This window comes from Sardina pilchardus, chromosome 14 (genome assembly GCF_963854185.1).
Source record: "Sardina pilchardus chromosome 14, fSarPil1.1, whole genome shotgun sequence".
NCBI classification, from domain to species: Eukaryota; Metazoa; Chordata; class Actinopteri; order Clupeiformes; family Clupeidae; genus Sardina; species Sardina pilchardus.
In genome coordinates, this window is record NC_085007.1 from 10,151,425 (window position 1) to 10,222,934 (window position 71,510).

General features: G+C 43.5%; 4 protein-coding genes across 9 annotated transcripts in view; 2 read left to right on the top strand and 2 right to left on the bottom strand.

The window, feature by feature from the left end:
• Positions 1–9,435: 9,435 nt before the first annotated feature.
• Positions 9,436–11,293, bottom strand: foxd1 (forkhead box D1). The gene has a single exon (XM_062554341.1). It carries the CDS (start codon positions 11,034–11,036, stop codon positions 9,978–9,980), a length of 1,059 nt encoding a protein of 352 aa, XP_062410325.1. The 5' UTR covers positions 11,037–11,293; the 3' UTR covers positions 9,436–9,977.
• A 5,492-nt stretch (positions 11,294–16,785) lies between these two features.
• Positions 16,786–21,770, top strand: btf3 (basic transcription factor 3). Of its 3 annotated transcripts, none has more exons than XM_062553994.1 (6): positions 16,786–16,873; positions 18,021–18,089; positions 18,226–18,339; positions 18,620–18,821; positions 19,619–19,675; positions 21,319–21,770. In XM_062553994.1, the coding sequence occupies exons 2-6, from the start codon at positions 18,021–18,023 to the stop codon at positions 21,363–21,365; spliced, it is 489 nt and encodes a 162-aa protein (XP_062409978.1). In that variant the 5' UTR covers positions 16,786–16,873; the 3' UTR covers positions 21,366–21,770. The 3 variants fall into 3 exon arrangements, with proteins under 3 accessions (XP_062409978.1, XP_062409977.1, XP_062409979.1); XM_062553993.1 differs by having other exon boundaries at positions 16,791–16,936; XM_062553995.1 differs by lacking the exon at positions 16,786–16,873 and adding an exon at positions 17,081–17,100.
• A 1,738-nt stretch (positions 21,771–23,508) lies between these two features.
• On the bottom strand, positions 23,509–31,945 carry ankra2 (ankyrin repeat, family A (RFXANK-like), 2). Of its 2 annotated transcripts, none has more exons than XM_062554759.1 (9): positions 31,820–31,945; positions 30,659–31,051; positions 30,162–30,320; positions 29,268–29,333; positions 28,672–28,769; positions 27,818–27,943; positions 26,866–26,932; positions 26,398–26,478; positions 23,509–24,566 (listed from the first exon to the last, which is right to left on the bottom strand). In XM_062554759.1, exons 2-9 carry the CDS (start codon positions 30,918–30,920, stop codon positions 24,511–24,513), a joined length of 915 nt encoding a protein of 304 aa, XP_062410743.1. In that variant the 5' UTR covers positions 30,921–31,051; positions 31,820–31,945; the 3' UTR covers positions 23,509–24,510. The 2 variants fall into 2 exon arrangements, with proteins under 2 accessions (XP_062410743.1, XP_062410742.1); XM_062554758.1 differs by having other exon boundaries at positions 30,659–31,054; positions 31,820–31,879.
• A 27,251-nt stretch (positions 31,946–59,196) lies between these two features.
• Positions 59,197–71,510, top strand: part of arhgef28a (Rho guanine nucleotide exchange factor (GEF) 28a) — a 106,412-nt gene continuing 94,098 nt past the window's right edge. For 2 of the 3 annotated variants that reach the window (XM_062554028.1, XM_062554030.1), the window contains exons 1-2: positions 61,212–61,336; positions 69,539–69,582. In XM_062554028.1, coding sequence (XP_062410012.1) covers positions 61,249–61,336; positions 69,539–69,582 — 132 coding nt within the window. In that variant the 5' untranslated portion in view covers positions 61,212–61,248. Of the gene's footprint in view, positions 59,411–61,211; positions 61,337–69,538; positions 69,583–71,510 lie in introns of those variants that run through there. The other variant, XM_062554029.1, reaches the window with a different exon arrangement.

The window sequence follows — 71,510 nt, forward strand, 5'->3', positions numbered from 1 at the left end:
GAGAACAAGAGAGAGAGAGAGAGAGAGAGAGAGGGAGAGGGAGAGGGAGAGGGAGAACAAGATAGAGAGAAAGAGGGAGAATGAGAGCGACAGAGAGAGAGAGAGGGAGAGAGAATGAGAGAGAGAGGGAGAGGTAGAACGAAAGAGAGAGAGAGGGAGAATGAGAGAGAGGGGTAGAGAGAGAGAAAGAGTATGAAAGAGGAGTTGAAAGACAGGAGGGAGGGAAGAGAGGAGAGAGACAGGAGGGAGGGAAGAGAGGAGAGAGAAGGAGGGTGGAAGAGAGAGAGATGGAAGGAGGGAGAGAGACAGAAAAGTATGAAAGAGGAGCTGAAAGACAGGAGAGAGTAAAGAAAGAAGGGGGAGAGAGGGAGAGGGAGAGAGGTGGAAAGACAGAATGAAAGAAGCTGAAAGACTGGAGGGAGTAAAGAAAGAAAAGAGAGAGAGAGAGAGACAGAGAGAGAGAGAGAGAGAGAGAAGGAGGAGAGCATGAGAGTCTTCTGTGAGTGTCAGTGGTCCTCTGTGAGCCGCCTCACTCTAATTGGAGTTGCATTCAACACTGACATTAGTTCCCAAACTCGCTAATGGAGCGGAACACTGAACTCAACACACACACACACACACACACACACACACACACACACACACACACACACACACACACGCATGAACACAGTGAAAAAGAGAAATGTACACACAAGGGGGCAGAAAAAAGAAAATCCCCCACAAGATGCATACACACAGACACACAGACACACAGACACACACACACACACACACACACACACACACACACACACACACACACACACACACACACACACACACACACGGCCGTGCCACATAGGATAAGTGCAGCCAGCTCCTCTCTCTGAGAATAGGCCACTGAGGGATTTGGCATGTCTGCAGGGGGGCATTCACAAGTTCCCTTTTCTTCCTCTCTTTCTCTATATCCTTGTCTTTATTTTCTTCTCTCTCTTTCTCTATTCTTGTCTTTCTTTTCTTCTCTCTCTTTCTCTGCTTTCCACACAAACATGTAAACTCTCCTCTTTTATCTGAAATAAATACTTCCTTTCTTTGACGGAGTCTTTGCACCTCTCTTCTCTCTCTCTCTCTCTCTCTCTCTCTCTCTCTCTCTCTCTCTCTCTCACACACACACACACACACACACACACACACACACACACACACACACACACAAACAAACACACACACATATCCTTCTCTCTTTCCCTTTCTCCTACATTTTATGTTAGTTATGTTTATGTTATTATATTATTATCTTCAATTTTATATAAATCATACATATACAAAAATATATACTTTTTGTCATGACAGTACTTGCTAAATTGTATTTTTTAAGGATTCTAATAAATACTTTTTAAAATGAAATTCTTAATTTCTCCTTCTCTCCTTTTTCTCTCTCCATTCTTTTCTCCTTTCTGTTTAAATTTCCCTCTTCCCCTTCATCCCCCTCTTTCTCCCCATCTCTCCCTCCTTCATTCCCTCTCTCTCTCTCTCTCTCTCTCTCTCTCTCTCTCTCTCTCTCTCTCCTCGCTTCTCCCCTTACTCCCCATTGAAATCCTAGAAAGCTGTGAATGGGCCGTGGAGGTAGACTCTGTTCTTCATTCTGCCCTAATGAGTCTCATTTAAGCACTGACTCACTCTCATGGAGAGAGAATTAAAGACATGTCCAAATGTCCTCTCTCTCTCTGTTTGTGTCTTTCCATGTGTGTGTGTCTTGTGTGTGTGCCTGCATGTGTGTGTGCGTGCGTGCGCATGTGTTTCTGTGTGTGTTTGTTTGTTTGTGTGTGTGTGTGTGCACTTAGGCAATACATCTCTTTCATTGTAAATTAATCTGGGTCAAAATTAAGGATTTTTGGTACTCTTACAACATCTTATAACAACTGTTTTAATAATGGATTTAATTTCAGAACTTTACCGTGCTGCACACCTGTTTGCTGCACACAGCTTTTTATGGTAACTATTTTGCTAACTCGCTAGGCTAGTTGTTGAGCTAGTCTAAAAGTCATAAAAGTGTTATCAAAATAGTCTGACAGTATGTCCACAGTATATAACATGATTGTTTATCCAAGCCCCACCTGTGGTGAGGGTTTCCCCTTCTTGACTATGGTGTGTTTCGGCTGTACAGTTTCATGTGCTGGGCCTTTACTATCTAACTATGGCCGGGTATCTGTGTCTAACAGCATGGCTCTTGGACTGCCGTCGCTGTTCCTCCTCTATGGAAAATGTGTGGATTTTTCAAATGCTAATCTTGTCAGTGATAATATATAGCATTGAACTGTCTAGCTAACATTACCCTAAGTATATATTAAAAGTAGTTGTAAAATACAGTATTTATTGTTAGCTCTCAGAGTTTAGCAAACTCGGGATTAGGACAGGGTAATTGGTTTATGCATTATTCTGAAATATAATACTAAAAAATTATCATTTTAATATTCTAGGATGTGTGTGTGTTTTACGTACATATAAACATACTTTTTGTCAAATTGCATCTTAATACTGAAGAGACTATATGCAGTAATTTGCCAGCCTTTGAAAGCAACTAGTATTTGTGTCCTCTTCAAATCTCCAGCTATCTGCCCCGTGGCTATGCACTTTAATGTTCTGTTGTCCAGGTACGACAGCTCTGCGAAAATGTAAATAAAACAACTACACAACGTCGGCAACTATATTTCAGATATCATACTAGCAAGCCTTTTCCCTGTGCCACCTGTGCTGCTGTTTGGGTTTATAAGAACTTTGGCTTTTGAATGGCTGGTTTTCAACCAGAACTCCTTATTGCCGTTTTAAGCTCTTGCATATGTGTTTATATTTATATGGGCTGTTATTTTGTTTAATGTGTATATTTACGCTCCACTTCTGTCAGTTGGTGTAGAGCTTTAAGTATAGTAGGCGTCTTACAACACAACAGTGTATTTAGTTTGTTTGACTGCTATGTGTGTTTGTGTGTGTGTGTGTGTGTGTGTGTGTGTGTGTGTGTGTGTGTGTGTGTGCGCACGAGCGTGATTATCATGGGTGGATGTTTGTGCATCTTGCTCGTTTAGCACCATGTCCGTTTTTCTTTTTCAGCTGTTAGTAGGAAATTGGCCTGTTTACGAGTATGTATGCGAGCGTCTTGATGTTTAAGTTTAAGTTATAAAAGGCTTAAAATTATTTAATCTAATGTATGTAGCATATGTGGCTTCAAGTGTGTTTATGTTTTAGTGTGTATATGTCAGTGTATTTTGTGTGTGTGTGTGTGTGTGTGTGTGTGTGTGTGTGTGTGTTCAGCGTGTTGTATTTTGAGGCTGATATACATGTAGATGACCCCTGGCCCTCTGGATGGATTCACTGCCATCTGCAGTTTAAGGGTCACACACATCACACACACACACACACACACACACACACACACACACACACACACACACACACACACACACACACATATACAAACACAGTGTCCAACAGACACCATGCCAGGCACATCTCCCAACTTTTTATGTGACTGTTTTTGTTATTGTGTGTGTGTGCCTGTGTGTGCGTGCGTGCATGTGTGTGCATGTATGTGTGTGTGTGTGTGTGTGTGTGTGTGTGTGTGTGCGTGCGCGTGCATTTGTGTGTGTGTATGTGTGTGTGTGTGTGCATGAGAGAGACAGAGGGTGTATGTTTTCCTAGTGTGTGAGTACATGTGCGTGTGTGTGTGTGTGTGTGTGTGTGTGTGTGCACATGGGCGCGTGCGCGCAAGAGGCACTCAAAGTTTCTATAGACTGCAGAGATGATGTAGACATTCAGAGATGGATATTCTGGCTTCGTCGGTCCAAATGGGTTTTTCTGTGTTTGGTTCCATTGTTTTGAAGTGGTCCTGAAGCTTGTTTAGCCGCTGATATAACCCATATGAGGCTGTTGAGCACAGTAAAGTAACTTTGTGCAGTCTGGAGTTATTGTTTGAGAGTTGTGGTGCAATTGTGGCCATTGTTTTGATTCAGGCCTTTCTGGTGGCGGCTGTTTTGTCTCTCCCTGTGTTGCAAGAAGAATAATAACCTTATATGTTGGAATAAATTTGTTTGGCGAGGGCAGCACGACCAGAACATTCAGTCTGCAATATATTAAGTCACGGTTTGACTGCAGAAAATCTATGCGTTCATAACTGTGTGTCACTGTAATAACAACGCATCTTTGTCACACTGTACAGTGTCTCAACATAGAAACTTTGATTAAAAAGAGAAATAAAATATTTTCAAAGCAACTCTGAACACTGAAAAAAAAAACACTGAAATACGTATTTTCAAGATGACAATTAAAGAAGCCCAATTTTCAACACTCAACTGGACCTTTTAAAAGAAGGTCTAGAATGGACCAGTGCAACTCTACAACAGTTGTGTGGGGTGTATATATGGCACTGATTTCTCAAAGTGTTAACTATCACCTGCCTTATTACAAGGGGTAGAACCCACTCATAAACAGTGTACATACAGAGTGGTCATATCGGTGGGGCTAAGAGTGGGGTTGGGGGGGGGGGGGGGGGGGGTCACAGAAACTTGAAAGCGAACATATTCTAAAGCACTTCTTACAGAAACCAAATAAAATATAGAAGAAAGACTCTGTTAAAAGTATCTGTTCCTATTTATATGACTTTGAAACGAGTTGTCTGTGATGCAACATCCTTAAGACGCCAGCCCTTTTATCATATCTCAGGCGCCCCATAGCCGGTGATGGGCATAGTCACGGCCATAGAGGCACGTCGAGAGCACACAAACGACATCAGACAACTTCTCAACAACCCATCGCCAGGTTATGCCCGTGTCCTAAACGGCACGAACAGTCTATGAAACGCAAGGTTCAGAGTCTATAAATGCATGGAGCGCTCATTTCAAAACAATCAGCTTTAAAGTGGATCCAGATCGACGATTCATTTTTACATACCCTGCAAGCCAATAACGGAAGAAAGTTTTTGTGCTGTTACCAAAGAAACATCAAATCCCGAGCTTTTAAACGAGCTCCAACAATACGGCTTCTCCAAGAATTGTTCTGTTTTTTAGTACTCAACATAATGACGCAATTATGTAATTACATAATTTCTTAACTCCAAATGCATCTCATCATCAAGTTTTAAATTATTAACATAGCCGAGAGTATACAAACCATGGTATTTAGGGACACGCATAACTACAGTGCATTTGAGTACTAGCCTATATGATATTTTCATTCATTTTTTTCTGTAAAAGATGTATCATTATGGTCTGCTGTTTGAAGTAAAGTATAGGTCGTGTAGTTGATTTTGTCATATAAATTAACATTTATCAATTATGGTAGAACTATGCATTTATGTGTTTTATTTCAGTACTAGCCTATGTTATCCGTAAAGTGTAGTTAGCCAAAGGTTGAATAAAAGTCTTCACTCTCGGAAGGAAGCCTATTACCTTGACACTCGAGTGTCAAGGTAATAAATAAAAGTCTTGATCACCTTAATAAACTAGGCTACTGTAAATGACCCATGTGATTTAGACGGAAAAGTCAGTCTGTGTGCACCTGTCAGAGCTGAAGTGACTTCAAATAATTTCCAAGGTGCGCGTGCGTATCCGGCGTTCATGTTTGTTTATTTACGTCTATCACGAGCACAGTTTGTCCCCTACTAAATTTTAATGTTGTATAACTTGCCATCTTACGACCTCTCCATAGGATGTGCTTTTTTCTGGTAAAGAGAGAGTCAGACATTGAGTGCATAAAATAATCATAGAATATGGGTAAGAATGCCTTTATTGACATGCTTCATATTATTGCTAGTTTATTTTCAATTGTTTTTGGGGAAAAATCATGGAACCGGTAGGCGTGCATATCAATGCCAACGGGAAAAGTTATATTTTTCTTTAGCTTTTCGTGCACGTACAAAAATACAATTATTTGATTCCTTCTACAAAACACAAGTGGAAATAATCATAATGTTGGTTTATGCCAACTTTGATGAAGGTTCGAACGCATTATATCAATATGGGCTAAGCTAACGCTGGAAACATATTCTAGCAGTCCATTGATATTACAAATAGGCTACCATAATATAACATAACAAATTGTGTGTGAGTGTGCGTGCGCTCGCTCGCGCGTGTGTGTGTGTGTGTGTGCGCGCGCGTGTGCGTGTGTGTGTGTGTGTGTGTGTGTGTGTGTGTGTGTGTGTGTGTGTGTGTATTTAGGCCTTTTTATTTAGATATTGTATATTCATGAATTAAATAGATATTGAGTAGTGGGATATTTTCAGTCATTCTTTAAGGCCAGAAATAACAAGTAGACTACCCCTTTCAAAAGTTTGGGCTTAAGCTGTACGCTTACCTTGACTGTGAGTGTGTTTGTGTGCGTGTGCATGCGTGTGTAGCCTACACACACTTGAGGTAGTCATATCAGGTGCGTTAGCGCGCGGAGAGGACACGGCCAGCCTCCGACTGCGCTCGAGCCTCTAAGCATGAATTGAATATTGATGAAGCTTGCAGTGAAATAACGTCATGCCATGAGCACAGCACGCGACGCTAACAATTTACTCCGGTTGCTGTGCTGTCACGAATGCACGTGCGTTTTTACTGGCAGTACTTCCTACGCCAAAGCACTAGACCTATCATACGGAAGTTATATGAAATAGCTCTTAACGTTAGCGTTAGGAAGCCCATATCCCGTCAATCGACGTTGGGGTGTATGGGTGTGTTTGATCAGCGTGCGATCAGGCACAAGGGGCCTGTTTGTCTCAGCATCGGATCAGCACGCGACATTTTTGAGTTTTGCTGTTTTCAATCGAACATGAATGAAATGTGACCTTGACTGGCAACCCCGCTCGCTCGTAACTCGGTGTGTGTGTGTGTGTGTGTGTGTGTGTGTGTGTGTGTGTAGGTTATGTCTGTGCGTGCTTGTGAGACAGACTCACCGCCCCTTCTCCCTGCGTCGTTACATCACCATAACGCGTCTGTCCGCTTGTGTGTGTGTGTGTGTGTGTGTGTGTGTGTGTGTGTGTCCTCTGATGGCCTACTGAACTGTCTCTGCTGCGCTTGGCTCTACTACACATTTCCTCTATATCAAGGGAAGCACACGATACATAACTGAGACAACACACACACACACACACACACACACACACACACACACACACACACACACACACACACACACACACACAGCCTTAAATATGTAACTGTATCATATAGCCGGTAAACATTTTGGCTAAATATTTCTCCGAATATTCTACGCGGGGTGGAGTGTCGAATAGGTCATAGCTGAAATTCGAATATGCTTCTCTTCATAACCTAAGCCTGCACTGTGTGTAAATTCAGTATGGGGTCATATACAGTAGCCTATATCTCAAATAATTGGAAGGATGTTGGGGTTAAAGAACTCGCACGTGAACTAGTAATGGGATTTCCTGGGCCACGACTCATTTTCAGAGACCTATGTTTTATGAATGAATAATAAAAATAGTGTGTGCGTAATTGCGCTCATTATGGTAGCATTTGGGCTAGGCTAAATCATGATGCCGCTTTTAATATCATGTGCCTGTTGTATACGGCCTCCATCTATCTATCTATCTAGTATTCATCTATCTATGTATATCTATTTACAGCAGCAGTAAGCCACCCATATTCCCTCCAAAAGCTATCTTCTGAACGTATGTTTGTTTACAACTCAATCACTTCTCCTTCTCTCTCATCGTGTTCTCCTCTCTTTTCTCACAGACGAAGAAGCGCAAAAAGATAAATGGGTCTTTCTCGTCCTTGGGAATCTGTTTTCACAAGAGCACGGCCAGCTGGCATACATCACCCCGATTATCACCGACCTGCTGGCGGGGAACACATGCCTCTGTCGGCCGCTCCCCATTACAGGGATGGATGTGGGAGAGGGCGACTAGGCCGCTGGGCTGGGGAGGGCATGCACCTCACCCCTTCATATTATTCAAATCACATTACATACCAAACCTGGAGTTGGAGGCCACATTTATTTTCTCAGCAATGTCAAGGCTAATTTACTGCAGTAATGGCCAATTCCAGCAGACCACCTGAAAGGCTCGTACGACCTTTCAGATAAGTATTTTGATAAGATGATAATTAAGATCGGGACCTATGCACAGCGCCCTAAATCAAACACCAGCCTATGTTGATCTCCTCGAAGTAATTTTACAAACGTTTTCGGTGCGCTGCAGGTTTGCTCCACCCATGTTTTTTTGTTTAATTTAGCGATTTTCAGTGATTATTTAATTCGACTCTAGGTGTGCATTACATTTATATTTGATATGTTTGACTATAGTTTATTGTGCCACGGTAGCATTTATACTGCCTCTGCCGCCCCCCCCCCCCCTGTTTTTTTGTAGAATGGTCACCAATAATGTAGAACACCGATGATTCTGAGTTGAAAATGAATAGATTGCCGGCAGGGTATGTATGCTAGTATTGACAAAAAGTTAAAATCTTTATAAACGATCCATCAGCCTATGTGCACGGACCTCTTTTCACATATGCTATTGTGTTATGGTCAAGGATGCTTGGATGGATGCGTGTCAATGTTGGGTTATCATTGCATACATCCTTCACGTGGTAGGGAGCTGTTTTTATTACGGTGCTGTCTGATGGTCGGAAAGTTAACTTGGCCTCACATAGCTCACAAAAAAAAACATGACGTCCCTCTTTGAAGCCCCTTTAGTCAACCGTGTCTTATAATCCAGAAAGTCCAGATGCAAGCAAGGCCTCGCCCGAAACACTCATGCAATTTCTTTCTTGTAATGTAGCCGAATTCATGCGTTTTTCATGTCACCCACTGCGTGATGGCATATTTCTCCTCTACCCAAATGGCTTCTTCAGAGAATGGCTACAAAACACCACAAGCCATGCAAGAGAAAACACGGTGCCCTCTTTTCTATTTTTAGCTTATATTAGCACAATTCAACACTGATTTATTCGCATATATATGTATATTACTGGTGTTCATTTAAGGTAAACATCTGTTGGGCAACAGACATCTGCATAACCTAAAATATGAGTTCAAATCTCTCTCTCTCTCTCTCTCTCTCTCTCTCTCTGAGGACAAGGCCTTCCTCTGACGTGACAACAGCAACCACTATAGGAACTGACACTCTGAACAGAAAATGTAGGCCCTATGTTCAGCAACACTTATCTGTGAGGATGTTTTGAAATCCAACAAGGCCTAAAATACACAGCGACCTCAAGTAACATTTAGTTATGATCTGTATCGATGATTGCTGTTGATAATGCTCATTGCGTTACCAAACAAATGAACTTGGAGTAGCCTAACCTAACTTTTATCACATGGTGTGGCTTCACAATTGTCCCCACTATTTAGATACCTATTAGGCTAAATACTCTGAACCATATTAATGAATGATAAATTGCTCGATGCAATACAATCTTAACAAGATATTTTCCAAGCAGTTGTCATTTTAGTTAAACAATATTTATTTTTTGTTGAAAAACAAACCGTGTAAAAATATCACACTCCGAGTATACAATACTTGCCAAAGAATGTACAATGCTTTATTACGGAAACACACTGCATAAAAATTGTTTGACTTTCAACTTCGTTTTTTTTCTCATAACAAAGAACAAATCAAAACAGGATAAATGTTTCAATTTGTCAAACTAGAAAAAAACATCGGTGTTTTGACACAAAATACATTGTTTTAAACAAGTGACATTTTAATAACCTGTTAATAATGTCGTTATCCTGAGGCGCCCTATCAGTGATGTACGTATCACTTTTAATAACGAAGTAAGTTCGTGGGGGATAGAAATTAGACGAACACTAAACTGTTAACATAAATATTTATATTTATATGTTTTTTCACAGCATGAATATAGGCACGAGTTGTGTTAACGTCCGTTCATTCAGCTGTTTGCAACCAAGAAAGAACAATACAAAAATAATCCTACCTTTAACACAGGGGCGTTTTTGATTTTGTCTCTTTAAAACTGTGAAGTTACACAACCCAATTAACAGCCGCTAGTGCCGCTGACAATCCGGTTGGAAAAGTTCTCGACCACTGAGTGTAATGCTGTCCCACCGTGCACTACTCCCGGTAGCGGCGGCGCCGGGTTTGGCGAATGCTGCGTCGCGAGCGAGGACGGTAACACCGGGATCACCGGGGAAGTCCGCGAGGCACAGTGCGAGTGCGCGGGGCTCACCGAGCTCCCGATGATGCTTTCTATGGAGAACGGGGATCGATGGACCGGAGAACCGGACTTGGCTGTAGTCTGTACGGGGGAGGAGAGGCTAGGACTGAGAGGGGGGTAGAAGCGGGACCTGGCCAGCTCCGTGCTCGTGGGCATCAGAGAGGGCGCGGGGATAAGGGTTCCGCCGTGAGAGTGGCGGGCCGATTGCTGCTGCTGCTGCTGTTGCTGCTGCTGGAACGCGAACAACGCGGAGTGCGTGTGGTACGACTGCAGCTGGAGCCCGTAACCGCAGCCGTAGGGTCCATAACCGTACGCGGCAGCAGCGGGGAGAAAGCCACCGTGGTCCCGGAGCAGGTCCGGCGCTTGCTGGCGCTTGAAACGCTTCCGACGGCGCAGAAAGCTCCCGTTATCGAACATGTCGGCCGACTCCGGGTCCAGAGTCCAATAGTTACCCTTCCCGGGGTTCCCTGGCTCCCGCGGGATCTTCACAAAACAGTCGTTCAGTGACAAGTTGTGACGGATGGAGTTTTGCCACGCAGGGAACTTTTCCCGGTAGTACGGAAAGCGGTTACTGATAAAGTCGCAGATCTCGCTGAGCGTCAGGCGCTTCTTGGGACTCTGGAGAATTGCCATGGTGATCAGGGCGATGTAGGAGTACGGGGGCTTCACCAGGGTGTTCTTAGCCGGCTTGTACGGATCCCGGGCCACCGACGAGTCTCCGCACGGCGGGGAGGAGGACAGCAGGTCGTCTTGCATCTGCGCCACCTCGTCCACGTAGGAGCGCGTGTGGCTGTCCGCATCCTCGCCCTCGCCCACCACGTCGATGTCGGTCTCTTCCGAGAGCACGGAGGCATCCGACATCTCGGAGCTCAAAGTCATGGCTCTCACGGCCGCGTGCTCCCGGGGCCGCTATACGGCGGAGATAGGACGTGCGTGCTGCTTACCCTGTGTGTGTGTGTGTGTTGTGTCCACTGGTGGAGAGGCTCATAGGATGCGATGAGTGCCGTGGAGAGCCGAGCTGTGCTTGGGCCCCCCCTGTGCCATGGGCTTGGTCGCCTGCCTGTCGTGTAGTTGTTCTGCACAGAAAGGCAAAGAAGTAGGCAGCATCCGTACGCTAATTTAAGATACTGTGGGGGAGACCTGGAAAATGCCAAACTAGGATTCCAAAGAGGGCGGTTCTATCCAGCGTCTATATACCAGCTTCACGATCACATGGTCTCGGGACGTCACCACAGCAAGTGAAGAGAGAAAAAAATAAGCCCAAAACGCCTTTGAGAAATACCTAAAGAGCCGTAGCGGATGAGAAAAAAGTTCGGCTGGCTTTAAGGTGGTCATCCCAGCGCAGTAATAGGAGGAACCGTTCGGTCCAATTAGCGTCTTAAAAAAGACTGCACAGTGTGTTAGAAGATTTAAAGAAGCCCTTCGAACAAAGCACATGCTTGCGGGTAGGACCATCCCCTGCTACGGTCATAATTTGTACCGATTTAAATGCGTTATCAGAGGAATTGTAGCATTTCGCAAAAGCTTTTGATATGGATATATTTCGTTGTGCAAGTGTCGCGGGGCAGCGGTTGTGTTCGGTCGTGTTTGTAACGTGAGATCGCTGCTTGGAGTCCACACACGCGGCTTTCATGTCTGCCTTCTCCACACACAGTAGTTTGCGTGACACAGGAGTGATCTAGATCATCCGCGAGCCATTCGTAATGGAAAATAGTCAGCTGTTAACTCGCATCAGTCACGCGGAACACGGAGCAGCATGCAAGCTTGTGAAATAAGGGCCTTTGCCTCCTGTACTGCTGTTTTTAACAGGATTTTTTATTTTTATTTTTTGCAATAATAGCATTTTGGATGTTATCAAAACGGTATTATTGTCATAACTAAGAATAAATGCTTAGGCTATATTGTAGCTTGCATAATACAAATATTAATGTAGGCCTAGACAAGATGGAAGGCTTATAAATATTCCCAGGAGAGCCCTTGTCAACAGTTTAGGCCGATGTAAATTCATCACGTAAAACATTTTAAATACAAGATTCAATTATATGCTTTTCACATTATTTTTCCACATAGGCCTAATTATTATTTTTCTTACAAACATTTTTGCTTGAGTTGTTTTGTGACTAGATTTAGTTTTGTGTTTGTAAATGCAATAGGCTACATTATGTGTCATGAATATCGAGAGCACAATGTATGTGGATATTGCAAAAGTTTAATATAACATTTTAAACTCCACTTAAAGGTACACTGATTTCAAGTCAAGTAGGATACACCCAACAGCCGATATATTTTTTCGATTCACATTTACACTCAGGTGTAGCCTACTTAGTGGTCACTGCTGTGGTGAATAATGATTTTGCTCTTGATTCTCCGAGAAGCAACAGACACTTCAGTTAAGGATAAGCAATTAGGATAGGCCTACGTAGCAGCCTGACAAAAAATATGTTTCTCACTCGGACCCAATATTATTCACCAATGTAGGAAAGTACTTTGGATAGGCTATACACCGGAGGCGCATCATATTTGATATGATACATTTATTGTCATCTGTTAAGCTGTAAACCATGATTTCCGAAGTTATTCTCTTTGCTAGTTGTTAACAAGTTTGCTGAGCATGTGGAATCTTCAGTGCAACAAATTAGGCTATTGCATGTGCCCGAAATTACGCACTTCTTGAAGGAAGAAGATTTAAAATGGTTCGACTTTATCAGATTTTCCTTTTTTATTTTATTTTAATATAATTGTTAATGTTTTGGTTAGATCTTTAAATTACCTAAAAATAGGCCGGAATACCATCCAGTGTTAAATGACACACTATAGGCCCGGCGGTCTATGGGTGATGAAAATGCACTTACGCAAAAAAACAAAGGATGTCCACGGTATGAATTTATTGTTAGGCGTCTGACCTAAGTAAATGAACATAAATGACAGCAATGACCAAAAAACATTCACATAGGGTTATAATTATATTTTTATTGCCCCATAGTGTTGTTAGTTCTGGTGGCTCTGTAAAGATGGACGGGGTATTTCTGTATGATGGAGAAAACATCTGGTGGTGTTTTGATGATTGCTTTATGGTAACTGGTGTGGTTGAACTTGTGTACTTAAGTTCTATTTATTTTACCTTTCCCAACAACTGGTATAATTATGGAGAAGAGCGCCATCTAGCGGTGCGTTATGGAACACTTTGGGCAGTAGCTAGGCTTGTGTGATGACAAATTGTGTAAAAATAGTTGGTTGAGATGGTCTTGTGTGGGCATATCCCTTCTTCTTCTCAAATCAGTTGGACTATCTATCATACTCACACATGGTCATAGTCTGCAAAATGATTGGCAGCTCAAAAGCCACGTTTGCGCAGGTAAAGAGTTCCTGACATTTTGATTAGGCCTACACGTGTATGACTATGGAAATAATAATGCTAAGCTAAATTGAATACTTGCATTTCGTGCATCAAAGCAGCAACACACACACACACACACACACACACACACACACACACACACACACACACACACACACACACACACACACACACACACCTAATAAAAGACGTCACACTGTTCAAACAACTTTACGATACTTGGCAAGCTTTTCAAAACGGTTCAGTCAGATTGACCTATGATTTATAGCGAAATAGCATTCCTTTGTTGACACATCAGCGAAAAGACCACGTTCCCAAGACTTCTCCTTGCGTAAATCGTTGTTTAGCTGTATGATTAAGCAGTTTAAGACAGCAATAAAACCAGCGATACAAATAAATATTGATTTTACGCGGCTCCTCAGGTGTAATATCACATTTACAGAGGCACTTTAATACGCTACACATAGGCCTCGTGGAGCAATGTGCCCGCGCTCCGGGAAAATGACAGGCATACTTTACTGAATCAAGCTTCAAACATGATGCCGAGCTTAAGCGGTTTTTTTTATAAACCTGTCAAATATCTCAGTAGATTTAGTCGTCATCAGAACTTTTGTTATATAGGCCTATTAGGCTACATACATACAATATATATAATTCGAAACATTTTTTTTTAGTAGACGTGCAATCTTTGTCGGTAGCCTATAGACAATGGGCAACCTCCACGGATTAGATATTAATTTAGAAATTTGAAGTAAAATTAATCGCACTTAAAATTGTAATCACATATTCAGTTACAGATCTAGATTAACTGGTTCTAGCATGCGCAACAATCCAGTCGTGCTCTTCCCTAAATGGGTCCATCGCATCACCGCGGTCATAATTTGCCTTTGGGGAGATGACTGAAGTGGGTTTGATCACAGATTTTTAATTTATTCTCAATTGTTCTCATTTGCCATAATGGTCTGCGTGAGAGTGCGTTTTTGAAGCGACACTTTGAGCAGGGTCAGGATCCGTATGTGTGGTTAACCCACATCTAAAGTGTTTCTAAACTCCCCGAGGTGCTAGGCCGGGTGGTTTCCGTGCCACGGGGTACCAAGAAAGCACTTAACTGCGAAACGCAATCCCCTCCGTGGCTCCTCGCGGTGACAAATCCCATGAATGTCACCAGAACGCCCGGCGGTCTCCAGGGGCCCTCGCCATGTGATTAATATGTATCACATGCGCAAAAACGATCCAAGACAAACGTGTTAAAAGTTATCTTTTCCCCATTGTTGTATGCGTGCGTGCGTGTGTGTATGCGTGTTAGTGAGAAAAGGGGAGAGAAAGAGAAATTATTTAATGCATCTGATAAAATACCCATTCACCTGTCTGACTTTACAATATGATCTTATGTTTAGGACACTATAATTTCATATAAACTGTTTCATGAGCTTTATTAGTGTGATGTGTGAAATGGTGCACAATAGTGAGAGGAGAAGCAGTGTGTGACAGAGTGAGAGAGTTTGTGTGTGTGTGTGTGTGTGTGTGTGTGTGTGTGTGTGTGTGTGTGTGTGTGTGTGTGCGCGTGTGCATGTGTGCTGTGCTGTTCGACTTTGTGAAAGAAAGAGAAGAGAGATGGGGACACGCAAAGTACAGATTGTTCAGAAGGTATCTTTACTCTGAGTCAACCCCAGCCACAAAAAGCAGTGTGCACACAATATTTCTCCCACTGTTCTAGGCTACAACTAATTCTTGTTTAAGTTTCTCCATGGAGATTTGTTTGCATGTTGTCTAAATACTGTAGTGTGCAAATCATGCAAACATACTGCATTTAACCATTGATACATTATACTCCAAGTGCAGCTAGGATACCATTTCTTAATATGCACCACACAATCTACTTCTGTTAGTTTTCTATGGGTCAGTATTAATAGTAAACTGCACATATAATATAAGGTGACCAGATGTATGAGACCAACACCAGGGACATAATCCCAAAAATGTGGAAAACACGGGGACATATTCAGTTTGACTATCAATCTGACTGAAAAACATACAAGTTTGATCTTCAAAAAACAGGGACATAGGTAGTTTTTCTGTATTTTCCCGCAAACAGGCAACCAAAAACGGTGACTGTCCCCTGAAACCAGAGACGTCTGGTCACTATAATATTAAGCATCATATAATAAAGTATTCTTTTATTTGGTTTGTGCAGAGAGGGCATTCGTCTGTCATGGTGGTGTTGAAACGGTCTAGTCATAATTGTCCTTGTCCTGAATGCATAGACAAAACGTCTAAAAATGTATGAGAGCGGAGACAATTATGTTTGAGGCAAGATCAGTTTGTGGCCAATAAGAAGAATATCTTGAATATCTTGAATTTCTCCTTGGGGATCAATAATGTATCTATCTATCTATCTATCTGCAATACAGACTACAATGTGCCCATGGTGAACTTTGAGATGCCAATAGATTACATTCCTCAGGAAACTGTGATATGGGGAGATGCCGATATTGAACCATTAGTTTTAAAATTATGATTTACATATTTGGGCTGAACCTGCAGTCAGCTGCATCTTTGCCAAATATTGCCATAATTGCCATGGGCTGCCAGACACTCAAAGTTGTTTTTCTTTTCTTTTTTTTTTTGGAGAGGTCAAATTTCATACTAATTGATAGGTAGGCCTATAGAAAAGAATGAACAAATAATATATTTGCCTAAATAATATTCATACATTACCTATAATACATAATATACATAGCCTAAATATAGGCCATAGGCCACATAGCCTAAATATAATACAGGTAGCTTATAGACTCAGGCTTAACAGCACGTTTTGCCTTTTGCCTTCCACTCTGTGGTAATATTGTTTAATTATTACAGCAATGTGTGTGTGTGTGTGTGTGTGTGTGTGTGTGTGTGTGTGTGTGTGTGTGTGTGTGTGAGAGAGAGAGTGAGTGAGTAACAGCATTAGAATAATAAAAGATTGTCAACAGTCTGATTATTTTATGGTAAGCCTAGAATGATTTAGCTTGATTGGAAGCCTATTATTGAAAGATAAAACCAAAATGTAATGTTATTACTGCAGCCATCACATTAATGAAGATTAACATACGCATAAAGGGTAATGAAGGCAAGTCCTGACTATGCGGTATGAACTGTCCCATTTCGACGGCCGTGATGTAGACTGCGCATGGATTCTGGCCCGATGTGATCTGTGATCTCTCTGCACTCGGCTCACATAGCTCCCCGGTTCCGCCAGCCAGGGGTTCTGCTTTGGGTACAGCCCACGCTACTGCATTTGTGCTCGGACGTCACTTCCGCCACCCTCTCTCGCTTCCATCTTGCTCTCCGCGTGTGTTTCGCTGCTAGCGTGCAGGTCAGTGAGGAGCCCTAAAATACTATCTTTCCTGCACAGGCACTTCCAGCTCCGAGACACGAGGTAATTTAGAGCCTTGTTCTCAAAACCTGGGGAAAAACGGACTCTTACCGAACCAGCAAATATAAGTAAATTGGTGCGGAGTTGAGACGAGGGGTGCTCTGGATTGACAGGCCCAAAGCTTTTGGAGCACACCGTATTGTCGGCGAACGCATACTAAAGAGTTTGTCAGTACTTTATTAATTTCAAAAGATTTATTCTATAACGCAGACTTCACTCGTATTTGATATAACGCGATATGGCTACATATTTCACTTTTCTGTCGAGTGGCCAGTATGCTAACGGTTACGCTTTGCTAGCCAGATCTGTCTAGCTAATGTGCTAAAGACATCAGATGATGTTGATCTAATTTGCCTTAATTAAGGCATGCTTTGGTAGGAGAACTCATTAATGAACAATAATGTACATTTAGACCGTGTTTGTTCCTGTAATCGACATTGTTGACAGCCGAGTTTACTTATTGCGCGATCACGTTATCGCCCTTCGACATGCTGGTGTGAAAGATAGTGGCTAGCTCAGTTAGCTGTGAAGAGCTGGTGTTAGCAAGGCCTAACGTGTGGCCAAGTAACGTATAACATTATAGGCCAGTTATGTACAATTTCGTCAACTTACAAACTTGTTCGCATCTCATAACTTTGATAAAGCCTCATGTGAAGAATATGTGTAATTCAATAGCTAATTAAGTAGGTTTTGACGTGTTTGGCTTTGGTCTGACTAAGCATAGCCAGCTAACATTCTTTACAAGTCTGTGTTGTATCTGCGGACAAGTTACCCCACGCTTCTTTTTGGCAACGAGTTTTAACCCTTTACACATGTCAGCTGATGGCTTTGTTTGGTGCCATCGTGATATATCAATGTACAGGATGGATTCTATTGATATCTACATTGATGAATATTTATCCTATAGAACCATTATGTTGGAAGTTGTGCTGTGCCGTTTGAAATCAGTAGTCGAGTTTTTCCGGCCTGTTGAATGAATTCACGGATATTATTATTTATTTGTTCTAATAAACCACGCACATATACTGCAGTATCATCATGTTAAATGTATATAAACAGGTCTTCATTGTTTTTTTTTTTCTCCCAGATGAAAGAAACGATAATGAATCAGGAGAAACTCGCCAAACTGCAGGCACAAGTCCGCATCGGCGGAAAGGTAAATGTCATTCATGATTTAAAGCTGAGTGTGAGCACGTGTAAAACGTCATCCATTGTTTCAAAAGAGTTGGAAATCATTTGGTAGGGCTCATATATAGCATGTCAAGATGGCCAACCTGTGTTTTGATTGATAGGGAACAGCCCGCAGAAAGAAGAAGGTTGTCCACAGAACAGCCACCGCCGATGACAAGAAACTCCAGTTCTCTCTCAAGAAATTGGGAGTTAACAACATCTCTGGCATTGAAGAGGTAAAGTTGTATGTTTAGAAATATACCAAAGCGAGGCACTCTTAAAGAGCAGTGTTCTGATATTGTCTTAACTGACAGCTGGCCATACAATCCTTAAATCCTAACAGCAGGTGCTGTGCCGATTATTTTCTTCCTCGTATGACTTTGTTTCTCTCATTAACTGCATTGGTACGTTTATAGCTGTTTATATGATCATTATGTTATGGAGTGGAACATTTGTATGACTCAAGTACATTGTGAGTGTTGACCTGTTGTTTTGCATACCTTATGTGTTGTACAGGTAAACATGTTCACAAGCCAGGGGACAGTAATCCACTTCAACAACCCCAAAGTGCAGGCCTCCCTGGCAGCAAACACCTTCACCATCACCGGCCACGCTGAGACCAAGCAGCTGACAGAGATGCTTCCCAGCATCCTCAACCAGCTTGGAGCCGACAGCTTAACCAGCCTGAGGAAACTCGCCGAGAACCTGCCCAAACAAGGTGTGTGAGACCGCGCGTCAAACACGCTCGGCCAGTTTCTGAGCAGAGTTAGGAAGAGTTGACCGTCTTTTCTGGCTAATGAGCTTCCCAGGTCTCCCATGTTAACGGAAAGCTGTATTTGAAATGGGTTCAGAATATCTACAGTACTGAAGAGACAAATCTTGTTCCCATCGTGGTGATCAGCGATCATTCACTATGATGCAAAACAAAATGTGTGCGATTGTGTGAGTAAACTTGAAAAAGAGTTCTTGCTCTCTGTGTATGTGAGATTGAATTTATTGTAGATAGACATGTCCATTTACATACTCTGGAGATCAAGTCTCAAGTGTTTCGTTAACTGTCAGATTTAGTAATGAAATAAGGTTAGAATAAGTCATCAGTAGTTTTCTTACTGTGAGTGTGAGGGTACACAGAAGGACAGGTGTGTGTGTGACTCCATGGAGTGTGGGGGGTGTGTGACTGCCTGCAGCTGTTTCCTTGGTAAAAAACTGGCTAAAAATGGCCGTGGCATTCGCAGTGGCAGGCCCCCACGGCGTGGACTGTTGCAGATTATCTCTCAATCCGGCAGAGCCTGTTTTATTTCCATTTCATGTCAAATTATAGCCAGGCCAGGCCACAGTCACTGGTGCCACAGCCTCCAGTTCCCTAAAGCCACAGAAATATGAGTTACTGGAAACTGCTGGTCTTCAGCCCAAAGCGTGCCTTGTAATTTGAACCTGTGTTGAATGAATTTAAGTATTGGTGTGTGAATCGGCATGAATTAACCTTTTTATTTTCCCCTCTCTCTCTCTCCACAGCTGGGGATGGTAAGGCACCAATCGCCGGAGGAGAGGAAGATGATGACGACGTTCCAGGTGAGTGATGACTTCAACGTGAGAGGAACATGCGTGGAAAAGGAAAAGGAGCATTTTGGGAATTTAGCTTTTTTGCCCTATATTCTATGTATTCGGTTGGTGGCGCTATATATATATATATATATACTCATTCAGGGGAAGCACTGCAACTTGGGCGGAGTGATTTGCACACGGCACCTGAAAAGCTCTGGTGTTACTTTTACAAATCCCAAACAGCCGTGTTTCGCCTGTATATAGTTAAACTTTTAACAAGTTAGAGGGGAGATGAGCTTATTTCCCAAAATGCTGGTGTGTTCCTTGAAGGATTTCAGACAACATATTTTAATGTAATTATATTTGATTTTGACAAGCAGTCAGTTTTTGTGTCAATTTAATATGAAAATTGTAGTTTTATTTGTTGGAATGAGGTTTAGCCTCCAAGTCTGTAAATGGATCCAGGACCATGTTTGTCGTTGTCGTCTTCACCAGTCACTTCCCCCCGCTTGGATATAAAAGATCAACTGAGGGAACATGTAGGACCGAGTTTGAAGTAAAACTCTCCCCTCCTTACATGTGTGCTGTTTCACCAGCTGCACACAGAGCATCGGTGTGTGCCTCTCCTGCCCCCTGGCTGTGTGGAGAGGGGTAGAGCAGGAGGAGATATATTGGCTGCTGAAGAACCTCATTTATGTTTATTGCTCGTGACAAACTGGCATCTCCGTGGTGACGGCCAAATGGTCCTTGTTGAGGTTGTTCCCGAGGCAGCTACTCGCTTATCAGCCCCCAACGTTTGAGACGTGCCCTCCGCTGTTCATGGGTCCCAAAGGCTGCGGTTGGGTTTCTTAGGGAAGGAAGAGGGATTCAGATGCATAAGGTTGTCATTATAATCCCCCCCAACACACACACACACACACACACACAGATCTATGAGCCATCTGAAGGATCCTGTGTTCTTGTAACCCAAGTTTCCCCCAAAATGTAACAATCGATTAGTCTTTGCTCCCTAAGCTTTTGAAGGAGCAGGGCAGTGCGATGACAAGGGGTTAACTGCCTGTGCCATCGCACCATTACAGCAGCCCCCACCATCCGCCCCCCCACCTCTGTTGCGAACTGAAAACAATTACCCCCAACCCTGCCCTGCCCTGCGTGAGTGGTTTCCATCCCTGCTCCCTGGAGCTGCTCTCTGGAAGTCACATTAATCAGATTTCATTTCACAAAAGGAAACCTCCTTTTGATCCTCGACAGGACCATTTTTACAGCTGTGTGCTTTTCCAGTCCCCTGGCTCTAACACACACACACACACACACACACACACACACAGACAAAGAGTGTGGCCACACACAGACCCAAATGCGTACTCGGTCAATGGTTGAGGGTGACAGACAGGCAGGCAGGGAGAGAGAGTGAGTGAGGAAACTGTTCAAATTGCTGCTCAGATCAGGTTTCACATAAACACTGTCAGGGCCTCCCCGCGTTCAATTCATTTTCTTCATCAGGGAATGATCTGCACACTCACTCTAGCCGTCCAGCAGTTGCCCAGCCTGGTGTGTGTGTTTATGTATGTGGGAAGCAGGACTGTCATGATGACCTTTTGAGAGGTGCCGTTAGCTGTGTGACCTCTCGCCTCATCTGTTTTTTTTTTGTTTTTTTTCCTGTCTTTCAGATCTCGTGGAGAATTTCGACGAGGCGTCGAAGGACGAGGCTAACTAGAGGAGAATAGTCAGACACGCCACACAGAACCTCTACTCTCGACAAGCCGAAATGGGACGATGTTATTGTTTTTTTTTTCCTTCCTTTTTTTTTTAATTCCCCCCCTCCCAAAAAACGCCTACCCACTCCACCCCATCCTTCCTGAAACTCTGCTTGGTATTCTCGTGCACTGCTGTCCTCGGTGGCCTGTCTGATGGGTGGAGGTGTGTGTGTGTGTGCGTGCACGTGCGTCCGCGCGCTCTAGTCCGGTGTCGGAGCTGGAGTGTGCGTTTGGCGAATGTGGAGAGTTGGGAGCTGATTGTGGCTGTTGTCTCCCGTGTTACTGAGGCCAACTCCTTTGCAGCCATTGCTGAAATAAAACATGCATACCTGGAATAAATGTTTGCTATCAAAACACCTCTTAAACTGACTGGCATGTGTATTTATAGAGGGGGATAGTTGGGGCTAGTTGGGGTCCTAACTTGTAGTGACGCTGATACTTAAGCACAGACGGTTTGTATGCAGCCTAAAGGAACAGCCCTTTTGGGAACGCTTCGGAATAAAACTTGTTTGCTGTTTACCCCAGAGTAAGGTAGGAGGATGCGTAACTATCCTCTGAATCTCAGCGTAATTTGCTGAAAGTGGGTTTCCCAGTTGGCTGATAGCTTTCCTATAGCTTGTAACTCCCTATAGGTTTAGCTGGTCTTACCCACTTCCAGTGAATTATGCTAAGCTAGGCTAACAGTAGAACGGGTTATTGCACTCACATAGAAGAGAAGGATCTGTGTGTCTTATTTAACTCTGGAGTGGACTGCTAATTTCCCAAAAAGGTTCTTTGAAGGCAAATGGTGCCTCGAGAGTCTGAATGATACTGTCATTTCCTATGAAGAGGATAGTTATGGGGCATATTTGTGACCTTGCACAATACTACTGTATGTATGCAAGGGCTACAATTTCACTTGTTTAAATGTCTGCTGTCTCTGTAGTTAGTTTAGTGGACAGGTAGACTGGTAGTTAGTGTTTCATTATATCAAGTGCACTCTAACTTGTTGAGGTAAAATGGTATGAGTGTCACGTTACTTCACATTTGGAGGCTACAGTAATTTAAAAGATGACACAGCTGAGTGGAACGGACCGATCTCTAGACCTCCCTGGGCTCGCTGTCCCTCTGTCTTTCTTTCAGAGTTATGGCGTGGGTCTGGCTGGTCAGGCTAATGGTTTGTATAAACTGCTACAACAAATTCTCTGACTTTGCCCCAAAAATGATCAAATTCTTGTACTCTTCATGTCTGCAATAGACTTAATTAAAATGACAAAAAAAAAAAAACCTTATTCTGTTAGTCGCTGTAGACAAAAGTGTTGGCAAAATGCCTTAACCGTTATCATACAGTTGACTATTTGTGGCATCCTGAGTGCTGCTGCCAGGGTGAAGGCCTGGTGATAGAGCACCAGTGTCCTTTCTGAATGTGGAGACAGCAGATTCACCCTGTATGACACACATACCATAGATAAACAGCAGTCTCTGTGTGTGTGTGTGTGTGTGTGTGTGAGACAAGCTACCACTCAGATGAACAGCAGCCTTTTGTGTGTGTGTGTGTGTGTGTGTTGTAGCCTGGAAAACCAGCGCCAACTGCTGGACGGCAAAATGTTTTGCCTGCATTTGGGTCTGGCCTCGGACCACTGTACATTTTGAAAACACTGCCCTGAATCTGGCAGGTGGCAACTAAACCAATCCCAACGCAGAGATGTGTTTTGAATCAACGCGGGCGAGGCAGAGGGCTCTGGGGCGGTGTTTTGAGGGAGCGTTGGCCTATAGGCACAGACACGGTTTGAAAGACAACGGGTTGTGCTCATCAACAATGTTCCGTTGTATGCATTCATCGAGGCCAGACTAAATTAGACATCCAATCCATTTAGGCTGGTTTATCAGGCTATGTGTGTTGTGCATTATGTTAGAAAGCCCTTGAAGCTTCCTGAGACGGTAAGCATCACCAATTAACCACACAAGATGACACATAACTGCAGGACACTTTTTTTTTTCTTAGGACATCCAAAGAGAATATTATGTCTGGGCTCTTTTTTTTTCTTTTTAAATGCAAAGTCACTCAGTCACTGTTCAACACATCTAGTAACTGTTAAAAAAACCCAACAACAAAAACACAAGTTCCCAGTTAGGGTATGTTTATTTGATGGACAAAATAGCACCGATAAGTTAAGCAAATATGTTGCAAACGTAATATGACTGTTTGTGAGAATTCTTTGCTATCATCCGAAAACACCAAGAAGATCCCTTTTCCACCTCAATTCAGTCAGTAGTTAACACCGTGGAGTACACAGTCAGTAGTTTAAACACCATGTAGCAGTTACTCAATCAGGCATTTTAGTTTTCGGTGTTCACTTCATTTGGTTAACTCTTACTGGAGTCAATTCACTCACAAAAGAAAAACACAGCACAAAAAAAAATACGTCACACAATTACAACCCAATTATGCCCATGGTTTTAAACAGGTGTTGCACGGTAATAGGGTTTCCTTCAGGCATAAAGGAGGAGAATCTCTACCCGTGATTTTAAACGGGTATTGCACGGTAAGAGAGGTTCCTTCGGGCATCGTGTCAACCCAGATGACCACGAGGTGAGAGCAGAACTGGGCCGAAATTCTTTGTCGAGTCCACTGTTGTTCAGTTGCTCACATCTCATCTGTCAGAGGGAGGCACCATCACAGGATATGAAACATGGGAGGGGCTCCTACTTCCTCTGAGTTAATGCGTTTGTGTTGAATCACTGAACCTCTTACTTGGGAGTACCTTTGTACAGTCTCAGTTAAAAACAAACAAATACACAAACAAACAAAAACATCCTGGTTAATGTTTCAGGATGGTTTTCCTTTTGCGCTACCTTTCACATGCACAGACACAAACTATAAATAGTAACACGTCCTTCATTGATGGATGAGAACCAGTGGTATCACAGCAAAATGGACGAGTCCTGTTTTGTTGTAAGTACATGTAAACATGCAGAACGGAAGATGCAACTCGTCCCTACAAAGTGTGAATGTGATTGTCCTTTTTTCATCCATCCATCCATCCGTCCGTCTATCCAGCGCTCCCACTATTTCTCCATTTTTGTCCTCTTGTTCTTCGCAGCTTCCCATTTAGTTACTCTTTTTTATTCTTTGATTCCTTGCAGCAGCTTCAGTAGGTGGGCCTCCATAACCTGTTGAACTGAGAAGCCAAAAGAAGATGAGAAGGTTCCTCACTTATTTCATTCAATACTTCATACAGTAATACAACATTTAGAAAACATTATTAAATTTGTACACATGCATATACAGTGAGGAGAAAATGTATTTGATACCATGCTAAAGTTGCCTAAAAAGAGGAATATAAAATCATCATTTCACAATTGATCTTAATGTCTTAATTCAAAAATTGAGTAAAAATAAAACCACTAAGCTCCCCAATTTTCTTTGTGATTGAAGAATGTTTCGTAAATAAATAAATGTTCCTCCTAAATGCTAGGGGGAAGGAAGTATTTGACCCCCAATGTAACCCTATGGGAATTTAACACATAGGGTTAACATAGGGGCAGGCAGATTTTTATTTTTAAAGGCCAGCTATTTCATGGATCTAGGATATTATGCATCCCGATAAATTTCCCTTGGCCTTTGGAATTAAAATAGCCCCACATCATCACATACCCTTGACCATAGCTAGAGATTGACATGGTGCTTTTTCCAGTAGGCCTATTAGGCTGTTTGATTTGCATTGAGCTCAATGAGCATCAAACAGGCTAATAGGCCTACTGGAAAAAGCACCATGCCAATCTCTAGCTATGGTGAAAGGTATGTGATGATGTGGGGCTATTTTAATTCCAAAGGCCAAGGGAAATTTATCGGGATGCATAATATCCTAGATCCATGAAATAGCTGGCCTTTAAAAATAAAAATCTGCCTGCCCCTATGTTAACCCTATGTGTTAAATTCCCATAGGGTTACATAGGGGGTCAAATACTTCCTTCCCCTAGCATTTTACGAAAACATTTATCTATGTACGATACATTCTTCAATCACAAAGAAAATTGGTGTCCTTGGCGGTTTGATTTTTACTCATTTTTTTAATTAAGGCATTAAGATCAATTGTCAAATGATGATTTTATATTCCTGTTTTAGCATGGTATCAAATACATGTGCTCCTCACTGTACATACTGTATACATCACAGAAAATCCTGATATTCCTACATGACTGAACTCATTGTTCTTTGACAGAATATAGTTCTTTGACAGAATATAACGATTCATGAGATCTTCCCTTCCATTCACGCTTGTAAAGCCTGTAGGAAGGTTAACCTGGGACCTAAAGACTGTCCGCTGTGTTCTGCTGCTATGCCGAACGCCCCAGTTCTCCCTGAGAAGCCCCCGAACGAGGTGACGTCCTTCTGCTGGTTTCGCTCAAAAGCAGCGCGGCGATTGAGTTTAGCATGCGGCTCCTGAACGGGACCAGGTTTCTAAACACATGACATCATGCTGCTACACACTCGCTTGATGTTTGTCAGGTATCATTAAGCAGACACACACACACACACACGCACACACACACTACCCGAGCCCCCCCACACACACTCCATACTAGCTACTATAGAGGAAATTCCTTAAGAGGTGGCTTATTTGACTAATTATGTGAAAACACACACACTGGGAGTCTGATTGCCACGCTGGGTGGGTGAGTGGGTGCAGGGGCGGTGGCGGGCACTGACAGGCGACACATCACAGAGGTCTTCAGTTGTAAATATCCGCCTCGAGTTTGTCAACGTCTCCTTCCCAGAACCCCATCTGAACTCGCTAAGCTTTTCCCCCCAATCACAACATTTGAACGTCCCCAGGAATCCGCACAGTGTAATTCGTACTAACAACTTCTTATTTGTACAAATGTGACGACTTTGGCTTGTTGTAGTGAAAATTATTTGTTGTGTCATTAGGCTGAGGTATATCATATGCTAGGCTAGTATATTATGATATCTTCTCTCTTGTTGCGTGTGGACGTGTGGATATTTACCATGTCGGTGGCCCATGGCCACGGCCATATCCATGGCGTTGAAGCCGGAATCGGACTCCATGGTGGGGTCGGCTCCGCTCTCTGTGGGAGGAACAGACGGGAAGGTTAACCAGACGCTCCGGAGTAAACAGTCAGTCAGTCACTACGGCTGAGAGATGCCTGATCAGACAGCAGACGCCTGTGGTGGAGGCAGGCAGACAGGACGTGTGTGTGTGTGTGTGTGTGTGTGTGTCTGTGTGTGTGTGTGTGTGTGTGTGTGTGTGTGTGTGTGTGTGTGTGTGTGTGTGTGTGTGTGTGTTGGCAGACGGGACTTAGGTGTGTTAGGCAGACGGGAACTGTGTGTATGTTAAGACGTCAAATGGCAGACAAACTATAACCACGGACAGGGAGCAACCTGAGCTCGACATTGGACGACCACCCTGGCCCCCATACACACACACACACACACACACACACACACACACTCACCTAGGAGGATTTCAACGCAGCGGACGTGATTGCCATGAACAGCGTAAAGCAAGGGGGCACCACCGTTCTGAAACACACATACGCACATACAGTTGATCATTTATCATTTAGTCTTTGGTCCTCGCTCTATCTGACTAAAGGATCTGCTCAGTGAAATCAAGCTCACTATTATGCAAACAGAACTTTCTGTGAGAATGTCTGAGGTTATCACAAATCTTTGAAACTGTTACATTTAATCTGTTTTCAGATCTGTTATCCGATTCAAATTCAAGCAACAAAGCACTTTTCCTCTGTCGCATGCACGCTATTTGTTTATCCAGCAAATAACGATGTCCACAGACAAGGTAGAGAATGTTTCATGATTTTATGAAAGTATTATGCATTGCAACATCAAAGCAAGTCAAATTCGTAGCTTATTATGTCTCATTCCATCAAACTACAGTTCCACTACCCGATTCTTTAAACTTACATAGTGCGGTTATAGCCGAAAGAGAGTCGCGAAGTGAATGCACTATTGCTGTTCACCCTGTTATGAGTTGATGAACCAGTGAAATGATTTTGGAAACATTATTCTAAGGTAGAAAAAACTCTTTGGTGTTGCTTTAAACCCTGATCTCCAGCACAGTGGCTGAGAGCTGTAAGCCCTGTGAGCAACACACCACTGCGTAGTTGAGCTGCCTATACAGCACTTGGTCAACCGTTGTTGTTGTTTTTTTTTTTGTATGTATATTTTTGGGGCTTTTATGCCTTTTAATTTTGACAGGACAGTAGAGAGAGACAGGAAGCAAATGGGTGAGAGAGTCGGGGTGGGATCAAGAAAGGACCACGGGGCGGGAATCGAACCCGGGTTGCCGGCGTGCAGTGCAGGTTCCCCAGCCAGTTGTGCCACGGCTGGGGCCCGTTGTTGTTTTCTTAAATGACATTGACATTGACATTGACATATGAGCTTTACCCAGTCGTATTCGTTGACGTCCACCCCGCACTCGATCAGCATCTTCACGATGTCCGTGTACCCTTTACTGCAGCCCAGGGACAGGGCGCTCTCTCTGCCCTTGGCCAGGACGTGGGGGTCAGCGCCCTGGGGAGGGAACATCGGGGGTCAGAGGTCAGAGTTCAATGCAGAGGTGCGTTCAAATTTGCAAAACATAGGCGAACGTTTGCAAGCGTTTTTTCCATTAGCCTTGAGTTTTCGGCCAATGTTTGCGAAACAATCGCAAACAGTCTGAGGAGGTAGTTCTCCACGAACATACAGTGGAACTGATTTGACGAAGGCAACAATGTAATTACCGCGTTAGAATGGAATGTTCACCACAAACGTTCACCACTGTTTGCCAAATATGAATGCACCTCAGGTGATCACAGTGTTCAGTATCCCCACATGGGATCTACTGTATACAGGTGATCACATCTCAGCCTTGTCCTGTCTTGAGTATTTTCACCTTAGGAACAAGCCTGCCCAACTCAGTACAACCACCCACCAGCCCTTGAGGGAAATGCCTTCAATTACTGCCAGAGGTTACGTTTGAAATGTCCTTTTCTCCCCTTTAGTCACCCCCCCCCCCGCCCTTTCTTCACTCTGACAGTGATGCTCTTGCTAGGACAATAATGTCTTCCATTCCTCACTCCATTTCCTCCTACAGGACTAGACCTCTGCTAGTCTGGCTGTCCATCAAACTGAGTACCAGTGACAACAAGAGTGTGAGTACACATTGCATATATCATATTTCCTGAGGTCTGAGGTTTCCTGTTGACCCCATTGCCACGGCGATATGATGTGCTGACTGCGTTGCCATGGTGATGTCTTACGTTCTGTAGCAGGAACTCGACGACGGCGATCTGGCCGTGAGCTGCGGCCCACATGAGAGGCGTGAAGCCCTCCTCGTCCTGCAGGTTAATCACGGTCTCTGATTGGACAAGATACGACAACACAGCTGTCAATCACCCGTATAATAACTGAATCATGCACAAAATGAGAAGGCACATCACTGCAGCATATTTTGAAATCAGTAGATAATGCTGTGTAACAGCAACCAAACAAAAACAGTCTGCTTATCAGATTTTGTGCTTGATGGTTTTTGTATGATAAAAGCACAGCACTGTGTGTTTGAGGTCAGGAACAGAATCAGATCTGTGCTTTACTAGCCAAGTATGTCAACACACACAAGGGTCTCTCTTGCAGCACAGAGAGTAACTAATATTGCAGTATAATCCTTTAGCTATACACGACACACACACACACACACACACACACACACACACACACACACACACACACACACACACACACAAACACACACAAACACACACACACACACACACACACACACACACACACACACACACAAACACACACACAGAGTATATGTGCAGATCTCCAACCCAGCCCAGAGACACTCACTCACCCTGCTCGATGCGGCTGGCCAAGTAGACCATCTCCCCCTGCGCAGCCAGCTGGTGGATGGACAGAGCTGAAAGAGAGACAGACACGGCCGGTCATACCAGTCCGACCACGCAGGTCTGGCCACGACCCAGTCTGACCACGCAGCCAAGACCCAGTCTGAGCAGGCCGCACAGCTCCAGCACAGCTTAATCTTCTTCAATAAAACTACATCTCAGTCCAAAAAGGTTCAAATGGAATGGACATATAAAGTGAGCTGAGGACTGAGGCAGTCGACAAACGTGTCTGCACTATCACTTTAGTTGATCCCCAATAATGAGTTACAGCCGTGTGTGTGTGTGTGTGTGTGTGTGTGTGTGTGTGTGTGTGCGCCTGAGTAAGTGGAAAATCATTTTTTCAACTCTGAGTCAAGCCTCAATGTCTGTTATCATCACTTCAGTTGATTCTTTATGACTTCAAACCAAAAGTATGTTTGAGTTTGAAGTCACTCTTTGGACCTGGGCCCTTATAGCTGGTTGGGTAACGACTTCCTCTGCCACTTCCTCTGTCTTCTGTGTGCGTTGTTGTTGGAGATGATACAACACATTCTGTCTAGCAACAACCATCTATGACAGGATATTACTTAACCACAGATGATCTATGCTGCTGCTGTACTGTCAGTATCTGGTGTGTCTGTGTGTGTGTGTGTATGTGTGTGTGTGTGTGTGTGTGTGTGTGTGTGTGTGTGTGTGTGTGTGTGTGTGTGTGTGTGTGTGTGTGTGTGTGTGTGTGTGTGTGTGTGTGAGAGAGAGAGAGAGAGAGAGAGAGAGAGAGAGAGAGAGAGAGAGAGAGAGAGAGAGAGAGAGAGGTGAGACACAAACGTGTCCTGATGCCCTGATGGACGATGATGGCTACTCACAGTGCACAAGCAGCGGCGTGGACGACACCTCGTTGCCACGGTGCTTGTTGGTCAGTGTGGTGGACTGCTTGATGGGGGAGAAGTGTTTGGTGGTGGAGGGCGTGTACACGTGCCGCACCTGGATCCCCGGAGTGGGAGACGTCTGGATGTTACACTCCGCTGGCCAAGGAAAGGCAAGAACAGTTCAGGAGAGATGAAGGGCAAGGATTTCTGTATGTGTGTGTGTGTGTGTGTGTGTGTGTGTGAAGGAAAGAAAGGCTCACATCAGGATAAGACATCATGTCTGAAGAATAGGGGAAAAAATGGCATTTCACTTTCAGTACTTTTACCCATGGCTTATTGTAGACGGTGAAGGTACTTCTAAGGCAAGACAGTTGAGCTAGTGTCTGCAGACTACTAGGCCTACTAGTAAGTGGTTTCATATGTTGGTCACTGTTCACATCATCATAAGATCCTAGCCGTGTGTGTCTGGAGGGTGGTGATGGTGGACAGATTACCTTTAAACAGGACAGACGCCACCTCAAGATCCGAGTTGACCTGGTCCTGGATGTTTTTGCTGTCCTCCTCGTTGAGCGACTTGACGAAACGCGAACACACGTTCATGTCGAAACGGTTTGGCAGGATGAACTTGATCCCCATGGCGACGTTCTGGGAGCCGGGGTCCTCCGGTGCGCCCACGCCGACACTGACCGGGTGCTCTGTCTTGATGCCAGTCATGTCTGGCATCACACACATGCCCTCCATGTCCTCTGTGGCCATCGGGCACCCCTCACACAAGCGGCCTTTCTAAATCTCCGTCGCTCACAGACGGATCAATCCTGGGGAACTTCGTTCTGCAAACTACAGTCAAAGGTGCCTAGCCCCCCATCAAAGAAACATCCAATGTTTACCTGCTGGAGCAAATGCAAGGTATTGTCACTGCCAATCTGCATATCACAGTGATTTAGTTGCACTAGCATTACACAAAGTTTATAACGAGGTAAAGTGTTGAAGTAATCAGACACATAGTCAATGACCACAGATTAACGTTAGTTCTAATGTTAGTTCCACCAGAGCCCGTCTACGTCCCTTATTAGACATTCTCTGGTTCCACGAACTGTTTAGTAACGTTAATAACATTAGGGCCATTGTATGCCCATGTTGTTTGTTGAAGTCAACAAATCGTTTATGGCACCACCATGTCCTGAAGTGCCAGAATCTACTTCAGCCTAACGTCAATACAGTGACTAAATTAAATCCTCACACAATATTGCTGGCTGCCTAGCATAAGACAGCAGCAAGCACGCTATTTGGAGATGATAAACCGGCTAGCATAGCTACTCCCTGCTAAAAACAGCAACATGCTAGTGTGTCTTGCATGTACATATGTAACATATTGCTCGTTAACGACAGTTTTTAGATCTTATTCAGAAAGAGTCCATGGGGAACCTGGTCTTGCAGCGTGTTATAACAGCGTTATATCACGATAATACCAGTGGGATATGCAGGGAATGTGATGCAGAACACCGCTATCAAGCTAGCTTGGCTGCTAACTAGCAAACTGCAGCTATCCAGATGGCTGTTTCTAGAGGGTATAAACGAACAACCTCTCAACAACGAACATCAACAAACCTCTGCTGTACCTTCTCTATCCTTCATTTTTAAAAGACTCCACTTACCCCAGTAGGTAGATCTGTGCTTCACAGCGACAGAGCACGCCTTGCTTGCTAGCTTCTAGCCGGCTACCGTGGGTTGTTTTGAAATCTATTGTTTTGCTTCGAGAGGAGCCGATGTGATGTTCCTCCTGACGTGTCTAGCTGTAATGGTCCAACATAGCAGCCAATAACACCGAGAGCGATCATAATTTGGCGATATATATATTTCTTTTACATTCATATGAATAAAGGAATTGGACAGGATTTTTAAAAATGTAAATATATATAATTAAGCAGGCTAGGCCTCTTAATTAAGAGGTTATGCCTAATTCTAGGTTAACTTTTATAATGAAGGGTAGGCCTACAGGCCTATGGCCCTTCAGGTATTTTTAATGATAAAAAATAACACTATTATTATTATTATTATTATTATTATTATTATTATTATAAAGCTTTTTTGCAGTTAATGTGTTGGTTGTCTTGTCTTACAGTAGGCTACTATTTTGTTCAAAATTGTTTAATGCATTACGGGGTCATTGTTTTCCATAGGCCAATGACTTGAATGAATTATAACAAACCTTCACAACTGCTTACTGCCCTATGTAATGCAATGACCTATCTGAGGGTCTACACCACTGACTTTCTTGATAAAACTAGAACCAAGAGATCTACTGTCCCGTCCTGCACTTAACCCCGGGGTAGTTCTGACCCTAATATACCCAGTGTTGGGAAGGTTACTTTAGAAATGTAATGTGTTACAGTTACAAGTTACTCTGTTTAAAATGTAATAGTAGTGTAACTATTTGAATTACTTTTTCTGAGTAACGTAACTAATTACTTTTGATTACTTTTTGATTACTTTCCCGATTTTTGAATGATATATATAGTCCCCAAATCCATGCTAAGATTTCGGCCTTGGTCTACAGGCTGCCGAGCAGTTCTGTACAAGCACACAAGGCAGCAAGGACATTCAATACATGAATTAGCATCACATTTTTTGTGAGGATAATATAATGATAATCATAACACGTTTACAGGCAGGCATGTAGGCCTACGCTGATGGCGCTGTAGACGTGATAGAGCCTATCAGAAGGTCCCGTATCAAACTATGGCTGTGGAGGGAAACAGTTCTTTTTACATACAATATTATTTGCAAAGTTTTGCTGACAATATCGAGATGTAATTCAAATTGTAATTTTGAAAAAATTCAAAAGTACCTGTAATTGAATTACACTTTTTTCTACAGTAACTGTAATATATTACTGTTACATTTATTTTGTAATTAAATTACGTAACTCAATTACATGTAATGCGTTACTCCCCAACACTGAATATACCACACTCCAAAGTTATCTGAACTCGGTAGGCTTATAGCCTGCCTGATGAGACATTTAGAAGACTTGTTAAATGTTATTTTATAAGATATGGTAATGATGATATAAGTCAGAAGCCTATTATATAACAGTATACATATAACAATGATTTCTAATATTTTTATATTGGTTGTAATTCCCCCATTAATAATGGCTTAGTCACCATTATGCAATTGGAGTAGTGTATAAAGCTCAGCGTGATGATGCCAATTTTGTAATGGCATATAGGATCTACTATCTGTCTGTTTTGAAATCCTTATTAATCTGTCATATTTCCTCAGAGCCATTAAAGTTGTGTTTGTTCATTGGTTCGGTGGAACTCTACTGAAGGTACCTCTGATCTCTGTGCATTTTTCCCTCTATGGTCACTTCAAGCAAGTCATTCCAGCGTTCTCCTTCTGCTTGAGTTATCTGCAATTATGAATTCATCTCAAGTGCAGTTTTCAGCCTCACCGGTCAAAGTTGCAACATGCTAATCTGATTTACCGGGATATGCCAAATATTTCTCCATAATCTGTCAAAGTCCTGCTGTAGGAGGCTGTAAGCCCCATTCACTTTTGTGCTCTCCCTGTGGCGCTCGTGAACTGTTTTAGCAGACCCCTGTCCAGATTAAGGAATCTGGGGCAGCCTTTAAACGCAGACTTCACCCCTGCCACCGTGGGTTTAGTCACACAGTCTGAGAAAACCCCCATCACTAGTCACGCAAAAGCCCTCTCGGGTCATCAGACTCCTGTCACAAACACATGGCTGGGGCTGGAGGCGCTTCCAATAACCAAACTGTTTTTTTGTACAGGGGCCAGTGTTTGAGTAAGCTCAGTTCAGCAGTGTTTGAATGAGTTGACTGATTTAGCTATTAACTTCCTACCCTGCATGCCTTTGTTATTTGTCTCTTATGTAGCCTTGCAGGCCATCATACTGTTGGTACTGTTGTAAATCATTGTTATGACACATTGAGTCAACTTCCGTTTTTTTTTGGATGTGCTGTAGAGATAACTTGCCTTGACCGTTGAGAGACCAAATGAGACCAATTGTGACATTTCCTGATCTAAACATACATGTTTTGTGTTGTGTATTTCATATTATTATCGTTTCTCGTTGGCCACTATAGAGCTTACCTGAGTTTTCTACACGCTAAAAGCCAGTTCTGAATGACAAGAAATAACAGGTGGGTTCAGGCTCTGAACTCTGTAAGGAATAATTCTGGAAATATTCATATAATTCTGGCACTATATTGATGACATTGAAACAAATTCACAAACAGCCACAAATGCAATAAAAATGTGCCTTATTTTCCTTTTTCTTTCCCTGTTTTATTTTGGCAAAGGAAGATTTGACGGCTCCGTTTCCTGGACTGTTGTGGTTGGTGACTTACAGGCCCTTTACCGTGTCTTGGCTTTGGTTGTTTGTTTGTTTTGAGGTGACTGCGGAGGGCTAATCAACACACATGCCTGGTGCAAAGCTGCAAAGTGGAGATTTCCTAACTCCTACGATCAGCCTTTCTGGGGGCCTCAAATCCCTGTCAAGCCCTTTTTGGTATTTAGCCAGCTGCTAAGCCCCCTAATCTCTCACATTGGCATAAGTAGCCTGCTTGGCCCACAGGCCACCTTTGTCTCCCCTGGGTGCTTTCAAACAGCTGGGTTCACATCCAACACAATACTGTTATGAAAGGCTCTTATGAGCATCGGTGCCCGTGTTTTCTCAGGGCTACCCAACCATGGCGGAGTCAGACTGTCGCTGTGCCAACACAGCACTGCCGGACGGACGGGTGAGGGAGATGGCACGGCCGCGTCGTGCCGCTGGCCAGGTGGGACGGAGGCTGTCAGGCAGGCAGGCAAGGAGGCAAAGACGTGGCATAAAGGTGGCAGAGCGCACTCCACGGTGTTCCACAGCACTCCGGCTGGTGGCCTGGGAAGTGCCAGGCCTGATTTGGAAGCTTTGTGGCGGATTTTGGGGGGAAAACAGATTTATCCAAGTAAAAACAAACAATTATAAGCTGTTCCACCACAAATTCGATTGTGATAATGTGCTTGCGAAACAGCACTGCCCCTTACCACCCACCACCACCCCCCCCAGCCCGGTACACAGGAATCAAAATGAATCAAGTGAATTGGACGATTAATCCAGTCAAAGTTGCTCTTGAGTGTGTGAATAAACGTTGTGGGAGCAGGAGCTGTGGAGTAGAGAGTGTGTCTTCCGGTCTTTCCTGGTTTACGGTTGTTTCCAACCTGATGCTTGTGCACCTGTTGAGGACAGACCCTCTAGGTCAGTTTTAGTGACATCAGAAGAAATCTTATTATTGTGTTAGCCCAACTAAAACCGACTTTTAAAGCACATGTAAACATGTAAGTGTAAGAGTGAAAGACTCTGATAGTCTGAGAGTGAAATCGTTCTAATTTAGTCGTAATTTAGACTACAGTAGCACATCAAGAATAAGGTGGTTTGCAGTCAAATTATTCCCACATGCTCAATTGGACTCAAACATGCACCACAACTCTCTTTGACAGGGCTGTCCCCGGATGTAACAGAGGAAGCGGTTATCTTCAGATAACGCCATAACTACAAGGGCTAGCTTATCTCATTTGTAAAACAATAATATACATAATGTATGAAATGTACAGAGCTGTAAAAGTTGTCCAATTTACCGCACAACATGGCACTGTTTTCCCCCAAGTTAAATTGTTTGTCAACTGTCTTGGTCTGTGAGGTAATAAGTCAACTTAAAAAAACGTCCAATATTAGTAAGCTGAAAGGGTGCATATCATAACAGAGTTGGACATACTTCTGTCAATGAATCAATTCCCCTTTCGTTCTTGTATACTGGGACAGGGACAGTTGTCCATTTAATGGCCCTGTCGAACTATAACGATACCTAGATTAAACTGTGTATGTAAACGCGTGTCCCAAAACTATAGTTGCTAGTTGGTTGGCAATGGAAAATTGCATTGCAACCAACAAAAGTTGCTACCTTAGTTAGCAACTATGGTTTTGGGACATTCGCCCCTGAGTGAGAAGCCTCACCACTTATCTCTAGCTTGCTCTACCACAGTAGGCACGCTTTGCAGTTCCTTGAAGATATAGTTCCTAGAATTCATTTTTAGCCCATTAAGGATTAAAGACTGACTGTAGTTCCTATAACTATTTGAGCTCCTACTTTGGGGTAGGGTATTTTACCTGTAGGAACCATGACGGCACCATTTTTTTTTTTTTAATCTCTGTAAAAATAATTAAGCTTCTATTTAAATTAAAACATAAAAACTGCATGGGAAGGCTGCAGACTATGTTATGCAACGAAAGTCCTCTGGACAGATGAGAAGAAATGTTATTAACAACGCTGATTCTTTTACAGTAAAAATGCTTTCCGATAGGCCTACCATGAGCTAGTTTTTCCAATGAACTTCAGCAGCTAGTAACTAAATAGCAATGCTGTCAGTTTCATTGCTTTATGTTCATGTAATCATTGGGCTATAGTGTGTGTTAAGACATCTCGTTCCAACTGTGTGTGAACACAGACAGAAAAAAGAAAAACACACACAGCAAACAGAAAAAAAAAGTCCTATAGGAACTGCGTAGTTCTAGGTGTTTTAGGTTTGCAATTAGTTTTCCTAGAACTGTTGTGTCCGAATGCAGCTTATGCTGATTGCTTAAGGCCTCCCTACCACATGTGTGAGAGAAGGAGAGGCAGTCATGAGGCTGCCTGCTCCTCTGGTCCACGGACCCATGCAGCTGCAGGATCCGGGCCAGATCTGGCCCAGACTCGGCACAGGGGTTCGGTGCTGTCCCTGCAGGGGTTTCCACTCCATAACTGCAGGGGCATCCACAAGGCACTGGGATCAGAGACCTTTCATCAGGCGAAGCCAGGGCTGCAGCAATGTCCCTTCAGAATGAGTGTAGAGAAAGAGAGGAGAGAGAGAATGAGAGCGAGGAAGAGGGAGATGAAATTTGTGAATTAGTGATAATGTTGAGACAACAGGCGAGAGAGATGAGAGAGAAAAAAAGTGAAACACGAGAGAGATGAAATTGGATATATTCTATGCATATTTGAAAGAGGAAGAAAGAAAAAGAGAGAAAGGATGAAAGTGAGAAAGAGAAAAAGAGGAGAAAAGAGAGAGAACAAGAGGGGAAAGAGAGAGAGAGAGAGAGAGTAGTATAGCAGATGCCCAGCAGGTGGGAAGGTTGGAGAGATGAGATGGAGGTTTTGAAAGAGAGCTGAGACCACTGAGGAGTATGGAGTGCTGGGGGTTTGGGAGCATGTCTGATGAAAAGAACATGAAGTGTGTGTGTGTGTGTCTATGTGTGTGTGTGTGTGTGTGTGTGTCAGAGGCCGGAGGGGATGACGTGGGACTCTTCTGGACGGGGCGGCCAGTTCTTCCGGTCGAAAAGACTTCCCAGCGAGCGCGGCGGGTCCGCTGTCCAGCGTTCGTGTCTGGGCTTTTGTGTGGAGCTGCGCACACCACCAGCCCCCCTGCTGATCGGACCTGGAGCGGCCACGGCACATGACGTGAGCACCGCACAGACTCACAAAAAGTGCTGTGTGTGTGTGTGTGTGTGTGTGTAGGTGTGTGTAGGTGTGTGTGTGTGTGTGATAAAGGAGTTTTGTTTGCTTGAGGAAAAAAAAAAACAGAGAATGTAGCTGTGTGTGAGAAGAATGTGTGAGAGTGTCTGTGTGTCTGTGTGTGGTGTGTGGTGTGTGATAGAGGCAATGGTGTGCGTATGTGATGGTGTATGCATATGCATGTGTGTCAGTGTTGTAGTTGTGTATGTGTGTGTGTGTGGTAGTGTGGATTTATGTGTGTGTCTGTGTGTTGTGTCTATGAGGGTGTGAGAGAGTACTAGTGTGTGTGTGTGTGTGTGTGTTATAAAGACTTTTGGTCTGTTTGCATTTGCTTGTTTGTTTGTTTACTTGTTGAGGCCTCTAATGAGGAAGGTCACGATCTCTCTGTGTGAAGAGGACAGCGGGGCCCCTCAATGTCCAGCTTTCTCCTGTTCCATCCTCATACACACACACACACTCACTCTCTCTCTCTCTCTCTCTCCTGTCCCATCCTCATACACACACTCACGCTCTCTCTCTCTCTCACCTATTCGATCCTCATACACACACACACACACACACACACACTCACGCTCTCTCTCTCTCTCTCCTGTCCGATCCTCATACACACACACACACTCTCTCTCTCTCTCTCTCTCACCTATCCGATCCTCATACACACACACACACTCACGCTCTCTCTCTCTCTCCTGTCCGATCCTCATACACACACACACACACACTCACTCGCTCTCTCTCTCTCTGTCTTTCTCTCCATCGTGCTTACATACACACACACTCTCTCTCTCTCTCTCTCTCTCTCTCTCCTGTCTGACACTTCATACTATACACACACACACTCACACACATAAAGAGAGAGTAATTGATAGTTTAGATGTGCCTGTCTCGGCTATTTCCCTAATTATTATGAAATTAGGAGATTGTGTTAGTGTTGGTAAGTATCGTTGGAGTTCTTGCTAGAAGTTTCTTCACTGCGTCTCATCATCTGCTTTTGGAGTCATGGGTGGTCTCCATCTGGTTTACTGTTATGCGCTGAAATGACTAAATGATGGGTGCTCTGTGACGTAAACACAGACCAATGTGGAGCCAAAGATGCTAAATGTGTGACTTGATTGAGTGAAAGTCACATTGTGACTTTTACAGTCATTAAGGGAACAATTATGGCTTTGGGTTGAGGTGTACAAGTGATCAAAAAATGCCACTTTGCTTCAAAACAGACTAAATGTTACTGAGCCGGACAAACATGAGTTGAAACTTGAGTTTCCCGAGCTGAGGCAGGACAAATGAGTTATTTCTGATGTTGCAGCACACCCATGAGGTCAGATGGTATGAGGTGAAGTCTGGGGTTAAACGCTGGGTGGAAAGAAACTGAATGATGCCAAAAATGGATGAAAAATGTAGAAAAAAATGTGTGTGATGTCAATCTACAGTTGAACATTCCTGATGCATACAGGAAAACGTTGTCTTGCCAAAGCTATACCATTTCTTGTTTTATAATAATTAAAACAAAAAATAGTGGTGACAAACATCAACATCATTTTGTTAAATGTTATAGTGATAATAATGAATAGAAAAATGTGTGTTCTAATGTACCTGCAGGACTCAGGCACTAAAAAAAAGCTACTTGTGTTCTCCTTGGGTTATACAGTTATATAGACTATCAAATGCCACTTCCAATTGCTTTGTAAACAGGTCTAAAGCATACGTCTCTTCCTCCCTCTGTCATCATCGTCCTCCTCTTCCTCTTCTTTATCATCCCTCCCTCCTCCTCATCCCCCTCCTCTTCATCCTAATCTACCTCCCTTGTCATCCTCCTCCTCTTCATCTTCATCTCTCTTCATCCTCCTCTTCCTCCCTCCATCTTTTAAAGGGACACTTCACCGATTAGCATTAAGCTTTGTATCTTTGGAAAACCAGTCATGTTTTTGAATGGTCGTGCATCATTCCCTCAGTTTGCCTTGAGATGGGAGAAATACGGATTTCAATGTTTTCAATCTTTTCTAAAGATACAAAGTTTAATGCTAATCGGTGAAGTGTCCCTTTAATGCTAATCAGTGAAGTGTCCCTAAGGGCAGAGCACCCGATGGAACATGTTGCCTAAACTCAATTATACAAGTTGCCTTCAAATGATTTATCAAATTGTGACTACCCATTTCTTTCACTAGTTGCAACTTTTTACACTGTACATTAACTTCAAGAATGCATGTTTTCTTTCTATTGACCACTAGAGAGCGCTGTCACCTAAAAAGAGCTGATGCGTTTAGGGTCCCATACTCACAACCTCATGTATGTCTGAAAGCTGCTGCAAACCTTGTGATAGGAGGAGGGCAAGAAAATCAAGACTTGTTCATTCTCTCTTTCAGCAGTTTTCTTAAAAATGATATAGAATAGTTGTGTTCTTTGTTCTCTGATGTTAACATAAAATATATGCAACTCTTGGTCTGTCAAAACATGCTCAGATGCTATTTTACAAGCATACATCCTTACAATTATAGGCTGGGGAACGAAATGGCCCATTTCCAAAATTACATTGAGCTTCACCATTAGGCAAGAAAACCATGGCTGACCTTTCACTTTCTGGTTCACCTCTAACCCTTCAACTGGTCACATCTCTCATCGGTTCCCTTTAATGCTCCATTATAGCAGAGGCCCAGGAGAACTCCCGAACCAAATGCCACTTCCAATTGATTTGTAAACGGTTGGGAGGATGAGCACATAATTATGCCCTTTAACTTGTTCTATCCTTTTCTTTGCAAATTGCTTGTGTATATCTAATTGTCCATCTTTCAACTATTGGTACTGTTTAGGTGAAGGTATCAAGTAGTAGAATTGGTCAGACTCGGCATTAACCGTTTTCTGGATTATTGAAGTTGTACTGTAAAACTGGATTAAGGTGGCCAGGGGCCCCAAGGTTACTGTTTTAATGAATTATTTTTTTTTTATGGCTGACACATGTGGGGGACCCTAGGCTGCAGCCATATCTAGCCTATGCGTTGATCCGTGCCTGGCCAAGGGTGTGAATCTTAGATCTGATTACAGATACCAAAGCAGGTTATGGGCAATTCCATATCAGTTGGAACAGGTCCGACACCATGGTCCTCAGTTTTTCCTGATTTTTGGTCCAAATGTTCCTCCATGTCTCATTAGAAGAAAACCAACATTTTAGCTGGGTATCTTGTTTAGTTTCTGAGATATGGCTCTTCAAATGTGGTTAGACGCGTCCTAAAAAAAGGCTGAAAATTCTGGATTTAATGAGCACCACTTTTTTTTAAACCCCTCTCCTCTCTTAAGGCTACCATATTATTTTCTAAAAATTTGAACACTGGGGCAGTACCCTGTGTTGTTGTCCAAAATCATAAAGGAATTACAGTCCTTCCCACCATTGGAGACTTATTCACCGAAACAAACCCATATTTGTTTTGAAAGCAATGAAAAAAAAAACCTGTTTTTGTTCTCTTATGGTCATGAATGGCTAGCACTCACAGTTTTAAAACTCTACATATATATAGTCCATGAGTAAGAGAACATGTTGACAAAAAACTGAGAATGTTAGTTTTCGTATTTCGAGGCTATGAGCCTTCAAAGTTGGCCAAAATGGCGTTTTTTCCTAAAAATGCCACTTTTATTGCCTTTTTCCAAGGACAAGATGAAATGCAAATCCAACATTTCTTTTTTTCTGCAATAGTGTGGCACTTTGTAGATCATGTGAATGTGGTAGATCCAACCTGTCCATTTTAATATCCCCACAGCACATGTCTGAAGTTAGAAAAAATGAAAAATAGTCTTGGCTGAAGGAGGTGTTGGTTTGATTTGTATGAACCTCTTAGGAGGACAATATGGGGTGTAAACCCATTTTTTTCTGTTTGAGGGATCAGAATGCCATCCTGTAAATAGGATAAAAATGTTGTATCCCATTTTTACTCTTTAGTGATCCCTTAAAATATGTCCAAAAGTTGTCAAAAATGAAAAAGGCGACTAAATTGAGGGGCTTAAATGGCCAAGTGGATCAAGTCACACAAGGCTACAAATGTAATATAAGACAGATGAGATACTGAGGGAGAACACTGTGAAATGTTTAACCCTGTTACGATGGCCTTTGAACCCACTGTGTCCCTAATATCCTGTGATAACCGGAAGTTGGTTTAAAACAGGAAATAAAATTTAAAAAGACTATATCTAGAGAACGGAAGGTCATAGAAATAAACATTTACTTCTTGCTTGATCCTCATGGTCGAATTATGTCTGATGGAGCAAATCAGATTGAGTCTACGACCTTCCGTTCAAGAGTTGTTCGCAAAAAACTATTTCCCATTGAAACGAATGGGAAAAAACAAAAAAATGAAATTTGCTGAAGTGTTGAGGCCAAAATCATGGTTTGAGATATTATGTAGGAGTATGTTTCAGACCATTTGGAGTTGATTGGCACCCACTTTGTGTGACATAAAAAAATCCTCCCTTAAGGCCTATTCGGACGGGATTAGTTTTATGGGGGGACGTAGAGTAATGCAGGTTTATCATATGACCTCTGTAATATAAATGTCCAATTCGGACGGGACTAGACATCTCTGTCATTTTACCTGACATGGGAGGAGTAACTACGTTTACGTTCTGCCGTCACATCTTCGTCGCCGTGCACGTGATACTTTGCGTCAGGTACGTGCAGCATTTTCAGATTTGAAAGACTACACAAGTTGGTTAAACTAGCAAACGTTAGCTTTATGTTATGCCATACGTAGTTTGAAATGGCTAACAATATGAAGCTATTAGGCAAACTAGCTAACGTCCTATTAGGAGCTGCACAGCATGTTATGTTTTCATTCAGACTATGGTGGAATTGTTTTCAAATCAGGATGTGACGAAATATTACAGACATCTTTACAGAGGGTCGCGTTCGCACGGGATTAATATTACCTAAGGTAATTTCTCCGGACCGTTTTACGGAAGGTAAAAGTGTCTGTAAATGTCACCGACATACTCCGTTATGTTTACTGACATGGCGCGTCCGGACGGGACTACATTACCTGGTAATTATTACTTTACCTGATGTCACCCCATAAAACTAATCCCGTCCGAATAGGCCTATAGGGTTTAACTTATGGATGGATATGGATGACCAAAAAGTGTAGGATTTTCACTGGTCCTAGGGTTATGTTTATCTAAGTGGATCTCGGGTTAATTGTCCAGGGATACCATTAGAACAAATCACAATGCAAGCTGCATCCAACGGTAACTCCAACAGCAACCAGGAGACAATATGCTTCATGCAGAAGAAATTTGTTTAATAAGAATGAACCTCAGTTAAGGACACAGTGGGTTCAAAGGCCATCATAGCAGGGGTTATACATTTCACAGTGTTCTCCCTCAGTATCTCTTCTGTCTTATATTTCATTTTTAGCCATGTGTGACTTGATCCACTTGGCCATTTAAGCCCCTCAATTTAGTCGCCTTTTTTCATTTATGACAACTTTTGGACATATTCTAAGGGATCAATAAAGAGTAAAAATGGGATATAAGATTTTTATCCTGTTAACAGGATGGCATGCTGATCCCTCAAAAAGACAAAATGGGTTTACACCCCATATTGTCCTTCTAAGAGGTTCATACAAATCAAACCAACACCTCCTTCAGCAAAGAAATGTTTTCATTTTTTCTAACTTCAGACATGTGCTGTGGGGATATTAAAATGGACAGGTTGGATCTACCACATTCACATGATCTACAAAGTGCCACACTATTGCAGAAAAAAAGAAATGTTGGATTTGCATTTCATCTTGTCCTTGGAAAAAGGCAATAAAAGTGGCATTTTTAGGAAAAAACGCCATTTTGGCCAACTTTGAAGGCTCATAGCCTCGAAATACGAAAACTAACATTCTCAATTTTTTGTCAACATGTTCTCTTACTCATGGACTATATATATGTAGAGTTTTAAAACTGTAGGTGCTAGCCATTCATGACCATAAGAGAACAAAAACAGGGTTTTTTTTTCATTGCTTTCAAAACAAATATGGGTTTGTTTCGATGAATAAGTCTCCAATGGTGGGAAGGACTGTAATTCCTTTATGATTTTGGACAACAACACAGGGTACTGCCCCAGTGTTCAAATTTTTAGAAAATAATATGGTAGCCTTAAGAGAGGAGAGGGGTTTAAAAAAAAGTGGTGCTCATTAAATCCAGAATTTTCAGCCTTTTTTTAGGACGCGTCTAACCACATTTGAAGAGCCATATCTCAGAAACTAAACAAGATACCCAGCTAAAATTTTGGTTTTCTTCTAATGAGACATGGAGGAACATTTGGACCAAAAATCAGGAAAAACTGAGGACCATGGTGTCGGACCTGTTCCAACTGATATGGAATTGCCCTTATGTGACATTTATTTGGATTTAATCGGTTAGAGCAGTAGCCTACAGGACAGTAGACACAGTGGCAACTCTTGAAGCCAGCAAAAGCTAAGATGTGAACATTTCTATCACAAAGAAGACAACAAATAAACCTTAGTGAATCTTTGACATCAATATGTTGATAAAGACTATGTTATATTTTTAACGATGACAATAATAATAATAATAAAAAGCCTCTTAATGTGAAATCGTCAAAAGTTTCTCACTCTACAAATGCTACTTACTTCCAGGTGGAGTCCAAACTAAATTCATGCTCATAATTCTCCATTACATTAGGCTACATTTACTTTTAGACTTACAAAAAAGTGAAACAATCAAGTTACCATCACCACCACCACCTTACAAAAATGAACCAATAACCACTAGGCTTGACCACCACCACCTTACAAAGCCAAAGGCCATTGAACAAATCAAGTAAAGTAGGCTACGCAGCAAAACACCTCAAACCCCAGTCAAGGACAATGGCGTCTGCTAAATAACCATAACCACAGCCATAACCATAGCCATAACCAAGAAGGCAGGCCAGCAATCATGACAGAAACAGTTGCAAAGCAATAGGCCTACAGGACTTTGATTCTACCCACTGTCTGGGTCACTTAACTAGGCTACCGGCCATAGACTGTATATGCTTCCGGCAGCCCAAGTACTGGGTTATCTCACTGAGCAGCCCATCCCCCACCCCTGCCTGAATGTGCAACTCCAGCCAGATCTTCAACCGTCACTTTTCTATCATGAATCTGACTGCAAGCTGTGTGCTGTACAAACTCTGCCGTCATCATATTCAAGGTAAGAATTACAGTACTTTTGTCTGCCAATTGAAAACAGGAATTTATTGAAAATGTACTGTTTTCACAATGAAATATTAACCATAGCCGTAGCCATCATAGAAATCATGCTAATGCTAATTAGTTAGCATATAATAGCTATCAAATAGCGAGCTAACTTCGCTATCGTTAGCGATGTTAGCTCTTAATGTTAACTTTTCCAGTACCATTTTTTGAATAGTATATCATATCTAGCAATAATTCAGTCTGAGATGTCGTTATGAATGTAGAGTGTGAGTTTTCACATATCAGGCGCAATAGCTTTAGCCTACCTACATTTAAAGAAGCAACAATACATCGAAAGATCGGTTAAAAGCAGAAGGATGGGATGAATAGAAGATCTGATGAGATCTTAGTAGGCCCTAAATAGTCTAAAATAGGCTACACATTTTCATATCTGGATGGCTGTTCTTTTAGGGGAGGAAGGGGTTTCCCTTTTTGTGTGTATTTTTGTCCTTTATGTTTGTTTGTTTGTTTGTTTGTTTGTTTGTTTGTTTTGTTATTGCTGTGAAAAAAAAGAACAAGCTGATTATTTGTGGGATCCCAACTTGATAAAATTATACTTTTTTTTAATAGAGAGGGAGAAGGATCTATACTGATGCTATATGCACCACAATAAAATACAACTGATCGTTTCTTTACCGTGAAGCACCAGACTGGAACTCAGAAGCGGGAGGAACCACCTTTTTAGACTTTTTATACTACACTACTATTTACGCAATACTTTTTCAATATGGTATACCTAACTATTCCTTCCTTTTTGCCATTCTGACGTGTTTCCTTTTTGGTCATACAATATAAACAGGTTTGAAATATACAGTGGGGAGCATATGTATTTGAATCCATGCTAGAAGAATATAAAATCATAATTTGACAATTGATCTTAATGCCTTAATTAAAAACATTTGTAAAAATCAAACCGCTGAGGACATACATTTTCTTTGTGATTGAAGAATGTATCCTGATCCTGATAAAGTCAGGATCTGATCAGGATCAGAATGGCCCAATCCCAATGTCCGGACTCAGGGACTCACAGACTTTGGTGCGCGTTCTCGCGAAATTCATAAGGGCTTAGGGCTGTCCCAATGCCGAATTACAACGGGCGTAAGGGTTTGAGTCCTTAGTCCTAGTCTTTAGGGCTAAAGTGCAGATCAAAAATTAAATAAAAGAGACCTGAAGATCTGAACTGGTGGAGTTCTGTCACACACAAACATAATACAAAAATGGAATATGAAAAAGAATATAAAGTGCATGTAAAAAAGAAGACTTTTCCTTTTCCCCTTCCACAAACGTTTTGACTCTGCCTTCGGCAAACACAGACTTTGCACACACATGCACTAGTTTCATGTTCATTGTTGTGTATGTGTTTGTATGTAGTCTGTGTAAGCTTTTGTTTTTAACTGTGGTGTTAATGGTACAGCCCCCTCCCCCCCACACACACACATCCTCTAGTGGTGCAGTCCAACACTAATTGGTTAATGGCCTAGCCTATTTAAGGCAGGGTGCTTTCACACAGGGGGAGACATGAGAGAGACACACACGGGAAACAGGGAAGACACGTAAGAGCTGGAGGTCCAGGATTTAAGGGATGTCTTTGTTATTTGAAATGTTAAAAGTAACCCTTGCTTGCTGTGAGGCAAAGGGGAAAGTTTAGTCCACAGTTTTGCGAAGTCGCCTTGTGTGGACTGTTGCCTAGTTTGTTGCCTAGTTTGGTGCCTGGAAGAAAGTCGCCTATTGAGTATTGAAGACCCCTGTATCATGTCTGGACCCTGACTGTGATTCCCTGATCTGCCTGTGGAATAAATGACATTTTTTGTATTTGGAACTGCTGTCTCCTGCCATCTCCTTCTCAACACCACCAAAACCAGTGTTGCACCTCCCACAACGTGGGGTGGCCGCCTCGGTCCCTCACAGTGCAGAAACTATTTACACACATAGAAAACTATTTACAAACACTTTACAGCATACATGTAAAGTCACTTTTGGGGGGATGTTGAGGTCTGTTTAGGGTTGGCTGTGTGATGCCAGTCTCTAGCCCAATCCCAATGTCAGCCCTAAAGACTAGTACTAATAGTGCGTTCATGCAGCTCGGCACCTCGGAGGACCCGCCTTAAAAAAGTCCCGACCTCCGAAAAAAATGTGTTCATGAGATCAGTTCGGAAAATAAATACAGGAAATGCATAAATACGTTATTACAACTGCTTAGTATGGTTGAGCAAGAAGAAAAATGTCTTGGGCGAGTGTTTCTGTCTGTGCTGTTAATTTAGTGACAATTTACCTTGCCTATTTAGCCTGGGTTTCCCATACTGCCTTGCGCGGTGATTTCTTTCACGCTGCTAAGGCAGTCTGGAAACTAACGCCCCCATGTTCGCCTGATGTTGGAGGCCAATCACAGAACAGGGGAGAAAGCAAGACCATGAAGAGCTATGCAGAGACGCATTTGATTGACATCCGTGGCGCCCAATGAACGGATCTGGGCATTTTTTCAAATACGAGAAAATGAACGTCTGGTTGCCAGACCACGTCTCATTTGAGAAGTGGGAGGCGTTAGCCAGGCTATTGCCTATTCGTAATGACAGTGAAATTCACCTCTTGTGTTGTTGCAAGGGAGGCTGTCGTGGTTGGAGAATATGACAGTGACGTCAAGTCGGACACCTCGGGGCACAAAACTTCCGCACGAGTCTCCGAGCAAAAAATCCAACCCAACCTAGCGTTCATGTCATTTTTCCGCTATCGGAGGTCAGAAATCTCCGAAGGTCCGATGTGCATGAACACACTATAAGGACTCACAGACTTAATTGATTTCAGGTGCTAAGTGAGTGTGTGAGGCCACATGGGCTCAGATAGGTATTTTGGGATTGGGACAGCACTTCACGAGATCACGTGTACCTTGGCGATGTTTACTAACAAAGATGTTGCTAACATTTGCACCATGCACGTGTGTGTCGTGCGTGCTGTTGTTTACCTTCATTTCCGGATTTTTCTATGATCTCCGCGGTAAACGTCACAACACTTTGAACTGTGGGTAATAGGCCCTTCCCACGCTAACGTCAGACACTTTCCGCTTTGAAGCTTTGCTGGGTATCAGTTCATCCGGCGTATGCAAAAGCTATGGTGATACGGTTACAGTTCTTGAGGTAAGATTAATATTTCACATGTATTTATTATCTTCATTTTCCTTGTTATCGTTGGCGATCATTGCCGTCACGTAGCTGCCTTGATTTGAGAGTAAAGTCAGTAGCCTAATCCTTAATTTAAAGCAGCAACTTCAGCTAGCTTCAAGTTGGTTTGATAGTGGATCTTCGACAGAGATTCAAAATAAGGAATGGCCTTTCTCTGGCTGTGTCCGAAACGGAAGGCAGCTGCCTACTGCCTCACTGCCTTCACTGCCTAGCGAGTGAGTTGCCAGAAGGCAACAAGGTAGCAGCTAAAAACTCTGTTTCGGACAGCCTAGCAAGATATCAACATAGAACGCCGTTGCTATGAACCGACAGCTGTGCTTTAGGTGCGTTAGTGTAAATCGCTAATTAGCATGCTAGTCATTGCAAATGAATTGCCACTGATGTGTAATGACCGGGCAATTTCTGGAAATACTTTAAAACCCTGACCAGCCAACGCGGTTCACTTGTTAAGACCCCGGGGATGGTGTTGTGGAGGAGAGGAGTCGAAATGTGAAGTATAAACATGCTCTATGTTACCGACAGCTGTGCTTTAGGTGCGTTAGCGTAAATTGCTAATTAGCATGCTAGTCATTGCAAATGAATTGCCACTGATGTGTAATGACTGGACAATTTCTGGAAATGCTTTAAAACCCTGACCAGCCAACGCGGTTCACTTGCTTTTACTGTCTATGTTCACCCCGGGGATGGTATTGTGGAAGAGAGGAGTCGAAATTTGAAGTATAAACATGCTTTAGACGTGTTACAGACCTATCATGATTTTTGCAAGCTAAATACAAAGAGGTGAATGGAAGCATTTTACCGTTCACTGACATCATAGTTAAATAGAACCTTTGGGCGTTGAAGGCAGCATGAAGGATACATCTATGCTGCTCCCAAAACGGGGTCATCCCTATGTTCCCCGCGTCCTATGTTCCCCATTTTTTCCCAAAAGGGTCCTATGTTCCCCAGTTGCAATAAATACTGGGGAACATAGGACCCTTTTTGGGAAAAGCGGGGAACATAGGACCCTTTCTAAAATGTAAGAATGTAAGGGTCCTTTGTTCCCCTGTCCCATACAAAGTGGGGAACATAGGACCCGGGGAACATAGGACCCGGGGAACATAGGTACACTCCCTTCAAAACTGGGCAAAACGAAGGTATCTTAGAAGGCAGCGTTTTTGTTTCGGACGTGACACGATGCCTCGCTCCCCTGTAAGATATCTTAGAAGGCAGCGTTTTTGCCCGTTAATATCAAACCAACTTGCTAACATGTTAGCTAGCTGAAGTTGCTGCTATGTATAGCACGGGTCTCCTAAACGTTAGGACTAACGTTATGTTCAGTTATCGTTTGCAATCATTGCTCTCGTAGATGCATTGATGCATTGATTTGAGAGTAAAGTTAAATGACGTTATGACTGTATATTACTGCTACCGGACGAACTGATACCCAGCTGCTGACATCACGAGAAAAGGGCCTATTCCCTTAAGCTGGGCATACACTGTGCGATCTTTGGCCCATTTTGCCACGATTTTTGAGTCGTTCCGACTATTTTGGGGATCGGGCCGAATTTTGGCTGTCTTGTGTCTCGCATCGTGTAGTATACATGGGGTAACGAGAAGCAATTACCACCTCACGACCACCTCCCGATCGATCGGGAGAATATCAAACCTGTTTGAAATCCTGGTCGCACTGTTACGAGCCGATTTACCTCAACCTGTCACACTACACATGCGCGAACACAGATACGGACAACATAACAACCGGTGTTGCCATAGTCTGCTTATTTTAAGTGACGGCTTGATTTTGTGTGAAGTTGCTGGTTGCACGCAGCGCCTACACGTAGGCTAGCCTACACAGAGGGCATTTTGAACCTAGGCTATGCAGCTGCGTCGACTCTACACTGTAGGCTAACTGTATGACCACCCCAGAAATGTAACAGGGGTTCAGGGAGGGGATGCTATAACTTTTTGGGGTTGTGTCTTTATTATGGCTTATTTTCAGAGACCTGCTGCTTATTTCTCCTCACGTATGTGACCTGGCAACACTGAAAGCAATTACACAACACGGAGCCGCATGGCAGCACAGCTGATAAAGTTCCAGATAAAAGAGTCCGACGAGTTGGATATGGATGTACAGTGTGAGCAGTCAAATCGCATCCGACCATCGGATCGTGTAGTGTGAGAACAGGAATCGTGAGCTGCCCCTGTGAATTCACTCGTACAGTATGAGCAGCAGCTGAATACTGCGATTGAAAAAATCGCACAGTGTATGACCAGCTTTAGGTTAAGTCTGCACCGATGCAGACTCACGGAAAGGGCTTGGTAAGTGTGTACTCAAACCCTCACGCCCGTTGTAATTCGACATTGGGACGAATTTCGCGAGAACGCGCACCAAAGTCCGTGAGTCCGGACATTGGGATTGGGCCTCTGTAGCAGTTCCTCCGGAAAGCCTTTTGCGTTAGGGGTTTGTCACCCTTGGCTTTTGCCATGTCTTTGTGAATGATGAACGCGTTGACGATGGCTGTGTCCACAAAGTGATAGAAGAGGGTCTTGTACCACTTCTTTGTTTTGTGAAGGACATTGTAATAGCCTATGAGGGCGTCTGATAGGTCAACCCCACCCATGTGCCTGTTGTAGTCTTTGACTACAGATGGAACCGGCAGGTTCTCCACGGACCACATCCCATCCGCGCCCTTCGCCCTCCTCTGCACAGTCTCGCCTGCATGTGCCTGGTGGATCATGGAGCACATTTGAACATCTCGCGTCGCGTGTCTCTCTATTGTACAAATAACAATGGACAGCTCCCGTATCCATTGGATGGTGCATCTGGGACTGTTTTTCACCAACATTCTAGGCCTGCCCGCGGGGAATCCTTTACTGTCGGAACGTATTGTTCCACAGGCCCAAATGTCAGATTGGAGAAGGTCCTGGAACAGCATGGCGCTGGTGTAGAAATTGTCGACAAACAATTTATATCCAGTCCCCAGAAGCCTTGGGGAGACCAGCTCCATCACTGAGTCGTAACTGAGGCCTTTCCCCATTAGGACCTGAGATTTTCCCTCGTACGCGAAGAAGTCCCATGTGTATCCACTGATGGAGTCAGCGAGAACGAACAGTTTGTTACCCCATTTGCAGGGTTTGTCCTTCATATATTGCCTCATGCTGACACGGGCTTTGGAGGCCACCATTCTCTCATCTACGCTGATGTTCTGATGGGGATGAAAGTTGGCCTTGCACACCTCACGCATCTCTGCATAGAGGGGTTTGATCTTTGCCAGACGGTCAAAGGCAGCGGTTCCACGTCTTGTATCATTGACCTTGTCGTCGTCTAGATCGCTCATATGGAGGGAGGTGGCAATCATTCGGAACTTGTGGCCGGACATCACGGCACGTGGGAAAGACAGGTTGTAGAGTTTTGCTTTCCTCCAGTAGTCTGTGATGTTTGTGACCTGCAGAAGTCCCATGTAAATCAGGATAGACAGATATGAAAACATATCTTCCATAGTTATGTTATGCCATTTTGCTCCGCGATGCACTGACCCAAACTTGTTGGTGTTTTGCACCAGTGTGCGCAAAATGGAATCCGTGAGAAAGAGCTGAAAGATCTGTAAAATGGTGTATGTGACTCCCGATATTGTCTGGGGTCCAGGGGTTCCTGCCAGGCGAAAAGTGGGCTGTGGGGGCATGGGATGGGATCCACAGTTTCCGTGCCCAGCCATGGCTCCTCTTCCTCCTCCTCCTCTTCAATTTCTCCACGGACCACCTCCCATCCGCGCCCTTCACCCTCCTCTGCACAGTCTCTCCTGCATGCGCCTGGTGGATCGTGGAGCACATTTGAACATCTCGCGTGTCCCTCCATTGTACAAATAACAATGGACCCTCTCGTATCCATCGGATGGTGCCTCTGGGACTGTTTTTCACCATCATTCCAGGCCTGCCCGCGGGGAATCCTTTCCTGTTGGAACGTATTGTTCCACAGGCCCAAATCTTAGATTGGAGAAGGTCCTGGAACAGCATGGCGCTGGTGTAGAAATTGGCCGGGTTTCCCAGATTCGTTAAGAAGCTCTTAAGTGCTGTGACGGACCGCTTTGCGGCCGCACATATGGACTGCCATAATGGCGGCAAGTTTGAACAGTTCGCACGCACACCTGACATTGTGACATTGCACCAGTTAACATACACTTTCATATCAGTTCATACAATTAAAACACAACACGTTTATTTGCATTCAACAGCTCTACATTTATTTGACATCACACATTTAACATAATTACGTTCTACATATCAGTTGCAGTTCTGAGTGCACGCAGTCTGTTTCTGTTTGTTTCGTTACTTACATGTCTTTAGTTCTGAGTTTGTTTAATTTACCCGGTGTGGGTAGTGTGGCTTCTTCCGGCTAGCATGGTGTAGCTTCCTTCCAGCTAAAGGAATTCGTGGCGAATGGATGCCAGAATAAGAGTCCTCTGGAGGGCACCACCATTGCAGATATCCGGGGGGGGAAGGGAGAAGATTATTTCTCATTAGTGATTGACTGTGATTAAGTAATTGATATTGGTTATGATTATCCTTATTTAGGAAATAGTCTTTATTTACCTTGTTATGTTGAGGTGGCTATTGTCCTTGAATGTGTCTTGTAAATGTTGTTAGTCTTTGTCCTCCCCTGTGTGTCTTGAATGGTTTGATCAGCCAGTATATATGTTTCCCCAATGTGTCATTGTAGGAGGTCAGTCATTATGTTCAGTTCTGTTTGAGTCACCATTATCTGGATTTGATTTGAGTTAAGTTCTGTTTTGTAGCTCTAGGCCTGAGAACGCTCTTTTGAATTATTTGAAGATTTTGGTATGATTTCAAGTTCTGATTTTTGACCCTTTCGTGTTTTGTTGGAATAAATCCCTTTTTTGAAATCTTTATCTCTGCATCCCCATTGCCTTGCTGCCTGGTCCCTCACATATGGTGGCAGCGGTGGGATCAGCCAGTAGGGGGTGCAGATTTTTTCCCTACTTTTCCGATTTTTTTTCGCCTCGTGCCGTCCTCACCATGCATGGTGGAAGAAGGACAGAAAGCCGGAGGGTTGCCATGCAAAGGCCAAGGAGAGCTGAAGATATCGGGCCAGCAGCCGTTGGAGAGTCTGGACCAGGAGCCGTGGGTGGAAAAGAAGCCCCCGAGAAGAGCGATGGTCGAGAACCAACCCCTGCAGAGTGGGTGAGCTTTTTGCCTTCTCGAATGGCTCAGCGGAAGGACCGAGGTGTGCAGGTTTGGTGGGAGGAGCATGGAGATGCCTGGAGACCAAATTGCTGTCGGTTTCAGGAGCCACCTGAGCGTGTGAGTAGGCCACCCAATTCAGAACTCTCAACTGGTCTGGTCAGGAAACGGCCCATCTGTTGCCTGGGTGGCCAGGAAGGCCGCATTAACCTGATGTGCCCAAGGAACTCTACAAAGCTAACCTTGGGGTGCTGGGGCCCTAAGCAAGAATTGCCAATGCATGTGCCAGGACGAATCAACATGGCAGCCGATATCTCTTTGTGCTGTTCCAGCCCAAGTTTGAAGGGGGGGAGTGTGTGACGGACCGCTTTGCGGCCGCACATATGGACTGCCATAATGGCGGCAAGTTTGAACAGTTCGCACGCACACCTGACATTGTGACATTGCACCAGTTAACATACACTTTCATATCAGTTCATACAATTAAAACACAACACGTTTATTTGCATTCAACAGCTCTACATTTATTTGACATCACACATTTAACATAATTACGTTCTACATATCAGTTGCAGTTCTGAGTGCACGCAGTCTGTTTCTGTTTCTTTCGTTACTTACATGTCTTTAGTTCTGAGTTTGTTTAATTTACCCGGTGTGGGTAGTGTGGCTTCTTCCGGCTAGCATGGTGTAGCTTCCTTCCAGCTAAAGGAATTCGTGGCGAATGGATGCCAGAATAAGAGTCCTCTGGAGGGCACCACCATTGCAGATATCCGGGGGGGGGGGGGGGGGGAAGGGAGAAGATTATTTCTCATTAGTGATTGACTGTGATTAAGTAATTGATATTGGTTATGATTATCCTTATTTAGGAAATAGTCTTTATTTACCTTGTTATGTTGAAGTGGCTATTGTCCTTGAATGTGTCTTGTAAATGTTGTTAGTCTTTGTCCTCCCCTGTGTGTCTTGAATGGTTTGATCAGCCAGTATATATGTTTCCCCAATGTGTCATTGTAGGAGGTCAGTCATTATGTTCAGTTCTGTTTGAGTCACCATTATCTGGATTTGATTTGAGTTAAGTTCTGTTTTATAGCTCTAGGCCTGAGAACGCTCTTTTGAATTATTTGAAGATTTTGGTATGATTTCAAGTTCTGATTTTTGACCCTTTCGTGTTTTGTTGGAATAAATCCCTTTTTTGAAATCTTTATCTCTGCATCCCCATTGCCTTGCTGCCTGGTCCCTCACAAGTGCTAAGAACTTCTTAGGAGTGTTCTTAGAACGTTCTTAGAGCGCTCCTAAGAAGTTCTCAGCACTTAAGAGCTTCTTAACGAATCTGGAAAACCCGGCCATTGTCGACAAACAATTTATATCCAGTCCCCAGAAGCCTTGGGGAGACCAGCTCCATCACTGAGTCGTAAACTGAGGCCTTTCCCCATTAGGACCTGGGATTTTCCCACGTACACGAATAAGTCCCATGTGCATCCGTTGATGGAGTCAGCGGGAACGAACAGTTTGTAACCCCATTTGCAGGGTTTGTCCTTCATATATTGCCTCATGCTGACACAGGCTTTGGAGGCCACCATTCTCTCAACTACGCTGATGCTCTGATGGGGATGAAAGTTGGTTGGCCTTGCACACCTCACGCATCTCTGCATGGAGGGGTTGGATCTTTGCCAGACGATCAAAGGCAGCGGTTCCACGTCTCGTATCATTGACCTTGTCGTCGTCTGGATCGCTCATACGGAGGGAGGTGGCAATCATTCGGAACTTGTGGCCGGACATCACGGCACGTGGGAGAGACAGGTTGTAGAGTTTTGCTTTCCTCCAGTAGTCTGTGATGTTTGTGACCTGCAGAAGTCCCATGTATATTAGGATAGACAGATATGAAAACATATCTTCCACAGTTATGTTATGACATTTTGCTCCGCGATGAACTGACCCAAACTTGTTTGTGTTTTGCACCAGTGTGCGCAAAATGGAATCCGTGAAAGAGCTGAAAGAGCTGTAAAATGGTGTACGTGACTCCCGATATTGTCTGGGGTCCAGGGGTTCTTGCCGGGCGAAATGTGGGCTGTGGGGACATGGGATGGGATCCACAGTTTCCGTGCCCAGCCATGGCTCCTCTTCCTCCTCCTCTTCAATTTCCTCTGGGCCTCTGCCTCGGCCACAAGCAAGACCACGACCTCTGCCACGACCTCTACTGCTGACTCCTCTTCATCACTCCCTCTTGCTCTCTTCCTAGAAGTTGGACCTACAGTGAGTTACTGTAAAAATACAATAAAAAGTCTAACAGTGAACTCATTGGTAATATCCATCCTAAGTAGATCAGAAGCAATATAAGTGTTATAAGTAATCATATTTAATATTAGAGAAAAAAAGGAGTATCATAGGCCTACTGTTAAAATTTAACACACATGACAAAACGACAGGTTACAGTAAAATGGCGCTGGTGTAGAAATTGTTGACAAACAATTTATATCCAGTCCCCAGAAGTCTTGGGGAGACCAGCTCCATCACTGAGTCGTAACTGAGGCCTTTCCCCATTAGGACCTGAGATTTTCCCTCGTACACAAAGAAGTCCCATGTGTATCCGTTGATGGAGTCAGCGAGAACGAACAGTTTGTAACCCCATTTGCAGGGTTTGTTCTTCATATATTGCCTCATGCTGACACGGGCTTTGGAGGCCACCATTCTCTCATCTACGCTGATGTTCTGATGGGGATGAAAGTTGGCCTTGCACACCTCACGCATCTCTGCATAGAGGGGTTTGATCTTTGCCAGACGATCAAAGGCAACGGTTCCACGTCTCGTATCATTGACCTTGTCGTCGTCTGGATCGCTCATATGGAGGGAGGTGGCAATCATTCGGAACTTGTGGCCGGACATCACGGCACGTGGGAAAGACAGGTTGTAGAGTTTTGCTTTCCTCCAGTAGTCTGTGATGTTTTCGACCTGCAGAAGTCCCATGTAAATCAGGATAGACAGATATGAATAGTTCCATAGTTATGTTCCAATGCCATTTTGCTCCGCGATGCACTGACCCAAACTTGTTTGTGTTTTGCACCAGTGTGCGCAAAATGGAATCCGTGAGAAAGAGCTGAAAGAGCTGTAAAATGGTGTACGTGACTCCCGATATTGCCTGGGGTCCAGGGGTTCTTGCCGGGCGAAATGTGGGCTGTGGGGGCATGGGATGGGATCCACAGTTTCCGTGCCCAGCCATGGCTCCTCTTCCTCCTCCTCCTCTTCAATTTCCTCCGGGTCTCTGCCTCGGCCACGAGCACGACCACAACCTCTGCCACGACCTCTACTGCTGACTCCTCTTCATCACTCCCTCATGCTGGACCTCTGACCTCCGGCTCCCAATCTTCATCACTATCACTGAAGAGAACAGAGACAAAACAATCAGAGGCCGTGGTCGGGGCAGAGGAGCCATGGTTGCCAGTGAGTTACTGTAAAAATACAATAAAAAGTCTAACAGTGAACTCATTGGTAATATCCATCCTAAGTAGATCAGAAACAATATAAGTGTTATAAGTAATCAAAATTTAATATCAGAGAAAAAAAGGAATATCATAGGCCTACTGTTAAAATTTCACACATGAAAAAACGACAGTTTACAGTAAAAGAAAATGAGGTGGACACAGTCTTACAGTTTTTTTCAATCGTTTACACACAATTTTGAAAACAGGACTCTTTTTCTCTAAACACCTCACACAATTAACCAAACACCACACCCAATTAGCAGAACACAAGGTTGTTAGCAAAATGGAATATTTCAGTCGAAACAATAAACAAATTGATAAAAACCTTTGTTCATCACTAACACATTCTTTCAATGATTCTACACTGTCTCCATCTTACACACCAACACAATAAATTCCAAACACATCTGTAAAAATGAATATTTCAAGTATTTCTTTCAATATTTCTTACCATAATCAGTTACAGTAATCAACCAACAATGATATCAATGAAACAAATAAAATCTTTAGACAAATAAAAACTACTGCATTAAGTACATACATTTTGACTCTGAAGAACAACTACTGTAAAAGCAACAAGAGTGTATAGCACACCTGAGTGCTGCGTGTTCAATTTTGCACATGCTTACACACCTGGTGGATGTGATTATCCAATTTGTTCATTAGTGTAGTCATTGGCAATCCAGGGCTTTGCAATGACAAGGAAGTAACCTTACAATCTTTATCTGTGTCTAAAGCCTACCTTACACTGGCAAGATTTGGGAAAGATTCTTGAAAGACTGTAGTCTTTTGAGTAAAGTTTGAATGAGGGGCATTAGTGAAAAGACTACAATCTTTGGAGAATCTTTCCCAAATCTTATCAGTGTAAGGTAGGCTTAAGGTGTGAATATGTGTTTTATGTTTTGACATTCACTGTGTGTAGGTTTTGCAAAAAGTGTGAAGCTGAATTTGTGCATATGTTGTACTACTCTGCACAGGTGTTTTGCTTCTTGAGTGTTAAGTTTTGTCAACTGTCTGAAATGTTTCATTTTAGTGTGTAAACAGTTGAAAAAAAACTGTAATCAGACAGGCTGTTGAATGACGGATCTGTTTTTCAAAAGATTTACACACTCATACAGCGAACCGAACTCCCACTCCAGGTTAGGCGTACAGTAGGCCTACTATCGGCGGTTTCAAATATGCCTCTATCTGATGGCTTCGTTTCTAATTCAATAACTTTTCCCGAACTTAAAGTTTGTTTCCGCGTAGGCCCATTACCATCATCGTCTTCATCTTACAGTAATCAGCATCATCATCTCCTTCTTCTCCCTTCCACGAGTAATCCAAGGTAAGGTTAAACCTAGTAGCCTAACACTAGGCTACAATAAATAGGCCTATATTTTACTTAGGCCTACAGTACTACATTTGCAAAAAAAAAACTCTTGCATTCAGACACAACAGTTCTAGGTTGCTTCATGTTTGTTTGCCGTTCTGAAAAGCAAAAGCTGCATGAATCCATTAACGATAGGCTAATGGCTCCCACAGGTGGCTGCTTTGTTCAAATTACTCCAGCAGATGGCACTGTTCTTGTGTGTTCAGCTGGACAAGTTCCCTTGGTGTCCCGGTATCCAGGACTGTGTCGTGCGGGAGAGGGGAGCCCTCTGGAACAGATCCAGCGCCAACTCGGATCTGGGTCGATGGGGAGGGGGCAGGAAGGGTGGGCATTTTGTTTAGACTCTCTGTGGTTTCCTGTTTAGTTGCCAGGGTCTCACAGGACACAAGCTCTCTCTCTCTCTCTCTCTCTCTCTCTCTCTCTCTCTCTCTCTCTCTCTCTCTCTCTCTCTCTCTCTCTCTCTGAGTGTGCATCATGACATGGGAGAACTGGGTGCCTTCACTAGCTAATGCCAGAGCCAAACTAAGCGGACTTTGTTTAAAGGTGATGACTTTATATGTGTCTGTATTAAGCCTAAAGGCTATGATTGTGGGATTTTGTGTGTTTTGTATTTTGTGAAGGCGCATGTTTTGCCATTATTTCATAATAACACTTGTTGTCAGTGTTGAGAAAGAGTTGGATACCTAGTCTGCATCAAATGTCAAATAGACTGGAGAGAATATGCATAATCTTAGTCGAATCATTTCTGCATGGTTTGGGATCATTGATTGACAGTCTTTAGCCAAGTGTGTTGCATACACTTTCTGACCAACTGTTGCTAGTCAAAGGTAGACCTATTCCCTTCTCACCTGTAGAATACAAGGGGTTAATTCTGCGTGGCGTCAATTCCCCTTCTGTTCCACAATCACGTGAGCCTGTTATTGTGGCGCTCGAGCTCCGTGATGACCCGTCACCGGGGAGGGGGAGGACCGCTCGTGCACTACCGACAGGGACCTGTGAGCGCGAGCGCTCTCTGAAACTCCAAGTCCGACCTACCGTGAGATGTGTCGCGAGCTGTGGATACTCAGAAACTCGGTTTCAACGCACACCGAAAACCAGCACTCTGGCTTCTCCTGCAGTAAACAGTTTAACAGCCTTTATCATTTAGGAACGGCGCGCTCTGGGATTTTATAGTCAAGTTGCCTCAGAAACCAACCGGCAGGTGAAGTTGACTGTTCCTCACTTCAGCGCAACCTATTTGGCGTTGATGGTGGGAGGTGAGTAGCCGTTCGTATTTGCTGCCCAAAGCTTTTATCAGCACCACACAAGCAGCCTACGGACCCTGTGGTGGCTGAGCGAAAGTAGCCTCCGTTTCAGAGAAATAAAGCTCAAGGTTGGTTTCAACAGGTCTATGGTTAGACATGCAGTCTGGTAGTGGTAGTCTATTCTGTGATGCTGAGAGACCGCAGCGTGACATTACCTTAAAAACGGGGAAGTGAGAGTTATTTGGACGTGACTACGGTGTTCTCTAATTGTACAATATTAAGGCGATGTTTCACATTAGCATCTCTCTCTCGCTAGCATTTCGTTGTGTGAGGACCTGCAGTCCTGAAAATTACTTAATTTCCACATACTCCTTCTGATAAGCCTGACAGACTGCATGAATGAGTTCATTTACAGTAGCCTTCATGGAACAAACCTGTTTGCGTTTGTTTGTAAAAGTCGCTTGTTTGATAATTCTGACTGGGAGATATGGCTTGTCTCCAGGTCCAGTCAGCCTACCCCAAAAGTCCTCTCTCTCTCTCTCTCTCTCTCTCTCTCTCTCTCTCTAGTGACCTCAGCAACATGTCTCTTTCTATCTCTCTCTCTCTGTCTCTCTGATGACATAACATTCCCACCTTGCCTGGGCTGTGTGGCGTCTAATGGCACTGCCAGTGTGGATCACATCAGGGCCGAGGTGCTGCGGTGTGAGTGCCACACCGTCCCTTTGATAGTGCCCCGTAAGCGGATTAGACCACAGCTCTCCATGGCTCTCAGCGCTGCCCTCGCCTAGCCTGCCTTTGATGTGGGAGAGGTGAGACATTGAGATTAATGGCCACCACCAGCACAGCAGCAGCACCGCTGCACATCAGCCGGTTCACAGGGCCGCCGCCTTGGGCGGCACAGACCTGAACCGGGTCAGGGCCAGATGTGGGCCGGGACTGGGCCAGGGGTGAGCCAGGACAGTTCTCACCACACAGGTTGCCGATGAGGCCGTGGCTGCTGTTAACGTGGTCAGGTGCTCCTTCCTGGTGTGTGTTGTATGTTGCTATCCCAGCAAGCTAGGGATCTGATAGTGAAAACATGTGGCAGAAGTTCTGGTTCTGGTTATGGCTATGGGATTTGGCAGAGGCTTTGGTCCGAAGCGAATCGTGGAGCAAACATGGTGGGAGCAGGTGCCGAACCATATTGGAGAGCTCACATGGTCTTCTTGTTCAGGGGGATTTTTCCTCTCTCCCTCTCTCCCTCTGTGTCTCCCTCCTCCCTCTCCAGATAGGGGTTGTTGTATGTGTGTGTTGTATGGGGTAGCAGTCATCATGAGGGAGTGCAGCAGTACAGCACTGGTGTGTTGGTATATCACCCTCAGAGTGTTGTCCTGAATACACCTTACCAAGATGGGAGCAGTCAGAGAGACCTTACCAAGATGGCTGTTGACTTTGGCCAAGATTGGGCTGTGAAGAGACTCAGATCCACTCCAGAGTGAGTGAGCTGTTCTCTGGTTTGACTGTGAGGTGGTGCAGATGAACATACAGTAGGGCCTCTCTTAGGAAGCATGAGCCCCACTTGGAGGGAAACTTCTCCTTGAATGTTTCTGTAGTCACTCAGCCACCCTGCCCGGATGAGACGTCTGTGGTCTGCCGGCAGAGTACTGTTGCACTGGCCCACGTGAACTGGAACTGGTCTACCAGAGGTCTCTGTGGTTCAGTGAAGGCAGAGCTGGACAGTTAATGATTATCATCGGGGTGTCAATGAGTAATCAGTTATCTGCTTATTAGCTGGACGCTGAGAGGGGATGTAGAGGGCATTCTCCCTGACCCACAGGACAGGACTGTGTGGCCCGGCCCCTCAGTCATGCATGGACACTAAGGTCAGAACTCCACTTCCAAAAACATTAGGAACATCAACCTACTCTGCAACCAAACTTGTAGATTTACAGCTGTCTGGTAAGTGGAACCTTACCACCTACAGGAGAGCGTTGCTATAGAGACGGTTATTCTGACTGCCCTGATGGATTATCACACATGTTTGGGAAGACATAGCGGTTGTAGTTTGTTTTTAAAACAATGTTCTCTGTATCGTTCTCACTGTAAGTACGTGTAGTTGTATACAGAGTGTGTGTAGGGCTCTGCAAAGTAGAGTAGGTGTTGGGCTGTGGTAGCCTAATGTCCAGGTGTCCAGGTGTGTGTGTGTGTGTGAGAGTGTGTGTGTGTTGGAAAGGTGGGGGGTGGATTGTGTTCAGCAGGAAAGGCAGGGTTAGCCACTCTCTTTTTACAAGGACCAGTTGGAGTGAGCGAACCTGCAAGTTGTGCAGCTTTGCGAGGGTTTGTGTGTGTGTGTGTGTGTGTGTGTGTGTGCGCAGGGTGGAGTGATGGGGGGGGGGCTGCTGTAGGAGGAAGAGGAAGAGGATTATTGAGGATGGCTGGGTGATTGTTTTAGGGCACGGCTGAGAAAACATTGCCGATGCATTGTGTTTGCTGTTTCTGCACAAAGATGTCCCCAACTACCCTCACACGGCCTGGCTGATCTGTCCCAGTCGGACTGGGCCAGCGAGCGCCACAGAATGGCTCTTAGGCCAGTCAATCTAGCGTTTGACCCATAACTAATTGCAATAGTAATCATTCAAAGTTTTTTGTGATCCCTAGGTATATCTAATTAACATATAAAAAATCTACCCATTTATATTTAGTGGAACATACTTTTTTTCAAGGTCAAAGGTAGCAATTTCCAATGCATTTTTCCATTGGGATTTACTACTGGTGAAATGGGTAAAATTTTAAACTATAGATATCAAATTGAAACTTTCACAGTTGTTTACTCACATTAAGGCAAAGATTTTTTGTATTGCAAGTTTTCTGAAATGTGATGTTTAGATATGCAAATGAGACCAGTTTTACCTAAATATGCAATAATTTGCATATATTTCTAGAAAACTAAATCTGAACAATAGGTACAGTCAGCTTCAAAATAATTGCTGCAATTTGCTTCTATATTGGATACCAAAAGCCTATGCAAAGGGAATATTAGATATTACTTCATATCACCTCAGAAATGAGGAAATCAAGTCAAGTCAAAATCAATGCGTTTCAATGGAAGTACATTATAGAACAAATGATTGTCAATGATATATGGTATGATGGAAGTATCTCAGTGCATGCCAACTCACTTGATATGTTTATGTCTAAAGGTCAATATCTTCCTTATGTGACTTGGCATGCATTGAGATACTTTCATCATACCATATCATTGACAATCATTTGTTCTATAATGTACTTCCATTGAAACACATTGATTTTGACTTGACTTGATTTCCTCATTTCTGAGGTGAAATGAAGTAATATCTAATATTCCCTTTGCATAGGCTTTTGGCATCCAATATAGAAGCAAAATGCAGCAATTATTTTGAAGCTGACTATACCTATTGTTCAGATTTAGTTTTCTAGAAATATATGCAAATTATTGCATATTTAGGTAAAACTGGTCTCATTTGCATATCTAAACATCACATTTCAGAAAACTTGCAATACAAAAAATATTTGCCTTAAAGGGATATTCCGCCATTTTTGGAAATACGCTCATTTTCCACCTCCCCTCGAGCAAAACAATCGATATTTACCTTGCTCCCGTTCATCCAGCCATTCTGTGAGTCTGGCGATACAACTTTTAGCTTCAGCCTAGCATAGATCATTGAATTGGATTAGACCATTAGCTTCTCGCCTGCTAGCTTCATGTTTAAAAGTGACTAAGATTTCTGGTAATTTTCCCATTTAAAACGTGTCTCCACTCAAGTTAGAAAGTGCAATAAGACCAACTGAAAATGAAACCTGGCGTTTTTCTAGGCTGATTTGACATGGAACTACACTCTCATCTGGCGTACTAATCAAGGCAACTTGCAAACGTACCATAGGCACAGTGATATCGTACGCAGCATCTGAAAATAGTCCCCATAGACAACAAGCAGAAGTAGTGCCAGTAGTTTGTAAGTTGCCTTGATTATTACGCCAGATGAGAGTGTAGTTCCATGTCAAATCAGCCTAGAAAAACGCCAGGCTTCATTTTCAGTTGGTCTTATTGCACTTTCTAACTTGAGAGGAGACACGTTTTAAATGGGAAAATTACCAGAAATCTTGGTCACTTTTAAACATGAAGCTAGCAGGCGAGAAGCTAATGGTCTAATCCGATTCAATGATCTATGCTAGGCTGAAGCTAAAAGTTGTATCGCCAGACTCACAGAATGGCTGGATGAACGGGAACAAGGTAAATATCGATTGTTTTGCTCGAGGGGAGGTGGAAAATGAGCGTATTTCCAAAAATGGCGGAATATCCCTTTAATGTGAGTAAACAACTGTGACATTTTCAATTTGATATCTATAGTTTAAAATTTTACCCATTTCACCTGTAGTAAATCCCAATGGCAAAATGCATTGGAAATTGCTACCTTTGACCTTGAATAAAAGCATGTTCCACTAAATATAAATGGGTAGATTTGTAATATGTGATGCAGGAGGGTTTAAGGATCAATAAAAAGTATGAACCATTACTATTGCAATTAGTTACAGGTTTGGCCCTTTTTTGAGCTAGATTGACTGGCCTATCTGGCCACTTGTTATCACAGATAGAACTTGGCCACGTTTCCCAGATTCCCTTCCCAGAAGCGTTCTCAGAACGTTCTTAGAGCGCTCTTAAGAAGTTCTTAGCACTTAAGAGCTTCTTAATGAATCTGGGAAACCTGGCCCTTGTCTGCATGTCTGAAAGTACCTGCAGGATGCAGGTACTACAAAACAGTGTGTGTGTGTGTGTAGTGTACCGTAATTTCCCAACTATTAGCTGCAATTTGTACATTGGTTTTGTTTATTTTAACTGGCATAAAACACTGTCCTGCGGCGGCTTATACACAATGCGGCTAATATACAGGAAATTACTGTAGGTGTGTCAAAGCTTTACGAGAAGGAGATGTTGTCCAGGTTGTTGACACAATGGTATTAATGCTTCTGGTAAAAATGCTTTTAATTTTTCGGGAACATTTTGACCCCGTCTCTCTGTCCAAATGTAGACAGTGTCCAGACCAGAGAGAGGGCTGAAGACCGAGTGGCCGTCACGTCGCCCAATCCCTTTGTCCTCTCTCAGTCTAAACAGTGCTGGAGGCTGCATCCGCTGCAATCCACCCTGGGACTGATCTCTCCACTTGTCCTTATGAATGAGGAGCACTGTGGCACATGATGTTAGTCAAGAGGAAAGAGCAGAAAGAGCTGTGTGTGTGTGTGTGTGTGTGTGTGTGTGTGTGTGTGTGTGTGTGTGTGTGTGTGTGTGTGTGTGTGTGTGTGTGTGTGTGTGTGTGTGTGTGTGTGTGTGTGTGTGTGTGTGTGTGTGTGTGTGTGTGTGTGTGTGTGTGTGTGTGTGTGAGAGAGAGAGAGAGAGTTAAATTTTTGCGTTCGTACATTCTTGTCATTCCAGATCACTATAAATCAAGAGTTAAAGGTGATCACCTGTTCATATCAGGGTTTCAGTCCTGGGGGAATTGTGTGTGTATGTGTGTGTGTGTGTGTGTGTGTGTGTGTGTGTGTGTGTGTGTATGGTTAGAAGTGTAGTACTATAGCAGCAGGGCTCTCTTGGCAAGCGTGGTGCATTGTATTAATACCGGAGCCTATTATGCAATACTGCATTAGACCCATTCTGTCACAATCACATACTCACACATGAATACACACACATGAACATCCTGGTCACACACACACACACACACACACACACACACATACAGTACACTCACACAGGGAGAGAAAGACATTTGAATGCTCACACAGGTGTCCTTGAGAATAAAGCAGTCCCACACCACACCCAGAAAACACCTGAGACGCATAAAGAGGGTTTGTATAAAACTACTTGTGTGAGAACATCATCAGTGTATAAATATTTGATGTGTGTCGGTGAGAGTTTAGTATAGGTGTGTATTTGAGAATATGCTTTTTCTGTGTGTAAAAGTGTGGTTTTATGTGCGTCAGCGCAAAAACAAATTACACAGTGAGTTAGCATGCATTGTGGACCGCACGCCTTATACAAATTGTATACCGGGCATGACAAATATAGGAACACAATCAGATATTTGTGGTCCCTAATCCAGTGTGTAGTCACTAGTCAGTGTTCAGTTTTTCTCCCGATGAACGTCCTGCCCAGAGGGTCGGCCTCAGCGGGCACATACAAATCATTATGGAGGTATTTCTGTGGAAGAGTTCTCTCTCTCTGTCTGTGTGTGTGTGTGTGTGTGTGTGTGTGTGTGTGTGTGTGTGTGTGTTTTTAACCTCTCGGCGTGGAGCCTGTGTGTGTTTTAATAGCAGGTGGAATTTGAGAGTGTCTGGCCAAGGGCAGCTCAGTTTCGGATGCAGTCATGGGTCATTCACACCACCTTTCTCTCTCTCTTGCTCTCATCATCTCTCTCTCTTTCTCTCACCATTTCTCTCTCTCCCTCATCATCCCTCTCTCTCTTTCTCTCTGTTATCATCTCTCTCTCTCTCTCTCTCTCTCTCTCTCTCTCTCTCTCTATCTCTACTCATCTATTGCTAACACTCTGTCTCTGCCCCTCCCATGGGTGTAATTGTATGCAGTTGGACCCTTGCCAGGCCCAGAAACCTTTTGAGGTGTTCCTTATCCATATGATAGTGCTTGAAACATCTCTCCCTATCCCCCTCTCCTTCTCTCTCTCTCTCTCTCTCTCTCTCTCTGTGGAGACGATGCATCAGTTCTGTTTCCTGCCCTTGTTAAAGCAAGAATTTTGGTTGATTTCCAGTTTTATAAACTTATGCAAGATCTAGAAACTTTTGAAGCTGTGCCGTGCTGCAAGCAGGCACTTTGTACTGTTACTGAAGGCAATTTGCACTTCAGTCTTCTCCTGTAACTTCTTTTTCTTTTTTTCCCCTTGATCCATTCTTAAGTTAGAGTCTTTTCGGTACAAAATGCTAACAGTATGAATTTGCTGTTGGTTCGTTTGCTATTGGTATTGTAGACCAATAAAGAATCTTTTAAAATCTCAAAATCTCTCTCTCCCAACCCCTTCTCACTGTGTCTCTCCCTTTTTCTTTGAGCAGTGACATCATGAAGGATAGTGTCATTTGAACAGTGAAAAAGAATGATTTGAACAGTGTGGTTGTAAAAAAAGGGACTGATTTGAACAGTGTTGCAGTGAAAAACAAACATATTTGAACAGTGTTTTAGTCAGAATCATGACAGAAGACAAGACAGAAGACAGAATCATGTCTTGATGTGTTACCTGTGTGAAAGGGGTTTGTTTACAGAAACTCACCTCCTTTATCCGGAATGAAAGGAAGCAAAAGATGATGAAAAGAAAGAGAGAAGATCCTACATGCTGCCATTTCAAAGCTCAGCTAGTGTTGTACCGCACGCAATACATGACGCAGCACAAGACCGCAACACTCTGGTGTTGAGTCACTTCCTCAACTCTGATTGGTCCTCTAGTGTCTGCGCACTGCTTTGGCTTAAAGGAACGATCAATGAAACATGCTTTATCTCCCTGCTCTTTGGAAGGGAGGCTTTGAGTGGGGCTTGTGTCAAACCTGTGAAGGAGTCCGTTCCCACGGTGAGCTAGGCTTGTTTGGTTTATCGCCGTAAGAACGGTTTGGCGGAACACGCCCTTTGTTGGCTGGCCAGAGGGTCGTCTCCGTGGAGATAAAGCCGGGTGTTTGTTTGCTTTTTGAACGGCAAGGTGCGCTCTGGAGCGGTTCTTATCAGGCAGGTACTGTACATCCCTGTCCAAGCCCTGGTCAAGTTCTGAATCACTGGGTCCATCTGCAGCTGACAGACGGCGCAGCTGATCAGACTTTAGGCCCGGCGCTTCGGACCTCATAACCAGGGGATGCTGCGAATGAGCCTTCCGGCTGGGCAGCCTGAGGAATTCATCTTTCCTGGAATGAGAGAACTGACCCCACCTCTCTCTCTCTCCCTGTCTCTCACACTCACATAGACACACACACATACACACCTCACCCACCTCTCTTACATATCTTTGGATCAGGTCCATTTGTCTGGAGAATTTTTATCCCCCCGAGACAGATGTGCTTTTATTTATCTCTTCTCTGCTGATGAGGTTATGGTGCATAGCTTCTTTATAGGCATACTAAGTCATAACTATCTGATGAGTCTAAAGGCTTTATTAAGGCACCATAAAACACAGAGGTCTTTGTAGGAGGGTCAGCTTGGAGCACACACGCCTAGCGGTTAGCAGCTCACAGGAGTGGACTCAGTGTAGATCTGATGAGTGATTAGCCCAGCATAGCTTCACTTCCTCGCCGAGGTCACGAGGTCGCAACAGAAGAAGCAGACGTCTCAGAGTTCAGGAATCAGATAAAGCTGTCTGCTAAACTTAAGCTAACACTGTGCTCTGATAACTCGGTGCTTCTCGGAAACTGATTCCCTGTGTTTCTGTGAAACCTGGTTGGGCTGAGGTGAGAGAGAATGGCGGCTGCATGTGAGTGTTATCGGGTGCTTGCATGTCAGTGAGTATGAATATTTGTCCGTGTTTAAATACATGGCCAAAACATGTGTGCTGGTGTGTGTGTGTGTGTGTGTGTGTGTGTGTGTGTGTGTGTGTGTGTGTGTGTGTGTGTGTGTGTGTGTGTGTGTGTGTGTGTGTGTGTGTGTGTGTGTGTGTGTGTGTCTGTGTCTGTGTGTGTGTCTGTGTGTGTATGTGTGTGTGTGCTGCCTGGCACCCCCTCCTCTTTGTCACACCATGCAGTATTCATAGGCGTGAGCTGAGCACCAAAGTATCAGGTGTGTGTTATGTGTGTGTGTGTGTGTGTGTGTGTGTGTGTGTGTGTAAGTGTGTGTTGTTTATGTGTGTTCCCGCGTCTGGAGTTACCAGGAGAGGCCTGCTGTGGCGTCATCAGGCACACACAAGGGCACAATGTTGTGTTATGCATCTCGTGCAGTGACCATAACAGTCCCCTGGGAAACACGTCAGAGCTCACTTCTGTTCCATGCCTCACCCATTAGTGAGGCCAAATTGCTTTGCCAGACTTGAAATTCCCCTCCTCTCCCTCTCTCTCTCTCTGTCTCTCTCTCTCTCTCTCTCTCTCTCTCTCTCTGTCTCTCTCTCTCTCTCGCTTGATGCCTTTGTTCCAACTTCACTGCTGTCCCTTTGGCCTTTTGTCCATTGGAATAGAGATTATTACGGGCTGAATATGCAGGTGGACAAAGAGGAGGATTATTGTATTCTTCCACGGGTTTCTCTCTTGTTGTCCCGTCACATCCTCTAGTTGAGGTCCCCAGCATTCGTAAAGGCTGCGGCTGGTACACCAAGAGCTCAAGAGTTGTCTTATGTTTGGAGCCGTAGGGAAAAGAGTGGGCTATCACTAGGTTATCCCCTATGTTTGGAGCCATAGGGAAAAGAGTGGGCTATCAGTAGGTTATCCCCTATGTTTGGAGCCGTAGGGAAAAGAGTAGGCTATCACTGAGTTAATACATGGAGGAGCTACTGGCACACTGAACTCAGCTAGCCTGCAGACGCTTCCGTTGTCTCGTAGGAGTCTATGGGTTTGAAAGTGAACAGTGATTTCTACTGGCCATTTTCTCTCTCACGTTCACTTCACTTCTTCCCAATCTCTCTCCCCAATCTCTCTCTCTCTCTCTCTCTCTCTCTCTCTCTCTCTCTCTCTCTCTCTCTCTCTCCATCTCTCCCTCTCTTGCCCCCCAACCCTCCCATGGTCTTTCACGGGCCGGCTGCCCTTTCCAGACCTGCTCCAAGCTGAATGTCATGTTTTGTTTTTGGTGAATAGTTATTTGTGCAGGTCTCACAAAGTGCCTTTTAAACCCTGTCTGCCTGCTTGTGTAGAATGCTATTACTGCTTCTTATGTGTTTGTGTATGGGTGTGTGTGTGTATATGGGTGGGTGGTGTGGGGTGTTCAGTGTGTGTGTGTTTGTGTATGGGTGGGGGTTGATCAGTGTGTGTGTGTGAGTGGTGTGTGAGTGGATGTTTGCGTGAATCGATGTGTTTTTACACCATGTGTTGAGTTAAACAAAGTCTGTGTGTGTGTGGGTGTGTGTGTGTGTGTGTGTGTGTGTGTGTGTGTGTGTGTGTGTGTGATCCCTCAATTGTAGACCTTTAACATGCCGGTTTGTTCCATCTGTGCGCCTATAGATGCTGTCAGGATGGAGCTGAGCAGAAAGGAAGTGCCTCTCTATGTAAGTCTCATATATACTACACATATATAACTCCACATGACACTTCTCTTTCTATGTAAGTCTCATATATAACTACACATACATAACTATATGACACTTCTCTCTCTGTGTAAGTCTCATATGTGACCATTCACAGCGAAATCAGTCGTTTTGCGCACATCGTTATTTTAAGAAAATCAACAATAACAAACTTCCGGGTTAAAATGTTGAATTTCACGTTTTCGCATAATTCGGCTGTATACAGTCTACAGTTTCATATCGTGAACGCATTTCACTGAAAAACCTACGTTTTGACTGTTAAACCCGGCGAAGATTCAACACATTTGCTGTCATTCCCGTTGTGCACGCGCCGCTTAAACAGGTGATTTCTCCTCTTCTGGCATATCGTGACAGGAGAACCATGTCAACTTTGGATGCGGTTATCTTAGCGATAGTTTGTGTAATACCCTCGATATACATATCGTTGGAAAGCTTAGTTTATGCCCGTTCACGTGAGCACAATAACTTAATTTACTAAATTTTACCGAAACGACTGGTTCCGCTTTACAGGGTCACATACATAACTACACATACATACCTCTATATGACTCCTCTCTCTCTATGTAAGTCTCATGTATAACTACACACATATAACTCTATACGACTCTTCTCTCTCTGTGTAAGTCTCATATATAACTACACATACATAACTCTATATGACTCTTCTCTCTCTGTGTAAGTCTCATACATAACTACACATACATACCTCTATATGACTCCTCTCTCTCTATGTAAGTCTCATACATAACTACACACATATAACTCTAAATGACTCTTCTCTCTTTGTAAGTCACATACATATTCCTAAATTACTTATTCTCACATATCCATATCTAAGTCCACCAAATCATCCCACCCTCCACCAAACTCATCTAAACTCATCCAAACTCTACAAAACTTTATGAAAATTTACAAAACTTTTCCAAACTCTTCCAAACTTTATGAAACTCTTCCAAACTCTTCCAAACTCTACCAAACTCTACCACTCTCCACAACTCTCCTCTAAGCTCCACCAATCTATACAGTACCAGTCTTTAACAAACTACCAAACTCTAGCAAGTTCTACACCAACGTGTTAGTTCTGTCCTTTCTCTCTGTTCTTTAAGCTCACTTCATTTGAGTGGGTGTGTGCACTCTGCCCCCCCTCCTCTCCCTCCCTCTCTCTCTTTCTCTCCCTCCCTCTTTCTCTCCCTCCCTCTCTCTCTCTCTCTCTCTGAGGTGAAACTCTTACCTGTTGTTCTTTTATGTCCTCCTGTGGGGACATGTCTTTTACGCCTGGCCTGCCCTTCAGATGACACTGTGTCTGTGTGTAGGATGATGTGTATATGTGTATATGTGTATATCTACGTGTGTGTGTGTGTTTCTGTTTGTTTGTGAGTTCTGTACCAAATGTGACTAAATCCCTCATTATCCGTCATTTCCCTCATTATCCATCTGATGAAGAGGCTTGTTATGATAGCATACACACACACAAACACACACACACTCACTCTCAAATGTGGGTGGTCTTGTCACGGAACTTCTCTTGCCATTACACCTGTTGTTTTCACTGTACTTACCTAAAAGCCTAACCTCAGCCTTTTGGTGTGTGTGTCCGTATGTGTGTGTGTGTGTGTGTGTTTATGTGTGTGTAGATGTGTAGGTGTGTTTGTATTTGAATGAGTCACAGAGTTGACAGTTGTAGGTGTTTCCACTGAAAAATAATTGTTATGATTTCAACATATTGATAAGACTCACCAAGCCGTTACGTTTCTCCCATGTTAGCCTTTTGCCATCAACCATGCGGACGAACACGTGTAGTTATTTATAGTCGGCAGGCCAACACCAGGAAATGTGCTTAGAAAACACTTTTGATGGCATTTTTTGTTAAAAGTTGGCAACCATGCTAG

What these genes read in the sequence shown, in the direction of transcription:
- foxd1 (XM_062554341.1), bottom strand. Translation starts at nt 11,036, where the DNA reads ATGACTTTGAGCTCCGAGATGTCGGATGCCTCCGTGCTCTCGGAAGAG.
- btf3 (XM_062553994.1), top strand. Translation starts at nt 18,021, where the DNA reads ATGAAAGAAACGATAATGAATCAGGAGAAACTCGCCAAACTGCAGGCA. An exon ending in ACATCTCTGGCATTGAAGAG is followed by an intron (nt 18,340 to 18,619) that starts GTAAAGTTGTAT and finishes TGTGTTGTACAG; the next exon opens with GTAAACATGTTCACAAGCCA. An exon ending in AGATGATGACGACGTTCCAG is followed by an intron (nt 19,676 to 21,318) that starts GTGAGTGATGAC and finishes CCTGTCTTTCAG; the next exon opens with ATCTCGTGGAGAATTTCGAC.
- ankra2 (XM_062554759.1), bottom strand. Translation starts at nt 30,920, where the DNA reads ATGGCCACAGAGGACATGGAGGGCATGTGTGTGATGCCAGACATGACT. An exon ending in GGCCAGCCGCATCGAGCAGG is followed by an intron (nt 28,770 to 29,267) that starts GTGAGTGAGTGT and finishes TTGTCCAATCAG; the next exon opens with AGACCGTGATTAACCTGCAG. An exon ending in TCGAGTTCCTGCTACAGAAC is followed by an intron (nt 27,944 to 28,671) that starts GTAAGACATCAC and finishes TTCCCTCCCCAG; the next exon opens with GGCGCTGACCCCCACGTCCT.